Source organism: Carya illinoinensis, chromosome 4 (genome assembly GCF_018687715.1).
Source record: "Carya illinoinensis cultivar Pawnee chromosome 4, C.illinoinensisPawnee_v1, whole genome shotgun sequence".
In the NCBI taxonomy this organism is placed as follows: domain Eukaryota; kingdom Viridiplantae; phylum Streptophyta; class Magnoliopsida; order Fagales; family Juglandaceae; genus Carya; species Carya illinoinensis.
The window spans coordinates 29,153,371-29,225,459 of record NC_056755.1 but is presented as its reverse complement, the minus strand read 5'-3'; the positions used below and the strand labels follow the sequence as shown (position 1 = coordinate 29,225,459).

The 72,089-nt window shown below is 35.5% G+C and overlaps 4 protein-coding genes across 6 annotated transcripts in view; 1 reads left to right on the top strand and 3 right to left on the bottom strand.

Moving 5' to 3' along the window:
- Positions 1 to 4,466, bottom strand: part of LOC122307744 (dnaJ protein ERDJ2A-like) — a 9,245-nt gene extending 4,779 nt beyond the window's left edge. Inside the window, exons 1-9 of one of the 3 annotated variants that reach the window (XM_043120816.1) lie at positions 4,238 to 4,466; positions 3,271 to 3,653; positions 3,081 to 3,176; positions 2,759 to 2,891; positions 2,527 to 2,633; positions 2,194 to 2,411; positions 578 to 755; positions 354 to 473; positions 26 to 112 (exon numbers count right to left, since the gene is read on the bottom strand). In XM_043120816.1, the coding sequence (XP_042976750.1) occupies positions 26 to 112; positions 354 to 473; positions 578 to 755; positions 2,194 to 2,411; positions 2,527 to 2,633; positions 2,759 to 2,891; positions 3,081 to 3,176; positions 3,271 to 3,456 (1,125 nt within the window). In that variant the 5' untranslated portion in view covers positions 3,457 to 3,653; positions 4,238 to 4,466. The other 2 variants (XM_043120818.1, XM_043120817.1) reach the window with 2 other exon arrangements.
- LOC122307745 lies at positions 762 to 1,894 on the bottom strand. Its single transcript, XM_043120820.1, has one exon. The coding sequence runs from the start codon at positions 1,733 to 1,735 to the stop codon at positions 1,226 to 1,228; it is 510 nt and encodes a 169-aa protein (XP_042976754.1). The 5' UTR covers positions 1,736 to 1,894; the 3' UTR covers positions 762 to 1,225.
- A 12,997-nt stretch (positions 4,467 to 17,463) lies between the features above and the next one.
- Positions 17,464 to 30,688, top strand: LOC122307741 (phosphoinositide phosphatase SAC3-like). The gene is made up of 16 exons (XM_043120814.1): positions 17,464 to 18,247; positions 18,860 to 19,064; positions 19,150 to 19,315; positions 19,918 to 20,140; positions 20,721 to 20,797; positions 21,079 to 21,266; positions 21,341 to 21,438; positions 21,958 to 22,091; positions 22,230 to 22,358; positions 22,613 to 22,988; positions 26,050 to 26,171; positions 26,663 to 26,776; positions 27,512 to 27,697; positions 28,521 to 28,691; positions 29,610 to 29,721; positions 30,190 to 30,688. The coding sequence occupies exons 1-16, from the start codon at positions 18,122 to 18,124 to the stop codon at positions 30,307 to 30,309; spliced, it is 2,547 nt and encodes an 848-aa protein (XP_042976748.1). The 5' UTR covers positions 17,464 to 18,121; the 3' UTR covers positions 30,310 to 30,688.
- Positions 30,689 to 31,137: 449 nt separating this feature from the next.
- LOC122307742 (eukaryotic translation initiation factor 3 subunit K-like) lies at positions 31,138 to 42,941 on the bottom strand. The gene is made up of 7 exons (XM_043120815.1): positions 42,637 to 42,941; positions 42,403 to 42,459; positions 42,159 to 42,272; positions 41,791 to 41,841; positions 41,642 to 41,708; positions 40,915 to 40,997; positions 31,138 to 31,709 (listed from the first exon to the last, which is right to left on the bottom strand). The coding sequence occupies exons 1-7, from the start codon at positions 42,748 to 42,750 to the stop codon at positions 31,506 to 31,508; spliced, it is 690 nt and encodes a 229-aa protein (XP_042976749.1). The 5' UTR covers positions 42,751 to 42,941; the 3' UTR covers positions 31,138 to 31,505.
- Positions 42,942 to 72,089: the final 29,148 nt, after the last annotated feature.

The window sequence follows — 72,089 nt, the reverse complement described above, 5'->3', positions numbered from 1 at the left end:
AGAGGGATGGAGTGTTACATCTCACCTGAATGATACATTGAGAAAGCTCCACTACACCAATTGCAGGCCTCAGCCATCCATGCCCCTGTGCTGTGCGCGGTATAAGTGCCATCTGCACAGATAATAAGGAATTGATAATGGTGGAGAAATACCCCCCCCCCCCCCCCCCCCCCCCCCCCCCAAACAACAAAAAAAAAAGTGGAAGGAAAAAAACACAGAGCAAAGATGGAGGCAAGGTTGCTGATTCACAAGTTAATTGAGCCACAGGCTTACAGGGGATACCAGCGTTAAGTGCAATCAGAAGTTATCCTAGAAGTCTGCTTCAGGAATGTAACAGAGAGCATAGAAATCACCTTCATTAATTCTTCAAGAAGGCGAGGCGAAAGTTCTAGTACCCGTCTAAAATCACCTTGCAAAGATGGAGGCAAGGCTGCTGACTCACGAGTTAATTGAGCCTGAATTAACAATTCAGTCTGAACAGAAAAGAAAAGGGAAAAAAACATATAAGAAATACCCAAAAGAACCACAAAAACAAACATTAATTGGCTAGTATAGTGAAATCGAGCACACAAAGTACCTTAACTAGCGATGGATGCTGCTTCCAAAACTTAGCTTGCTCTTGCTTAATGTTTTTAAGGTCCAGATTCAATTCACTCCTGACCAACATGAATAACTTCTGGAGGGGCTCATTATCGGTCCTACGAACTGGAATTTCCATATATTCAGCCGCCTTTATAAAGACATCCATAACCTTGCTGTGTAATCAAGAGTCGCAATTAGAATGACAAAAAATTAATGCAACAATTACAGGGCAACAGATTAAGTTATGCGTAGGGATAAGTCTTGGTGATGCCTCTATTTTTCTTTCCTTCTTTTGACTCATTAAAAGGGGGGAAAAGAAAAATACAGGCAGCATCACCCAGGGTTCCAATCAACCAGTTCAGTGTCATATATCGGTTTGCCTAACATCAACGGTCTTGCTAAATACAAAGCATTATAGAAATATGTACAGGAGATACAATCAAATTATTATTTTGATTAAGTTGGAGGAGAGGTATTATCAAAATATTTAAAACATACATTGTACGTGTGTGTGTGTGAGAAAGTTTACATATGGTATATATACAATTCACCCAGTAGGGCAGTTCACCGGCCCAACCCTGCCCGAAAACACCAATTTCCAACCCGACTTGATTCTGTTCCATACCGATGACCCGTTAAGCGATTACCTAATTACTTTTTTTGGGTTGGGGCGGGGGAGATTTCTCTCAATATCCCAATTCCAGATCAAATTCAAACCCACGATAATCATCTTAAAATCGAAATCGGATATCTTAAAATCGAATCGGATGGAACCCGGATACCAAATATGATGATAGCAGAGAAAAACAAAGAGATTGACTAGACCCAGAAGAAAAACCCAGAAAGATTTGACAAGATTCTGCACCAAAGCCTCCACAATAATTCTGGACAAGGAGAATGAAGCATCCATACATTCAGTACCAGCCTCTGAACCCACAAATCGCTCACAAAACCTGAGATTACCCAACGACCTCCTAAGCAGTGAGAACCACAGCCCCACCGGCCTCCTTGATCTTCTTCTCGGCAACCAGAGCTTGTCGACGTTGACGATTGGGCAGTAGAACTTGTTGCGCAGCTTGTGGAAATACCTCATGCCGACCTTGCCAAAGTACCCCGGATGGTACTTGTCGAAGAGGATGTGGTGGTGGTGCATCCCTCTGGCATTTCCCCTACATCCCAGGTGCTTCTTGTGCTTACTGATACGGCCATGCCCATCACTAACGTGCCCATGTTTCTTCCGGTTCTTCTTGAAACGGGTCGTCAAGTTCTCACTTCTCTCCCTCTCATAGCCTCGCTCAATTGGGTTAGGGTTTCAAGGGAGACGGCCAGGAAATCGAAATCTATATAGATTAAAATCGGGTAACGGGTAATACCCGTTTCTGATTTTAACCGTAAACGGATCAGTTTAAATCAGAAAACGGGTCGGACGGGTTTTTACCCAGTTCTCACATACTATTGCAATTAAGCATAAATGTTTTACCTAATAATGTACAGGAAAATCATATACAAATGCCAACAGCATGCATTCTGGTAATGGATGTACCCTAATTGGACGGAAATGGTAATTGAGCTTGTAAACATATCAAGTCAACTAAATATTAACATATGTACCTTGGGGCCAAAGAAGGTTTCATCAAGTAATAATATGCTGTCAGCGTTTGGTGCATCACATAATTTCCTGTATATTTGGAAGACCTCGAGAGATAGACAACAGCTATCACTAAAGGCAACAGAATACACACACCAACTATCCAAAGGAGAAGTATTCCACCAGACGCCCCATCAATATCTAGCAAGAACTTAGGGAGAGCTATGCCCATTTGAAAACCCTGCTTCAACAAAGAATCAAATTTAGTTTTGTAACTTCACCGCTTATAGTTTAGTACTATATACAAACAGTATAGGGAAACTTCTATTCATTTCACAAAACATAAAGTTATATACCTGCCTGCCATCTGGATGGCCATATTTCTCAAAATTCTCACGTGATATTGGATCTGTCAGGGCCTGGTAAGCCTTTGATATAAAATCCACAAAATACTTGTGTGCCTCTAAAGAAACAAAGACAAAAAAGAACTATCACCATGCATGGGATTTGTACTAATCCACATCTTTCTCAACAAAACAAAGGTCTGAAAATGAAACAAATAAACAGATGAACTAAAAAGCTTTCAACCTGGATCAGGGTTTTTATCAGGATGGTATTGAATAGATATTCTTCTATATGCTTTCTTTATTTCTGATTCGGAAGCCCCAGGTTCCAATCCAAGAATGCTGAAAGGCTCAAAAACTTGAATCTGAGCACAAATCCCCAAACCCCCCCACCCCGCGAAAAAAAAAATCAATCATTTAAGCATCAAGGCATATATGGTCACAAGATCCTGTACAAAATCCTTAATCATAAGATGTAGCATGAAAATGAACAAAGTATAACAGGAGGCACTACTCAAATGGCAACGTATTTAAACTAATTCTGAAATCTTGATTAAAATATTTACCTCGCGACTCATATTTTTAATGTAATAAACCAGGACAATCATTATGACCCAAAGCAATATCAGGGTGAGGTTACTACAAGTTGAGAAGTTTGAAATCTGCAAGATATCCAGTATAGACACCACAGTTAGATCAAATAAAGGAATTAGGCATATATTGAGGATACATCTAAGGGAGAATGAAGGAACTCACCCGCTTAAATATTGATTTGCGGTACTTCCCTGAACGAGAACATTCAGAGCAATGGCAGTGTATACTCTTTGTTTTCTTTGAGGCAGCTCGGCATAACTTCAGAATTGTATAGGGCACCAATGGCAAGGCCATTATTGTCAGAATGAAAATCGGAAACAATGCACTATTCTCCTCTGAAGCAGCCATTGAGACCTTCTATTGACAAGAACTTGTATATAGTTGACTCCGGTTATAAAAAAGACAGTAATTGGCAGTCAACTCTACTTTCAATAAATGAATCTCTTCTACTGCTCTTTCTTTGGCGAATCTCAACTGCAGAACTTGTTGACCCAGATGAAATTCAAAAATTTGAATTTGTTTCCCACGAAATCAGACCCTCAAACCTGGAATTCATTTTCGTTGCAAAACTCCATGTCCTCAGTATTCACACAGACCAAACAGCATGCAAAATGCGGCATCATAAAAGATTAATTTAGAGTACGTTTGATCCCGCCCCACCTCAGCCCCAATGCGAGCATAAAAAATAAAAAAATAAAAATAAAACAATATAAAGCAAGAAATTCCGGACTTCAATTGATTTTCAACTCAGTTTAAGCAACCATAATAGATACCATTAACTAAGCAATATATTCATGAGACCTCAATATAACAAACCTTCTAAATAATTCCCAAATGATGCATAGGATTTGAATCCTATGCACGAAAAAAACAAGTATTAGAAGGGAAAAAAAAAAAGAAGGATCCAAGTAATAACCAAACTTACAACTCGGAAGAGAGAGAGAGAGAGAGAGAGAGAGAGAGAGAGAGAGCCTAATCCCATAAATTCGTGCATGGCATAGCAAAGGGATATAGAAGCAGTAAAACTATGAGAAATGGGGTTAGATTGGGATTAGGTTTTTGAGGTTTGAGAGATTTCAAATTAGCATGGAGAGAGAGAGAGAGAGAGAGAGAGAGAGAGAGAGAGAACCTGTGTGAGACAGTGAGAGTATCAAAGGAGGACCGCGAAGTGTGCCCAGAGAGAATTGTAGCTATGGTGTCCAAAATTGTTCGTTGAAAACCTCTGGATTTGGGACTTCTAAATTAGGGCTGAATTAGCTCCAAATCCACATTTGTATCCTTAATCCTGGGTCCAGGAAAGTGATTAGAGATATTATATTAAGGATTTGAAAGGGAGTGCATTTAAAATTCATATAATTTAGAGTTTCAAGTTGGGATTTTATTGAAATCCAAGCAGGATTTCAAACAAATTCCTGAGTTGAAAATCCTCTGTGTCTCTGTAAAACGATTTTTGAAAATAATTTTTACGAATTTTTCATGTTTAAAAGTGTTAGGAAAAATTCTATAAGCAACAAATAATTTCAGTGAATGAGTGGCAATGAATTTCAAAATCCATATAAAATCCATCCAAATTCCAAAAAAAGAATTTTGAAATTAATAAATTTGAAATCAAGATATTTCAAGTTAAGAAATTTAAAATCTAAATCTAAATATAAATTTTTTTAACCAAATGCAGCCATAGTGAATTTTACCAAGAACAACGACAACAATAACAATAATAATAATAATGCAACATAGTTATTCTTATTCTTTGAAAATAATAGTTATAATTTTAGTTACTTCAATTTAATTATCAACATAGTTATTCTTTGAAAACTTGTAAATCAGATTATGAAGTTAAAAAACATCTTGTTTGGTTTGGTAGAATCATCTTATTTTATCTCATATAATTATTATAAATTTTTTTAAATTTCTACCTAAAATATAATAAACAACTCAATTTTTTTAAATTTTAAAACAAAAATATTATTAAAAAATTATATTTTAATAATATTTTATTTAACTTTCAACTTTTATCTCATATTATCTATATAACCAAACGAGACTAAAATCTATAAAAATCTTTAATGTGGTTTACTACTCTACAAAGCTCTTATAAATTTTGTGTGGATGATGACATGTCATGAATTTAACAAATATTAATTTGACCTACTTTTTTATCTTAAGTTTTAAATGGTGGTACGTGAATTTGTAAAATTATACGTGGCATTAATAAAACTTATACACAATTTGTAATTACTCTATAAAATTAAAAGAAAGAGTTCTGCTACGTATAAACAAAGTCATGCACTAATTTGCGTACTAATATTGATTTCTTCATATTTAAAATTTAAATTAATATTGTTTTCAATAAAATTTATTTTTTGACCAATCACATTAGATTAGTGCATATATTAGTGCGCAGTTGTGCTTGCAACTAGATTTCTCCTAAAAGAAAAGTATGAATGAAGGAAAGTTGGGGATGGATTGCACACCAATCCCACCTATACCGTTTAATGAAACGGTACATTTTCATCTATGGGTTTTGTTGGAATATAGAAAATCATATAGAGAAATTAGAGTTAAAATCTCTAGAAGCCAAATAGAGAGCTCTATCTGTAAATAAACAGTTAAGTTAAGTCAATTAGTGATATACTAGGGCAAATGCCATGTATAAATAGACCTTTTGTATAGGCTTTTATCTTCATGAAAGTAATGAGAATTTTATCCTTTGTTTTCGAGTTGTATATGTTATAGAATTTTACATGGTATCAAAAGAGTAAAGAGAAGTCTTTTGCTAAATTCTTTCCTTCTTGATTCCATTCTTGATTTTATTTTCTTTTCTTGCTTCTATGGCATCCTCTGAAACACCTTTTGAAAACTCTTCTATGGTGAATCCTTGTGATAATTCCTCAAGCCAGTACTATCTTCATCCTTCTGACAATCTAGGAGCACTTCTTATGTTTGAAATCTTCATAAGTGAGAATTTTATTACATGGAATCAATCGATTTCAATTGTACTCACTGTCAAGAATAAAATCTCCTTCGTTGATGGAACTCTGCTTCAACCTAGAATTAATGCTGATCCTAGGCTTCGAATTGTTTGGCTAAGAGCCAACAATTTGGTGCTAACATTATTAATGAACTCCATTTCCAAAGAAATTCGTAGCAGCCTTCTTTATTTTACAACTGCTTTGGATATTTGGGAGGAACTTAAGACAAGATATCTTAAAATTGATGGTTCGGGAGTTTTTTCTAAGGAAAAACCCCTCAGTTCTATTTCTCAAAGTTCTAAAACTATTTCTAAGTATTTCAGTGAGTTTAAAGCCTTATGGGATGAATATATCAACTATAGACCTATTCCAAGTTGTAAATGTGGAAATCTTGGTAGGTGTACATGCAATATTCTCAAGAATCTTACCGATCGACAACCGTTTGATTATGTAATCAAATTTTTGGTTAGACTGCATGATTCATACTCGACTATCAGGAGTCAATTACTCCTTCAACCCCCTCTACCATCAATGAGCAAAGTATTTTCTTTGCTACTACAAGAAAAAAGTCAAAGATCTCTATCTAACAGTGTTGGAATTTCCCTAGATTCTCATGCCATGGTTGCTGCTCACCCACAAAGACAATCATTTACTGGTGTTAGATACACGAAGCAAAAAGGAAAAAACAGATTTGGTGTGTTCTTGTTGTGGCTATTCAGACCATCTTGTAAACAAATGTTTTCAACTCATTAGATATCCTCCTGGATGGAAAGGTCCTAAAGGGAAAAGATCTCTCAATGTGCAATCGGGAAATCTATCATATGCACAATCATTGCAAATAATGCATCCTCATTGGAACAAAATTCTAGTATTCCCAATATGGTATTTTCTCAAGAGCAAGTAAAAAATTTGCTTACCTTAGCAAATAGCCTATCCCACTCAAATCTTGATACTAATTCAACAGTTAATGTTGACTCCACTTCAGGTATATCTTCTTCTTGTCATACTATTTCTTCTTCAAAGAACTCATACACTTGGATTCTTGACACAACAACAAATCGTATGATTTGTTCTCCGCATCTTTTTTATTCCATAAGCGTACTTAGCAACCCATCTAAAGTCCATCTACCAAATGGACAATATGTTCCTATCGTTTTCTCTGGAAATGTCATACTCTCTGCTGACATAATCCTACAAAATGCACTGTTTGTTCCTTCTTTCAATATCAATCTGATTTCTGCTTTAAGATTGACTAAAGATAATCCTATTGTATTGTTTTTTATTCAATCCAAATGAATTTTGCAGGACTTGAGCAAATGGAGGATGATTGGGCTTGCTGAAGTCAAATCTGGTTTATACCACTTATCTTTTTCTGCTTCAAATAAGAATGCAATGTCTAATATCATTGGTTCTTCTTCTACTACCTTAGTTCAATCAAGTAATAGCAATCCTCACATATGGCATCTTAGATTAGGACATGTTCCATCTACAAGATTACAGATAATTAGTAATGTTGATTCTTTTGTAAAAACTTCTCAAAATCATGTATGTGAAATATGCCCACTAGTTAGACAAAAGAAGCTTCCTTATCCTGTATCAAACAGTCAATCCAATAAAATTTTTCAATTAGTTCATATTGACATTTGGGGTCCCTTCTCTACAGTTTCTTATTATGGATATAGCTATTTTCTTACAATCATAGATGATCATACTCGCTTTACTTGGCTATATCTCATGAAAACAAAATCTGGTACAAGATCTATATTCACCAGTTTTATTAAATATGTTCAAACTCAATTCAACACAAATATTCAAACTTTTTGAATAGATAATGGTCAGGAGTTCAACATGCCTCTTTTCTATCAAGAGCATGGAATAATACATCAATTATCATGTGTTGAACCTCCACAACAGAATGGTAGGTTGAAAGAAAGTATCAAAATCTACTAAATGTTGCTAGATCTCTTTTATTTCAAAGCAATTTACCTTTATCCTACTGGACATATTGTGTTCTAACAGCTACTCATCTTATTAATCGTACTCCTTCTCCAATCTTAAATAATCAATCACCATACTATCTTTTATTCCACAAACAACCAAGTTATAAATACCTTAAAGTATTTGGATGTTTGGGTTTGCAAGCACACTTAAAAATAATCGAGGGAAGTTTTCACCTAAAGCTTCCAAATGCAATGTTTCTTGGTTATCCACCAAATGTCAAAGGATACAAAGTACTTGATATACTTACTTTCAAAACGTTCATATCTAGAAATGTCATATTTCATGAATCCATTTTTCCATCTATCCCTAACTCTCTTTATATACCATTTGTCTTTCCTAATTTTCCTCAAACATATGACTACCCTACTACAGAAAATTCTACTTCAACTTCTACAGAAAATTCTACTTCATTACCATCTTCAAATGGTACAAATCCATTACCTACAAATCTTAGAAGATCTGAAAGAATTAGGCATTCTCCTCAACATTTGCAGAACTATTATTGTGGTACTTTGACTAAAAGAATTTCAGCAGCTCATGAACCTCTTGGTTATCCTTCTTCAGGTAAACCTTACTCAATTCTATCTTTCATTTATGATTCTAAACTTTCCCATAATTACAAAGCCTTTGTTCCTACTGTCTCCTCTATATTTGAACCTAGAACTTTTAAACAAGACATCTCACAACCTCAATGGCAACAGGCTATGGAAAATGAGATTAAAGCCCTTGAAACTAATAAAACTTGGAAACTTGCAATTTTGCCTCCTAACAAAACAGCACTAGGTTGCAAATGGGTCTATCGCATAAAATTTAAAGCTGATGGCACATTGGATAGATATAAAAGCAAGATTGGTAGCAAATGGCTACACTCAACAAGAGGGACTTGATTTTTTTGACACCTTTTCACCTGTTGCTAAAATGACAACAGTGATAACTTTACTAATTGTAGCCGCATCAAATAATTGGTATTTACAACAACTTGATGTAAATAATGCTTTTTTGCATGGAGACTTAAATGAAAAAGTATATATATGCAGTTACCACTTGGTTTCTCTACACCTAATGACCCTTGAGTATGCAAACTCAAAAAGAGTTTATATGGCCTCAAAAAGGCCTCAAGACAGTGGTTTTCTAAACTGTCCACTTCATTACTTTAGTTTGGTTTCACTCAAGGAAAATCATATTCATCTCTTTTTATCAAGAAAATTGAAAATAACTTCATTGCTCTATTGATATTTATTGATGATGTTATTGTTGCTTTCAACAACTTATAGCTTATATCTGTTGTGAAGGATTTTCTGCATAAATCTTTTACAATAAAAGACTTGGGTGAATTGAAGTAGCTAGGTCAACTAAAGGCATTAATTTATGTCAAAGAAAGTATGCCCTTGATATTCTACAAGATACTGGTTTTTCTGGATGTAAACCAGCTGCTTTCCCTATAGAATCGACCTTAAAGCTGACTGCAAATGACTCATCAGACCCTTTACCTGATCCAGCATCTTATAGAAGACTAGTGGATTGATTGTTGTATCTAACAATTATTAAGTCGGACCTTGCTTATTAAGTACAGACATTGAGTCAATTTATGCCTAATCCTAGCATCTTACATTTCAAGGCAACCGAGAGAGTCTTCAGATACATCAAGGCAACACCAAGTCAAGGAATTTTCTTATTTGCTAAATCCCCATTAAATCTAAAGGCTTACTCAAATAGTGTCATTGGCTTTGCAATATTTTTAGGAGATTCTTTCATCTCTTGGAAATCAAAGAAGCAACCCACAATCAGTAGGTCCTCTACAGAGTCAGAGTATCGAGCATTGGCATCAACTACTTGTGGACTTCAATGGTTAAAATACCTACAATTTGATTTAAACGTGAGCATACTTAAGCTGCACTGCTATATACAGATAGCAAACCTGCTTCTGAGCTTGCATCAAACCCAATACACCACAAGAGGACAAAGCATATTCAATTGAACTGTCATTTAGTTTGAGAAAAGCTACAAGAAGGTCTTATAAAGATTATTCATATTCCTTCCAGATTCCAAATAACAAATATATTAACTAAGCCTCTTGGTTCTCTCAATTTTCATCACCTTATTTGCAAAATGGGAATGATTAATATACATTCTCATCTTGAGGGGGAGTGTTGGAATATAGAAAATCATACAGAGAAATAGAGTTAAAATCTCTAGAAGCCAAACAGAGAGCTTCATCTATAAATAAGCAGTTAAGTTAGTTAAGTCAGTTAGTGATATAATAGGATAAATGTTGTGTATAAATAGACCTTTTGTATATTCTTTTATCTTCATGAAAGTAATGAGAATTTTATCCTCTATTTTCAAGTTGTACATGTTATAGAATTTTACAGGTTTTGTGACTTCAAGTTGCAAAAATGATGGATTGCGCATCAATTAAAAGATAAGGCCTTCAAGTTGCAGATTCATCAAACAACATCTTCTTCCTCATCTTTCTTCTCAAATCTTTGCAACCTAGGAACTTCGGTGAGAGAAGCTTTGGTACTGATTTCTTCCCAAATCTCACAGTGTGTATTGTGTTTCTATGCAATTTTTGCCATGTGATTCTGAGTTTAATACTTAGATCAATCTTAGGACTTGAATATGAAGCATATGATGTTGTTTTCTTGATGGTTTGCTTCATGAAAAAGTCAGATCTAGTGGTTTAATCAAAGACCAAAACATATGGTACTCGATTGTGGAAAAAATGTGCAAGCCAATAGTGTTGGTTGACATTTTTGGATTTTTGGGATTTTTTACTTGTTTTTTCAAACATTATGTGTCTTAGGATTGATTTATAGTTATGTTAAGAATATGTTTCTGAACCTTTGGAGTTTTTGGAGTTGATTTGAAGAATGATAAACCAAGAACATCAAGCGTTGTTCCTTATGGTCCAATAGACTTGATATCTTGGCATGAAGGAATTATGGTTTTTATGATTTGTGTTTTGTAAATGTCCTAGCATGGTATTAAAGTATAGGATATGGTTTTCTATGTTGCATGATTCAGTTTTAGCATGAAAGTTTGAGTTTGAAAGAATTGTAACTAAAATCAAGTATTTTAGATTTAGTATGTTTCGGCCCATGCTTGGTTCTTGTAGTTATATTTTGGTTTAAACTTTTATGATTAGATATTGGATTTAGGACATGAGATATGTAAATTTTGGCGAGTTTTGGAGTTAGGATATGAAATCCTTAAGTTAGGAGTAAAATGGTAATTTTCTCACAAGTAGGGATAAAATGGTAATTTTACTCTAAATTAGTAAGTTTATTTTTTTAGCTTCACTAGTAGGGAGTTTCTAACCTTAGAAATTTCTGCTTATAGTTATTTTTATTCACGCTTAATTTTGTCACGTTTCAATCGTTATAAGTTAGCCTTTTAACTTACTTTCAAGGTATTTATATGTGTATAAGAAACTATCATTTATGTTATTTATGCCTATGTACATGTTACGCTATGACATGCCATGGTTTTCCAGTTCACATATATTTGTTGCACATTATGCCACGTTACACCATGCTTAAGTGTCACATATCACGAATATATCATGTTTATCTGTTACGCATTATTATTATTTTATATCACTAGTTTCATTTACACGTCACATCATGTCAAGTTAGGTCATTTGTCATTTCATTTCAAGCCACATCATGTCACGAGTTTGGAGTTCGTCACGAAAAATAGTATTTTCATGTCAGTTGAGTCTTTTATATTTATCATGACCTCAAGTGTTAAGATGGGGTAATATCCTAATAGAACTCTATTATTTACTCTGGAGTGTTAAACTGGTGTGAAATTATCTAGATTGAAAAAGTATCGTCAACAGGTTTCGAAAGTACTGTTAACTATGATGTGCCTTGAGTTACATGTCCTGATACTTCAGTCACCGTCCAATCCCAAATGGGGGTTGGGGACGTCACAGTAGGGTAGAATATTCTTCTATTCCATCATCAAAAGTGAAATCTCTTTTAAATAGTATGAGAAAACTGCTGATCAAAGACCGTAATCAGAAAACCATTTTGGCTGCAACCCAGGAGCTTGTTCTATTGGATTAGAAAGAATTAAAGAGTCATCAAAGAAAAGACACTAAACTTATAGAGGTCATCAGAAAGGTCGAGAAGTTTGAAGGGCCAAAAGACCTCAGTATCAAAGATGATGGAACTTTGTACTACAAGGAACAGAGAGTTATTTCAGTTAATCAGGGGTTGAGAGATAGGGTGTTGAGAAGCTCACAATACTCCCTCCCTATACAACCCATCCTAGTAGTATGAACATATATAAGGATCTAAAGCATCATCTCTGGTAGGAAGGAATGAAAAAGGATGTGGCAGAATTCGTAAATAAGTATTCTGTCTTTAGACTTGTTAAAGCATAACATCAGTAACCGGAAGGTGAGTTACAGTCATTGCCAATTTCATAATAGAAGTGGAAGATATCTCGATGGATTTTGTAGTGGGTTTTCCAAGAATTATAGTTGGGAATAACACTATTTGGGTGATAGTTGATTGTATGAGGAAAAGTGCCCTCTTCATACCCATCAAGAGTAATGATACTTTAGAGAGATTAACAAGGATTTACATGTCAAAAATCATTAGATTGCATGAAATATTGAGGACTATTGTATCAGATAGAGACCCTCATTTCACGTCTCAGCTTTGGTAGAGTTTACAAAGCTTGATGGGCACCTGTTTGAAATTCAGTAGTGCCTACCATCCTCAAACAGATGGACAAACAAAAAGGATGATTCAAACTTTGGAAGACATGTTTAGAGCCTATGTGCTAGAACTCGAAGGGAGCTAGGAGAAGCAGTTACCTTTGGTAGAGTTCGCATACAACAACAACTTCCAAACCATCATTCAGATGGTATCCTATGAAGTTTTGTATGGTAGGAAGCGCAGATCCTCGTTATATTAGAACGAAGTTGGGGAGAATAAGGTGATTGGATTGGAAGTCTTACAAAATATAAAAGTCCAAGTCCTTACCTTTAGAGAGAGGATGAAAGCAGCACAAAATGGTAGAAGAGCTATATCGACAACAGAAGAGCTATGTCAACAATAGAATGGTAGAAGAGTTACGCCGACAACAAAAGGAATATAGAGTTTGAAGTCGGAGATTGGATTTATGTAAAAGTATCTTCTATGAGAAGAGTAAGCCAATTCGGTGTTAAGGGCAAGCTAAGCTCTAGATACGTAAGACCCTATGAGATACTGGAAAAAGTGGAAGCAGTTGCGTACTGTCTAAAGTTGCCAACAATTTTTCACGGCATTCATAATGTATTCCACGTGTCTTCACTAAAAAATATTTTTGGAGATTAGACACCAGTAGGATTGTAGATCGTGATAGTATACCTTTGCAATCCAACCTAACTTATGAGGAAAGACCAGTACAAATCATTGATTGAGAAGAGAAGGAATTGCGTAACTGCAAAATTCCATTGGCCAAAGTACTTTTGCAGAATCATAATATTCAAAACACTACATGGAAAAAGAAGTTGATATGAAAGCCAAGTAGCCTCATCTGTTTGGATCTTAGTCGGTCTATCTTTGGTCTATAGTCTTGGCTCAGTCGATTTTTGTATTAACTTATGTGCAGGGTTGCATTGCATCAATTTGTCCTTATACTTCATTTGGTTGGATATCAAATAAAGTATATGTTTTTTCATCTCAAACCTAGTGTGGACTCATTTATAGTTGTGCTGTGAGTTATCTTCCATTTGTTTTAACAATATCTTTTTGTAGTTTTTATTACATGCGAATAGAAGACTGCTAGAAAATCAACTCTTTTCATATAGCAAGTGCGTGAGATGAGAGAGGAATGTCGTAGGAGGCAACTTATCATATTAGATAGGTAGACTACTGCCTATTGGTAGGAGATGGAGCATCTAGAGCACCATCACACCCATGTGATGGACATCGATAAAAATGGAATAGGCTATGAGAGGAAAGCCTTACCTCATGAGGAACGCTACCCACATGGATAACATTTAGCACAATTGGTTTGTACCTATATTCCAAAACCAAGTACTATAATAGTAGGTGGAATCATTTAGCTTGTTTACTATTCTTGACGAAATATCTGGCGAAATCATTATGATTGTCAGAGTTCATGTTTAGTTTCATGTTCAGTACATGTTAATTTTATTCGCTGTAAATGTTGCATATTTTTAGATGTATGCTAGGTGTATCGCATCTTTCTTTGTCATGAATGAGGGCAGATAACCTTGTGTTGCATGTGAAGCATATGATGTTGTTTCTTGAATGATTAACTTCATGGAAAATTGGATCAAGTGGTTTGATAAAAAACCAAAACATATAGTACTTGGTTATGGAATATAGGAACAAATTGATTGTGTTGAATGTTCTTTTGTGACTTATGTGGTTTTGGTTTAATTTTGTAAAGCATGATAGTCCTTAGGATTATTTTATGAACATATTTAGAGTGTGTTTATGAATTCTTGGAGTTCTCGGAGTTATTTTGAAAATGGATCAACCAAGAACATCAATGGTTGTTCTTTGTGGTAAAAAACCTAAAGTTTTGACATGAAAGAAGCTGTGGCTTTTATGATATAAGCTTTTGATGTTTGTCCTAGCATTGTATTAAAGCATAGGATATGATTTTGTATATTGCACGTTTCAATTTTACAATGAAAGTTGGAGTTTGAAAGAATTGCAATAAAAATTAAGGATTTTAGTCTTAGCATGTTTTGGCCCATGCTTGATACTTGTAGTTATGTTTTGATTTGGATTTTTCTAATTAGATATTTGGATTAATTTATATGACGAATGTAAATTTTAATGAATTTTGAAGTTAGGATGTGAAATCCTTAAGTTATGGATAAACTGATCATTTTTCTTACAAATGGGTAAAATAGCAATTCTACTCTATGTCAATAATTTTATTGTTCTAAGTTCACTAGTAAAGAGTTTTTAACATTTAGAAACATCTTCTTATAGTTCCTGTTATTCATGCCTAATTTCATCACGCTTCAATCACTGCAAGGATATTGTATACATGCGTTGGTAAGAGAATAGTTATTCATGTTCTTATGCTCTTATACATGTCACATTATACTATGTCACGAAATGTTTATTTATTACACATTAATTAGTTAATTAATTAGTTAGTTATGAACAAGATCCCAAGTTTGTGTTAAGTTCACATCCAGGTTTAGTTTCAAGTTTCATTTTCATGTCATGTTATTTTACATAGAGTCCAAGTTCATGTCATATTAGTTCAGTTCATGTCAGTTCCAGATTATGTCAATCCATGTCATGTATTAGCCAAGTCATGCCACGTTATTCATGTTCATGTCAGCATTCGCCTTTTTTTTATTTACTGTCATTCATGCATCTGTATACTGCTAATTAAAGTTATTTGTTAATTTCTTAAGATTTGTAATCAAATCTCATTTAATATTCCCAACTACCATTCTCTCGAAATGGTAGATCATGTGCTAGGATCGGGAGACGTGACCAACAGTCGACTAGAGGAGGTCGATTAGGCGTCAAAGCCGTGACATAGAGCTTAAAGCCTTGATGCTCTGATTCATCGATACTATGTTGGCTTCTTTGGCCAAGTTGTGCAAGCTACTTGAACGATTAGCCTAATATATTTTAGTAGTATTTACATGTACTTAAGGAGCGTTGTCTTCAATACTCTCTTTGTTATAGATCTTTGTACATATACTATAACTTTGAAACATCTGTTATATGGATTTTATGAAATATGTTTATATTTTTGAGATATGTTACTTTTAGTACATAATATTGTTCAAAAAAATTTTATCCGCTGTGAATATTGTTTATTGTTATATATATGCTAGGTGCATTGCATGTTTATTTGTCATAAACAGGAGCATGTGACCTTATGTTACATGTCCCGATGCTTTAGAGTCCACCAAATCCCAAGTAGAATATGAGGGTATCACATCTAAGACTCAGGTGATGATTAGTACTCGGCTAACACAGCAAGAGACATGCCTAGCTAGAGTCAAGGATGTGGTTAAAGTGTTGGGTAGTAGTATATATCTTTTATTTGCATTTTTTTTGTTTGTATGGACAATATTTTGTGTTTTGTAAAATTAATTTAATTATGAATCGTCCTTTTTTTTTTCTAAATTAATTATTGATTTCCATTATATATATTATTTAATTACAAAATTTTTATATAAATTAAATATTTTTCTATAATTAAGTATGGTATTGTTTTTCTATTAAAATTTGTAAAAATTCTAGCACTGTTTGAATATATGTATAAGCCTTTAAATGTATTTCCATTCCTGCCAAAGATTTTCCGTTTGAACCCTTTGTTTTGCATTCGAACAACTATTAATACTAATCAAATGATCAATACCCATGTTCAAACTATAAATCCTTGGCGTTCGATAGTTTAAGTCAATTTCTTGCTAAATTTAGTAACTTAACCAGTCAATTTCTTGTTCGATTGTATCTAATATTCGTTCGAAAGTTTATTTCATTTATGGTCCAATGATTTAGTAAATGTTCGAACGGATATTTTATTAGAAATGTGATTTCTTATCCCTACATATACCGTTTGAACTAAAAATTGATTATTCCTATGGTTAACAACTTTCGTTGATTTTTAGAGACAAAATTTAAATTGTCCCTAAAATTCAATTTTAGGACGATTTTTATTTAGACTAAAAATAAAAATTTTGTTGTAGTAGAAATATAATATATAAATTATAATTTTATAACATAGAACAAGGACATAAGTGAATCATTTGTTAAAATTTTGTTGAAATAAAATTTTGTTTATTTGTAAAATTAAAAAATTGAAAAAATTGGACCGAACCAAACAAAAACCAAAATAATCAAAAGTTTTAATTTTGATAATCAATCGATTAGATATCAATTCCTAAAAGTTTTCAAAATTGATATAACGCCAATTTGATTATAAAAATTATTCAAAATTGGAGCGAATATGATCGATTACATCCCAAACGGAAAGAAGAGGAGAGGGTGAGATGAAATGAGCTCGGGCCGAGGAAATGATTTTAAATTTGGGCCGGAATCTTGTGCGGTTTCATCACTTGTTGGGACTTTAATGAATTGCTGACATGTGATTACGGCATTGGTGAGTGTAAAATGTAGAAGATATCCGGTCTAAAGTAGTTCTCTTTGAAAAATTCAGAAGTTGTGTGACGGAGATTGTGGCTTATTACTTTATTTTTGGAGAGGAGAAGGAGATATTTGTTTAGACTAGATTACATTTTACTATACATCTTTTCGGATGTGAACTTTTCCTTTTTCTCTGACTTTCTACTTTCTGTATATTTGAAAAACAACAAAGATCATTATTAACAAAAAAAAAAACAGTTTTGCTCTCTCTCTCTCTCTCTCTCAATATATATAAATATGTACGCACACAACACCAATTATTAGCACCTCTCTGCCCCTCCCCGTCTCTACCTCTGGTTTCGGCCGTGTCTGTCTTCTCGAACATCCCAATCTCTTTCTTTCCTTCACGATCTTCTTTGTGCGCGCAGCTTTTCAATTCAGATTCTTTACTCTGTCTTCTGTTTCTATTCATATGTATACGATATGTATATATTCGTTAAATATATGTGTTTCTTGTGGTGAATATTCGATCTCTCCCTCTCTCAATTGTCCTCCCTTTTTCTTTATTTGATTCCGTTCCCTTTGATTTAAGAGATCAGAAGCTCTCTCTCTCTCTCTCTCTCTCTCTCTCTCTCGCGTTGGCTGTGAATGGAAGAAAAGGAGCCGGTGTTGGAATTATAAATAGTAGTAATTGTTTGGAGTGATAGTTGTAGGAAGAGGTCATAGAGAAAGATCATGTTGTATTTGAAGCAGCCAAAGTCAATTGTATGCTGTAGGGATCGTTGTTTCCTGGAGACTATTTCGATGACATAATTCACATCTTATATGCACAAATATTATATATATTTGCATGCTATTCTGATGATGAAAGGTCCCTTACCCAGAGCCTGAGAGCCCTCAGAGGCTCGGCTGGGGAAGGGGTTTGATCTGTAATATTTATCGATGGCGTCGCCAGAGAAGGAGTTCGCACCCTCCTCTTTCTACTCCTCCGTCGTTGATGAGCCCCTTAGTCCTCCTCCTCCTATCCATGCTTCTATGCACAAATTCAGGCTCTACGAGACTCGATCGGTAATCTTTCTCTGATCCCATTTGTACATTATTTTTTAGCGTCTGTCCTTTTTTTTTTTGGTTTTTTCCCCCCTTTTCTTCTTTCATATGCAATGTGCAATAGACTTGTACATTCGTTTTCTTTTAGCATTTGTATTTGTTTTGGTATTTCTCAAATTCCTTGTTCAAATGCCATAGTATAAAGGAAGTGTAACCTACGGACTTGTTTTCTCACTCCTTTTTACAAATTACTTTACATGAGATGTAAATTTGCCATTATTTTGGAACAACTTGTTTCATCTTCTGGCAACTTTCAATCACTAGGCGTTTTTAATTTATTTATTTTTGCTTATGATAGAAGAGTCGTAACCTCTCAGCTACCTTATAGTGATTGAGGACCGCCCCAACTGGCTGGACTCATTAAATTCGACTATCTATTGAAATTGTCATATCATTTAATATATTCTTTCTCACCCATTTTACTATTAATAGATTTTGTGTTATTACTTTCTTTCTTTCATAAACATATATTTATCAGCAGCGTTATCATGTTATCCTATTAGAAGCATGTGAAATATTTTGTTCGTGTCCCTGTTATATTTAAAACAACCAAGACAACGTTTTATGCTGCAGAACTTTTACATGATAGGAAGGGACAAGAGCAGAACTTATTGGAGAGTGCTAAAGATTGATCGGCTGGACCCTTCAGAGCTAAACATCCAGGAAGATTCTACCACGTATACGGAATGGGAGTGTTCTGACTTGCTAAGTCGGATAAATGAAGGAAATAAGTCCACCGGTGGGCTAAAGTTTGTCACTTCTTGTTATGGAATTGTTGGTATGTAGATCCTAGTTTGTTTTATTTATATCATAATAATTTAACAATATTATGATGGCACTAAATGGTGGCTTGCTGTTTTCAGGGTTTATCAAATTTTTGGAACCTTATTACATGTTGCTTATCACAAAAAGAAGACAGATTGGTGTAATCTGTGGCCACACTATATATGCTGTCTCCAAGAGTGAGATGATTCCGCTTTCAAATTCTACTGTTCAGTCCAGTATCACTAATTCCAAGAATGAGAACAGGTCTTTACTCGCTTCTGCATATAAATGCCTTTTGTCCATGGTACTTGTGGAGGGAACCGTGAATGTGACTTGGCTTTGTCTCTATTGTGTGAAAACTAGTTTTTCTGATATAGTTCATCCTTTTTTGATTTCCCTTTAACCTTTTGGGAACAACCTATCTGACTTTGGACCACATTCTCATATTTCAGCACTTTTTTAATGCACTTTAAGGTATACAAGAATATAGTAAAACCTTGTTTTTTGAATATCTTTTAGTCGGCATCCTTGGAATTATTTTCATATCTCCCAGGTTTTAATCTTTCTCAGTGATGGCATGAACTGAATTGGTAAAGTATTACACAGTAGATTACTTCTTTGATTGGTTGCTTGTAGAGGCCATGTGTTGATGAAAACCTTCAAATTGCAAGCAGAGCTTGATTCCTTTATGAGTTTCTGTATACCCATCTGCATACAAAATCAAATTTTATAGGGCAGAATAATGCTTTATTCTACTGAAAGTTCCTTATTAAAATTTGCATCTTTCTTTTTCTCTTTTCTAAACAATTGCTTTATCCCTAATTCTCTGTAATGTTTTTTCTTCTTATGTTGGATTGATGGCTTAGGTACAAGAAGCTCCTATGCATGGTGGATCTCACAAAAGATTTCTTTTTTAGCTACTCATACCATGTTATGCGTAGTCTTCAAAAGAACTTGTGTAATAGTGAGACTGGCCAGGTTATTGATGAAACCATGTTTGTCTGGAATGAGTTCTTGACTCAGGGAATCCGGAATCACCTCCAGAATACTCTTTGGACAGTTGCTTTGGTTTATGGCTTTTTTAAGCAAGTAAGGAATTCTAATGTTTTTGATGATCTATCATAAATAATTAAATAAGGTAGGTTGGATGGGAAAAGTCAGCACAATTTCACATGACACTGTTGTGGCCTTTGATAGATTTCTTTTTCTGTTTGGAAGTTTCTTGGAACTTATAGACTCTCTTTATGCGTACTAGAAATTGAATATATTAAAATTATTTTTCAAAAAAAAGAATCCCAATTTTTACAAACCTCTGATGCTGTTCATGTGAAATCTCATTCATTAATTGAAGCCCTTATCTTTGAAAGTGGTATCATTTAATAATTTGCTCTCTATTGGCGATGTCGTGATATTCCTCTCATAAATGTGCTTTTGGTTTTAGGAAGTGAATATTATGCAGACAGATAATATTTCTTTTTGGGATGCATCAGTGCTTCTGATTATTGCTATTTTGCTGTTTTAGTAATTGCTGAAAGTTGTGAACTTGCTCACTTTTGAATATTGTCTATCTGAGATGCAGATAATAATTTGGCCTTTCTTGAGCTACTTGATTATTGCTATTTTGCTGTTTTATTGAATATCTGATGGATTCTTGCTATTTGATACCTAGGCAACACTTCCTATATATGGACGAGAGATCAAACTGACCCTCATTGCAAGACGGTCCCGTCACTATGCAGGCACCAGGTAGGAATGTATACATACTTTTCAGATACACCTTGTGCATGTATAAGAATCACTCTTTCTTTACATGCTTTGTCAATGGTTTTAAAATTATTACTAGAAAGTTGTGACTGTCACATAGTTGTGCAGTCTAACTTGGTTAATGTGTTTGTGCGTCATGACTTGTATAATGTGTTATCTGTTTACCACTGTTATCAATAAAGATTATGTAATATGGTCATAATCCTCGTTAAATATTGACCTGACATGGAATAGAAATCCTCACTTGTTTACTTCTTATTTAGGTATCTGAAACGAGGTGTAAACGAGAAGGGCAGAGTTGCTAATGATGTTGAGACAGAACAGATAGTGTTTGAGGATGTTCCAAAAGGGTTTCCCATGCAAATAAGCTCTATTGTCCAAAACCGAGGATCAATCCCTCTTTTTTGGTCACAGGAAACGTCACGCTTGAATCTTAAACCAGACATTTTATGTAGGTTTTTGCATGAGTAGCAGCAGCTAATGTTATGCCACATATTTCTCCAACTGACTTTTGCTCTTTTCCAGTGTCAAGGAAGGACCAAAATTATGAAGCCACCAGGCTTCATTTTGAAAATCTCGTCAATAGATATGGAAACCCCATTATTATTTTGAATTTGATTAAGGTGGGTTTCCTTGATTGATTGATGATTTTGTTGTTTGTCGACATTGTTATTTATTATCTTCATGGCAGCATCATCACCATAATCATCACCATCATTTTTACTTTGTTTTTATTTTTTTCTTCTTCTGTATTTAGTGCTGGACATTTTCTTAAGGAGAAGACATTTACATTTAATGAAAGAAACATAAAATCCAGATATTAATACATTTGCTCATTTGTATTTGATGTATTTTTTGTTCTAGGAGAAATTACGTTTTCCGCCCCTGGAGTATCATCATTTTCAGTTTCTACTGTAAAGTACCAAGTTTAGCAATATGTACTCTAAATACCAAATTGTCTGCAATTTCACCCCCAGTCAATATTTGACTAGTATGCAAATTACCAAAATTTCGTAGTTCAAGGGTGCAATTTTTTTTTTCTTTTAAAAATAAAAAGATGGTAATTTTGGGATGCAAAATTTAATTTTCCCTTAAATGTTAATGTCCCTTACAATTTCTTTTTGAATTTTGGCAACTAATAGACGCATGAGAAGAAGCCTCGAGAATCCATTCTTCGTACAGAGTTTGCTAATGCCATTGATTTCATCAACAAAAATTTGTCAGAGGAGAACCGTCTTAGGTTTCTTCACTGGGATCTACAGAAACATTCTCGGAGGTACAGGTCTAACTAGCTCAGTTCTGGCTCTTTCTTCTTTCAATAATGCTATTTCTTTGTGATTATGGAAAAATGCTTTTCTTTCATTGAAAGTTTGAGTTTTACTGCAAATGTGTATTTTATCCCCTTCAATTCCAGAAAAGCTACAAATGCATTGATACTTCTGGGCAAAGTGGCTGCATATGCATTGACGCTAACGGGATTCTTTTATTGCCAAGTAACACCAACCTTTGGGTGTGATGAGCGTCTAAGATGGCTTTCCTCTGAGTAAGTTTTCTGCTATCTCATCCCAATAGCTTCCAGAATCACTTGTGTGAGTTTGATCATCATGAATCTTCATGCATACTTAAACTTGCATCAAGGAAATCAATGAAGTTACATTTGGAAAGTGAATCCTCAGAGGTTTTGTTCCAATGGTTATCTGATCATGTCATGAAGTTATCATATTTTTAGACTGACTCTAATGTTTTTACTAATACTGTTGGTATCTGATGGTGGTTGGCATTTGAGAATTGATTCAGGAATGTGGATAATGATAGCTTTTATCCCCAGACACACTGCAGCTATGATAATGAGGATAATGATTACTTAGAGAGGAAACTCAGTGGTGCTGATAATGGTCCTTGTAACGTTTCTAATGGGAAACACTCTGTCAAGCCACCAATGTTACAAAAAGGGGTGCTCAGGACCAATTGTATTGATTGCCTGGATCGCACGAATGTTGCACAATATGCTTATGGATTAGCAGCTCTTGCACACCAGCTTCATGCTCTGGGAGTGACAGACAACCCAAAGATAGATCTTGATGATCCTTTAGCAGATGATTTGATGGGGTTCTATGAAAGAATGGGTGACACACTTGCTCACCAATATGGTGGCTCAGCTGCTCATAACAAGGTAATTCTCACTTTTTATGTTCCTTCTAAGTTCATATTGCTTAGAAATTTCAATATTTTATGTGTGATGTGATGAAATTATTACGTCACTGTAACTGCCACTGCCACTGCCACTGAGTCACTTGGAGGTGCTCAGTGTGTGTGTCGGTGATTGCACTTCTATGATTATACCTATCCAATTCTTGGTTTTCTTTGATAAGTAATCTCTTTCCAAAAAAATATACACGTCACTGTCACTGCCACCAAGTCACTTGGAGGTGCTCAGTGTGTGTATCTGTGTATGTGTTTGCATTTCTATGATTATACCTATCCAATTCTTGGTTTTCTTTGATAAGTAAATGGCCTTCAATTAAAAGGTGCAAAGGAGGCACAAACCTGGTATGCAGGAAGCACAGAAAAGATTTGATACAACACAATAGGAAGAAGAAAGCTAACTCCTAAAATCCAGAAAATCCAAAAAACTAGGCAGAGAAGAGAAAGCAAAGCAATGAGAAGATTCCATCCAAGCATAAAATGTTTGTAGGACCAACAATTTCAATTCCAAGACTGATGACCCTCACATATCCTTTACTCCTCTCCCTTGGGGACACCAGACTAGAAATTAAGGAGTAATACTCCACAATCTCACTAGTAATGCCCACTAAATTGCTCTGTCCAACTAACCAACATGTCAGCCACCAACTCAGGCATGCTCTAGTCATCCCAAACAAACTAAATACAGGCATCAGCATTCTCCACTCAATGAAATGGACTAAAAGATGGCCCCACAAGCAAAATTTTCCCGATCTTTCTTTGCATTTTTTATTACTTCTTAAACACATTTCATCTCTGAGGTCCTTGATATATCTTTGGTGGAGTCGAATTTTTGGATGACACCAATTGATATTCTCATTTGTTGGTGATCATAAGTGGAATTTTTTTCTTTTTTTATTGTTTGAAACATCTGCAATGTTAGGGCCAAATGCAATTTCCAGTGTGACCACTGAAGAATCAATTTTGTAAAAGAGTTCCGCTTTGGAGCTGTCATGACTGTTTTAGGCCTTAGAGCAGCAGCCAATAACACACTAACATCTCTGCAGTGTACAAAATAAAACCATGAGGATCATTACATCAGATTATTACCTAAAATATTTCCCTTCTCTTTGTTGCTACCTGCTGTCTCACAAATCAAAACTCATCCAGTCGCGGCCCAGCCATTTTGATGCCAGGCAGCTTGCGGCCACCATAAAAACTGATTTATGGGGCTTTCATTTTAAAAGAAAACCTGTAGTGGATGAATCTTTTCTCCATTGTGGGCTTTTTTTCTCACTTTTTTTCTATTTTTTTCTTTCTTTACCTGATCTATCTCTTTCTCTCTCTCTCTCTGTGTGGTCAAAAGAGTCACATTCTTCTTCACTACCATCATCATCCTCATCAACAAGGAAATGATGGAGTTGTAATCTTCTTCCCAATACCAAAGCTGACTTCCTCTTCAAGATCAAAGGAAAGTGTGAAATCATCAGCACCAGATCAGTGAAAAAGACCATCAAAAGTGAAAAATTAAGTCTACAATACATGAACAGTATCCATGCATCAGATTCACAATTAGTACAAAACAAAATAAAACTGAGATTGGCAAAAAGATTTGGAACAGTATGGACACCATAGGGTGGGAAAATTGATGAACCATACCAAGTCACCACGAGCCACACAGAGAGAGAGAGAGAGAGAGAGAGAGAGAGAGAGAGAGAGAGAGAGAGAGAGAGAGAGAGAGGAAAGTAGAAGAAAAGGCTTGATCTTCTGCACAATCTTCTCCACTACAGGTTTCTTTTGAAGCAGGTAATGAGAGCAGAAAAGATGTGCCCGTTGACAGGCATTGTTGCTTGTCAATTGCCGATGAGAGAGATAGCGAAAGAGAGAAGTGTTTTCGATAGAATGCCGATGTCCCGTCTTCTCTTTCCCCAATTTCTTGGAGCATCTTGCGAAGAGGGTTTTCGATAGACTGCCAATGTACCAGCCCCCAATCAGAAGAGAGATTGGGGGGGGGGGGGGGGATGGGAAGCTTGATGTCGGTGGTGATGGGCAAGTGTTGGATCTGGAGACTGCTGGTTTTCAAAGGGGTGACGATCTGGGTTCGGTGTGAGAGAGACGAGGTGAGGGGAGGGATCTGATCTGGTTTTCGAGGGGGTGTGGATCTGGGTTCAGTCAGAGAGAGACGAGGGTAGGAGAGAGATCTGGCTTCGGTGCGGTGCAGACCCATTCTGGGTTTAATGGGTGGGCTACATGGCAGAAGCACATTGGAGGCTGATTTCAGCCATTTAATGGACGCACCGGTTAGAAGTTATTCTCTTTGTAAAATCAGATCAAGATAATATGGGATGTACACTGATTTAATTTGGATCTGAATCTTTCACAGGCCCTATTAGTAGAAATCCCATCATAATGAGTCCCTTGTGAGAATCAAATCCAGAACTATATTGGTGGCAAAACTGTATTATGGACTAAAATAGTTTGCTTTGGATATCTGTTCTGTTTATTTTTTGGAAAGAGGGGTCTCTATTTTCAGAACTTTATAACTTTGAGATTATAAACTACTCTTGACTTCAATGGGGGAGTTGTTGCCCTAGTTGATGAGACCATCTCTGTGTAATGATGAACACTTGCATTTAGCATCCACATGTAATCCTAAAACATAATGCATGCCTGCCTGTCAAAACTTAAACTAGATGTGATTCTGCATGTGTAAAACAGAATAAGTTACCTGGAAGGAAAGATTCAAGTCTTTAACCAAAAAACAAGACTAGGAGACTAAGCTCCTCATAATTTGATATTTGAACTGAAACAACAATAATTTTTGGGGTTTTGATGGTGGACTATGCAGTCTAGTTTGACATGGTTACTACTTAGGGACCTGGTTGTGGATCAGCCATTGACACTCTTATGGGTATTAGGCATTGTAGATGACTTTGCCTGCTGAATAGAAGAAGAAACTTCTGCTTCTCTCCTACTATGTTGACTAAGTAATCATCTAAATCTTTACTAACCTGCTTCATTTGCTAACTTTTGAACTACTGGTGCAATAGATATTCTCTGCAAGAAGGGGTCAGTGGAAAGCAGCAATGCAGTCTCAAGAATTCTTCAGAACTCTTCAAAGATATTACAGCAATGCCTATATGGACGCAGAGAAGCAAGATGCAATTAATGTGTAAGTCTTGATTTTGCAATCTCATCTTACTTTATAGCAACGTTTCTGCTAACATAATCTCATGTCTGCCAATTGTACTATGTTCTACACGTTGGAAATGTATGTCAGTGTGATTCTCTAGTTGGGGCATCTGTTTTCAGTGCTCCGGCACCATCTTGGCTCAAATAATTTATCCGGTAGCCTGTTCTATGTAAAGATTTGGTGGTGGTGAGATGATTTTTAACGAGTGGAATTTATGCAATTTTATTATGTGTGAGCCTTTGTAGCCCACTGGTATATGTCCTACTTAGTTAGCGTGGTCCACTGTTTGACCACATTATGGGTATCAGTTCAGGGAAGAGCTGGGGGTGGGTTTGGCATCTGGTTTGGCTTTAGTCCTTGTTTTGATTCCACTGCCACCACTTGTTGATATGAGGAAAACATTAATGCAGGGTATTCCTTTCACTTTAGATTTTTCTGTATTAAATTTCTTTTCCAAATAACTTGTGCAGATTCTTGGGTCACTTCCAACCACAACAGGGAAAACCTGCTATTTGGGAGCTGGATTCGGACCAGCACTGTGATGCTGCGAGGAATGGGCATACAAATGTAGGTGAAGATGGAAGGTAAGTATTGTTGATTAAAGTTGGCTTGCTACTGCATGACTACTAGTATATGTGCTTGTGAGAGTTGATGTCAAAAGTTTGATTTGATGCCAAAGATGTTTTGTATCATCTAAATAACATGCAAAAATATGATTATCATTAATGGCATGTAAAATATACTTCTCAGTGATGGCTTATTGTTTTGATAGTATGGGGTAGATGCTGATAAATTTTTGGACTAGGGCTTTAATTAGCTCATTTGTGAGTTTTGAGGTACCTTTTGGGGGGAGACATTTTGTTACTACCTTAGTACTTCAGCTGTCTGAATGTTCTTCTTTCCTTGCAAATAATTTCAATCGTAAAAATGATTTAATTTTTGGGATTTGTATACCGCAGAAGATGGTAAATGTCATACAAAACTGCAAATAATCGTCGACAGCATGATTTAACAGTTCATATCCCACATACTAAGTGAAGTCAATAGATCAGAAGTTTGGGATTAAAGTTCATATCCCAACTTTAATCAAGATGTGTTTTACAGAAGTTTGTTGCTGCGGTGTAGTTGATGCTTGTTGAGTACATATTTTCTAGGTCAACTTTTAAATGATTGGATTTTATAGATTGCTTGTAATTCTAGAATGTGTGCTGCATGTATTGCTGAATTGCGAATGGTTACACTGACTTTAATCAATATACATTTTACAGAAGTTTGTTGCTGCTGTGTAGTTGATGCTTGTTGAGTTATGTATTGTCTAGGTCAATTTTCAAACGATCTTTATCAGATGGGAACATTGTTTGCGAAAGCAGTTCACCCATGTCAGCCACAAATCCTTCACATGTTTCTAAATCAGTTCTGCCTGCGCGATCACAAGGTGCAAGCAACTTTCTATCTGAGTCATCACCAGAAATTTCAGCTTGTGAGAGTGATATAGCTCTTTCGAGGTTTGGTTACATCACTTTGTCTTTGTTGGACTCTCTAAAGTCCTTTCTCACTTAGTTTACCTGAATTTTCTTTTTTGATATTCCTTCAGCGTGTACATTTTTTTTTTTTTTTCCGATTTTTCAAAAGATAAAGTATGGAAACTACGCTTCTCATTTGTATATTTCTTAGACTTCAAGAGTATCGTTAGAGAGCTGACAATAAATTTTCCCACTTATTTACCGATAAAAAAAAAAAAAATATCCCCAGTTACAGACAGAATGGTTGGAAGCTGCTAACTGGAGTAGGTTCAGGGTAAATGATAAAAGGATTCAATCCTCAAAGGTGTTTTCCAAAAATTACATTGCAGAAAAAAAATGTGAATATATTTATTAAGTTTGTACTTGATTTTCTGGATTGTCGGCCATCAAATAATTTTCTGAGCTGGTCGAAAGACAGGCCAATGCCAGGTTAAGCGGGCCACCGGTCTATGATTAGGTCCATGTGCTTCTGATTGGTTAGGGAGCTTTGGTTGCACTTTAAAACATGTTTGAGAGTTACGAAATATCTATTTTGGTTCATGCCTATAACCTTGTCTTGTGTGTCGGCCTGATTGACACTTACACTGTGTATGTTTGAACAAATATGTAATAAGTTAGTTTATGCCATCTTATTATTTTATGTAGCAATTAATTGAATGATATTACCATTTGTTTTGTTCATATTTGTGGAAAATCATAGTGAACAAATTATGGGTAACATGGTTTTCTTTTGGGATACATAAGCTGATGTTACGTAATGATTCCATACCTGATTTGATTCGTCTTTTGTTCCCTCTTTTTGCAGGTATACCCCATCAATGCCTCAGCTTTTTGAGGATATTCAAAGAGATCGATGCCTTGAAACCAATCATATTTACTTCTCAGAACATGGAGATATGTCCAACTGCTCAAATTTTGTTGACCTTGACTGGTTATCTTCCTCTGGGAATTCGTGTGAGGAAGAGCAATTTGAGAGGTAATTTTTTTATTTAGTTCTATGAAAGTAAGCCGTGTTATTAAAATTTTTGCAAAGTCAACGACAATAAAATCATGTAGATCTAGGCCATTGCTGATAAAGAAAGCTTTTAGTTCCGCCATCGATCTCTGTCTTCGAACATCTGTTCATTGCGCTGCTGCCACATTCCACTACAGAATCATTCTTAGCTCTTGCAATGTTGTACACATCCGAGAGCACTTAAGATCCCTGTCTCTATACCATTAATCATGCCAGAATCTAATCTTAGCTCTGTTTCCCACCTCTAATTTAGTATAGTTACAAAATATTCTCCAATTTTTACATATGTTCTTCCTTAATTCCACCCCATGAGAGGTCCTTGGACCTCATTATAACACCATTGACCCTACAAACATCCGTATTTAGAATCTACTATATTGCTCTCTACAGAAAATTATTCAGTACTATTGGAGTATGAATGACGTGAATATCACAAAATGGGATGCCATTATTTGCTTCTATAAGCACTAATTTTTAATGGCATGTTATCCTATGAGAGGAAGAAGAGACCACGTTAAAGTATCTTGGGATTACGTGATAATTAGTTACCCTCTGCAAGGCCTCTCTATCATTCTGATAACGCCGATGTCACTTCCCCCAGAATGCATGATTAAACAAGAGCAGGTTCCGAAATCTCAACCCGCCCTTAAAGATAGGAGAATATACCTCGGTCCAAATTTCCATATGAAATTTGACATCTTCACTTAAAACCACCCTATAGGAAGTCCCTTTGTAGTTTCTCTAGGCAATCAACTGCACTAGAAGGAAGCAGAAAAAGATGCATGAAATATCTAGGCAAATTAAAATGTGTTCCTGACTAAAAGACTCTAATATTGGAATTATATCTGAAGAAGTTAACTTCATCATAAGTGTCCACAGGTCATTGATGCTCACAAACTATCCAGTTGCCGGGCTATCAGCAGAAAATGTTGTCGATGGAGTGATAGGAGAGGCTACCTCCTCCACCAGTGAATATGGATCCAGCATGAAAGTAAGAACACCTCCCCCTCCACCAACCCCCCCACCCCCCCCCCCCCCCCCCCCCCAAAAAAAAAAAAAAAAACTTTTTAATATTCGTAGCCTTGGTGTAGAAGTGTTATTCGTTTCTGTATGTTGACAGATCTAGGTAAAAGTTGCAACTCTTATGGGATTTATATATGTACTGATTTATTGTAGATCAAACACTGGTAAAAGCTCCCTCCACCAGTGAATATCTAGTAGATACAAGATATCAGTCATCTCTTTTATTGTCATCTTTCTTTTAATCAAATACACACTGGTTGAGGACCGATAGCTGATTTTTGGCCATAACGGTTTCCAGAGTGGACTGTGCTTATAGTTCTATTGATTTGAGCTTGAATTCTTGGTTCGTCCAATTGAGTACATTGTTCGCTAGGGAGGTTGGAGAACGCATTCTGAAGTCTAATGTTGCTTCTTTCCGTGTTATGTTATTATGTAGGGGAGGGAGCAGACTGAAACAGAGCTGTCCTATGGTACTGGACAGAATTCCGATGTTCTCGAGGAATTTCCAGATATCTTTGTGAACTGGGTGAACTATGGGGAGACACTCTGTAGCTGAAATTAGGGGTTAACTTTTTCCTCCTAATTCGATATATTTTCGCCCTCGTTTCTCAGGCTGCTGTCAAGTTGCTGATCCACGGAGAAGAGACTGTAGCTCTAGAGAGAGAGAGAGCGAGGGTAGCGGGAACAAGAGAGAGAGAGATCAGATGCAGTAAAACCGGCATATTTTTTTGTAAGATATTTTTCGCACGAAGCATTGTGTTCCGTCGGAGACTCGATCAAAAACCCGATACCAAAGTACAAGAGTAAAATAGGCAATAACTTAAAATCATTTTTAGGAGCTCCTTGTAATATTTTTCTTGTTTCTTGTAAATATTGAATCATTGGGCTCGCCATAGCTCCACTTTTAACTAAGAATTGCAGGTCATTGATTCTTTTGTATTGGCTTCACGTTTATTTTGTGGTCAACCTCAATTTCAAGCATCCCGCGATCCAGGTATTCATATCACTCCACGTCTTTCTGAGTGTCTGACATGCCTAGTCGTAGGCCTGAAGACATAGCCGAGGACTTCTGTTCATTTAAGTGGACATTTCTATAATTCCCACGAGCCAGCCTTTTTGTAAGTTTCTTCACAATCCCATGTATTTCGCAAAACCCCAAGAAATTTGAGAATACATTATGCGCTTTAGCATAAGAGGAGCTGTGCTTAGATAAAGATCTATCATTAAACCTTTTTTGTTTTTTTTTTTCCGCCTTTGGTCCAAGATTAATTTAGAAAGAGTAATCAAATCAACGTTAATCCTCCTGGGATTATGATTCCACCATTGACCCTTAAAACTAAAACACTTCAGGTCTCGTGCGAAGAATCAGCTGATTTCAGGAGAATAGAGGCAAGCAATTACCCAGCGCCATACAGATGGGTGAGCAATTATGCATGTACACGTATCAATACTGGATGTACACAGCAATGCTGGAGTCAGGACCCTTATCCCAAATATTCTACACAACTCTGATGAGAAAGCTCTTGGAAAGAATAGAAAATTAGTCCAAGGAGTCCGACAAAAAGTACCTTCACTGGGATTCATAAATTTAACCTTACAATATAAGCCGAAAACAATATAACAAGAGAGACGCAAGTTCTCCAAAGACTATCATCTCATACTCATGAAGAAGAATGTGACGATGATGTCAGGACTACCTTCGAATGCCAAAGCTGCTTGAGAACCTAAGATTCCTAGTCTGCACCGGAAAGGTCAACCCATAATGGGAAAGATACGGGTTATGTGCTCAAATGGGACGGTATCTGCTGTGTTTTTCTTAAGTTCAGGATGGTTGAATTCATTGGGAGGTAGAACAATGAGTTGGCCCCTGCCATTACCTTTATCAAGAACCCAACCAGAATTCACTACCTGGTGCTCAAGGAATTTGTCCAGGGATAGCCCTTCAATGTTGATAGCCTGTTAAGATTCGACCAGGAATAAGAAGTTTTACATAGAAAGATAAATGTAAAAAGCGGCAACAGGCTGGAAATTCCATAATCTCCAGGAAAGGCTTCATGATTAAATCAAATATAGGGCAATTATTAGAATCAAGACTAGACCAGGTTATTGGACTGCAGAACAACAAAAGTAAAATGCAATAAAATCACGACAACCTCTCCCTGAAAATCATCAGCGATGATCAGTATGCGTTGCTGTAATAAGCAAAACGGGCATTATCCATGTACACAAGGAGTATAAATACCCAAACAGAAAAGGTAAAAGGTCCAGACAACTCTTGAAACCGGAAAGCAAAAAAGTCAAGATGACCATCCAAGGACCATTGGTAAAGAGAGCATTCACCCCCACCACCATCTTCCTTCAGGCGATCATAATAGATTTTAATGGACTAGAGTCCCCCATGACTTCCTTGGATTGATTTATCATTCAAAGTAGGTGTTTTTTCTTGTATGCAACCCATATGCTTGGCCTATACCTATTGTTCTTATCAATAAAATTACATTTACCTTCACAAAAAATCTCCCAAACCATGATTGGTCATTTCTCTCCATATACACAACAAAAAAGAAAATCATATTCCGCAAAAAAATTGTTCTACTAGCTACCCGTAACGACCCAGTTCAACATTTCTAAGCCTAGAATGTGGGTAATTTTTTTTTTTTGGCCTAAATTATGCATTAATGGGCCAATATTTTTGGGAAGCTCAATTAATATTTATTGGATAATTTTGAATAGACCACAGGCCTAAGATTTGGTATGGTGAATTGAGGATTTTTAAAATGGGTTAAAGCCCAATGGGCCTATATTTAATTTGGTACTAGGCCCAAAAATTTATTTAAAGCCCAAAAGTATTTATTGGACAAGTCAGGCTCATGTTGGAATTTATGATCGACTGATTAGAGTTGTCAATGATTAAGCCCATGGAATAAGCCCAACCCGAGACTCATGGAAAAGGACAGTTACAAAGAAAACCCTACATATATATATATATACCCATGAGTCCAGCATGTATAAAAACCCATGCTATGCATGTATGTCTTCACCTTCAACCTAGACACTAGGGTTGCCGCACTGCACACACACCCCTCCCCACAAAAGATTTCCTCAAGCCGCTAGCTTCTTATCACACAGAACAACAGCCTGAAGGAAACACCATGCCGAGCAAGCCTCCCACAGTCAAGTTCCACCACCATGAAACTATAAGCCCTTGCCAGTCCAATAGCAAATCAAGAACCATTGCCCAACACCTCCCACAGTCAAGTTACACCCCATGCCCAGCAGAGGACTACCAACGCAACCCCTATTTATATACAATGAAAACAGAGCACATCCCATCCTCTAAGCACGACAAACCAGAAAGCCCGCATCCCTCCTCATCCCATCCTCTTGTGTGAATTGCATTTATGTCCAGTGGATATTAATTTAGATAAGGTTTGGATAGTGAGGTGAGATGAGATGCTTTTAGATTAAAGTTAAAAGTTTAATAAAATATTATTAGAATATTATTTTTTAATATTATTATTGTTTTGGGATTTGAAAAAGTTGAATTATTTATTATATTGTGTGGGAATTTGGAAAATGTTGTAATGATGAGATGAGATGAGTTGAAACCATCTTTGTATCTAAGCCTAGCCGACTTGTATTTTTTTTTTTTTGATCGGTAATCAAGAAGTTTTATTCATCATAAAAGGCAAATCCCAAGTACACAGGGCATGTACTAGCCGACTTGTATTTTACATTGGGCTTAATTTTTATGTTTGGCTAGGTTTTGTTTATTTCAGAACACTATTATAATACTTTAAGGTGGGCTTAGTGCTACTTCATGTTAGCCTAGAAACTCTATTTTTTTGGGGGAGACATATCCTTGATTTGGTTCTCATTGCCAATGAGTGCTTGGATCATTGGCTGAAGGAGGGAGTTCCAGGTAGTCTATGCAAGCTTGACAAAAAAAAGGCATATGATCATTCATGTGAATTGAGAATTTCTTTTATACTTGCTCGGGAGGTGTGGCTTTGGTTATAGGTGGATTTCATGGATTCGACATTGTGTTTCTATCACTCGCTTCTCGGTGCTAGTTAATGGCACCCCTGCTGGATTTTTTAACAGTTCTTGTGGATTGCAGCAAGGTAATCCATTGTCTCCTTTCTTTTTGTTATTGTTATGGGGGCAATTGGCCGGATGGCAAAGGCTGCTGTTGAAGGAGGTTTTCTATCTGGATTTTCAGTGGGTAATGGTACTAATGGCTCTATCATAATCTCACATCTTTTATTGGCAAATGATGCTCTCCTTTTTTGTGAAGCGGATCTTGGCCAGATTCAAACTTTACGAACACCTCTGTTATACTTTGAAGCCATGTTGGGGCTTAAGGTGAACCTTAGTAAGTCTGAAATGGTTGCAGTGGGCGTGGTGCCCAGTATCAACAGCCTGGCAAGCCTTCTGGATTGTAAAGTGTCTTCTTTGCCCATGAAATATTTGGGCCTCCCATCAGGGGCAACTTTTAAGGCTAGAGACATTTGGGATGAGGTTGAGGAGAAAGTCAAGAAAATGTGGCTGGCTGGAAACAGTTGTATTTATCGAAAAAAGGGGGGGGGGGGGGGGGGGGGGGGGGGGGGGTCAGCACACATTAATTAAGAGCACTTTATCTAACCTCCCCACCTTTTTTTTTTAATCTCTATTTCTTTTGCCTGCAGGGGTGGTGAATATGATTGAGAAGTTATTTTGGGCTTTTTTGTGGGGTGAAGTGGGGGAGGAAATGAAATTCCATTCCATCTTGTTAATTGGAATAAAGTTTGCTCCCCAATCTTGAATGGTGGCTTGGGAGTGTGCAACTTGAGGACTTTCAATAAAGCTCTGTTGGGGAAATGGTTATGGAGACTTGGAGGGGGATTCACTATAGAAGGAAGTTATTCACTTTAGACATGAAGTGCTTGGGGTGCTGGTGCTCCAATGAAATGGGGTGGTATGGCGTGGGCTTATGAAAATTTATTAGGAGGGGATGACAGAGTTTCAAAAATTATATATGTTTAGTGGCTGGAGAGGGTACCAGAATTAGGTTTTGGCAAGATGTTTGGTGTGGAGATCGCGCTCTTGATAGGGCCTTTCCAGCTCTCTACCGTATTGCAGTTAACAGGGATGCTTCTGTGGCGGATCAGCATGTATTTTCTCATGGTTCTCACTAGTGGAATGTCCTATTTAATAGGGATATTCATGATTGGAAATTGCAGACTGTTTCAGAATTTTTCAGATTGATATACTCCACGGGAAATACCACAGCTCAAGGGGATAGGATGCAGTAGAGGTCCAGGGGCAGCAAGAAGTGTACAGTCAAGACGTATTACAAAATATTGGCATCAAAAGGTAATGTTCATTTCTCGTGGAAGAATATTTGGAGGCCTTTTGTGCCTTCCAAAATAGCTTTCCTCATATGGATTGCTGCTCTTGGAAAGATGTTTTTGATAGGTATCAAGAAATTATATTCATAGAAATAGGGAAAGCTCAGATACACAGGTAGTATACATGACAAAAGACCTAGCTAAAGGTTACAATAGAAAGCGGGATCTATAATAGACCTCCATAAGGCCTCAATTTCGTGTTGGCACCTCCACAACCATTTACCCAAGGCAGCTTGATTTAATTTTGTCAAGTTGCGAATCCCCAATTCTCCCCCAGAAATTGGAGTACAAACCGTTGACCAATTAACTAGATGAAATTTGAACTCTTCCCCCAATTCACTCCACAAGAAATCCATTTGTAACTTCTCAATGTGGTTAGCTACCTTTGTAGGAAGAAGGAACAAGGACAAAAAGTAGGTGAGTAAGTTTGAAAGAGTGCTTTTAATTAAAGTCAACCTACCACCTTTTGACAAATATAACCTCTTCCAAGAAGCCAATTTGCAAATCCTTCCAAATCCTTTCAGATTTAAAGGAGGCACCCAAGGGTAAGCCAAGATACTTTAGAGGTAGAGATGATATCTTGCAACTCAAGATGTAGCTAAATTCTCCGCTTCGTCGATAGCCCCCATTGGCACTAATCCAAACTTTGAAAGGTTGATACTCAAGCTTGATGCAGCTGCAAAACAAAGGAGTAGTGCTCTCAAGGCTTGAATGTGTCTCTAAGGCATGCACCACAAAAGATGAGTGTCAACGGCAAATAGCAATTGGGAAATGTTAAGATCACCATTCCCCACCGAAAAACCAACCCACCGTCCACCAGACCTTCAATCATCTTACTAAGAGTTTCCATGACAAATAAAAAAAAGTAAAGAGAAAGCGGATCTCCTTGTCTCAAGCCCACCGGTGAGCCATTCACCAAGATAGAGAAATGAACTGAAGGGATGCAAAATTCTACCCATTTTTGCCATTTCCCCCCAAAACCACTTCTTTCAAGTTAAGTAAGAACTACCAGTGGACATGGTCATATGCTTTCTCCATGTCTAGCTTGTAAAGTAACCCAAGTTCTCTAGACTTAAGTTGTCCGTCCAAAACTTCATTTGCAATAAGGACCGAATTGAGGATTTGTCTACCTTTGACAAACGCATTTTGCATCTTCGAAATTAGTTTTTCCACCATCGATCACAATCCATTCACTAGCACTTTGGACATAATCTTATACACCCCATTCACAAGACTAATGGGACAATAGTCTCTAACATCCACATACCCCACCTTTTTGGGAATGAGTGCTAAGAATGTAGCATTAAGACTCTTTTCAAATCTAGCATTAGTATCAAAATCATGAAAGACTTGCATAAGATCTTTCTTAATCACCTCCCAACAAGCTTGAAAAAAACCCAAAGTAAACCCATCCATACTGGGAGCCTTATCACTTGCCATACCTCTAATTACTCTACACACTACCTCTCTAGCCACTCTGCACAACGTTGGTCTAATGCTGAAAAAGTCAAACCATTCACTTTTGGTCGCCAATTGTGCTCTTCCGATAAGAATTGTTGATAATACTGCTCAATATGGCTGTTGATGACCATCTGATCCGAAGAAACTGCCCCATCTACCATCAGTGTATTAATAGTATTGTTCCTCCTGTGGGAATTAGCCACCCTGTGGAAGAATTTCGTGCACTTATCTCCCTCCTTAAGCCAGAGCGCCCTTGATTTATGTCTCTACGAAATCTCCCCATGAAAGTTACTCTTTCAAGTTCAGCTACTACCTGAGTCTTGCCAACGTTGGTCTAATGCTGAAAAAGTCAAACAATTCACTTTTGGTCACCAATTGTGCTCTTCCGATAAGAATTGTTGATAATACTGCTCAATATGGCTGTTGATTACCATCTGATCCGAAGAAACTGCCCCATCTACCATCAGTGTATTAATAGTATTGTTCCTCCTGTGGGAATTAGCCACCCTGTGGAAGAATTTCGTGCACTTATCTCCCTCCTTAAGCCAGAGCGCCCTTGATTTATGTCTCTACGAAATCTCCCCATGAAAGTTACTCTTTCAAGTTCAGCTACTACCTGACTCTTGCGAATTTTTTCAAGTTCAGAAAGTATTCTAGCCTCCTCTCCTTCCAAACCTTGTAGCTCCTCCACAAAAGAGCGCCTCTGCTGAAGCACATTGCCAAAACTTGTTCATCCCATTACTTCAAGTCTTGTTTCAGCACTTTCAACTTTTTTGCCATTATGAAACTTGTAGAGCCTTGGAAATTGTAAGAAGTTCACCATTATCTGACCCTATATACAAAATCGTCAGTTTTAAGCCACATATTCTCAAATTTAAAATACCTTCTACCCCCTTGGATGCCTTCACAGTCTAAAATGATGGGGAAGTAAGTGATCAGAGCATAACTGGGGTAATCTTCCTTGAGCTACATCCAGGAAGCGTGACAATTAGGAGTTAACAAAAATCTATCAATCCTCGACCAAGATGGAAATCCTTGGTTGTTGGACCAGGTAAACGTGCCTCCTGTTATTGGAATGTCCATAAGCTTTTGTTCTGAAATGAAATCAGAAAAATTCCTTGTGGTTGAAGTGATGTGAGATACACCCAATCTTTCACTTGGAAAGCGAGATATGTTCAAGTCCCCCCCAATGCAACTTGGTAGCTCCCACCAACTAAAAAGTCCTGCCAATTCTTCCCACAATAGCCTTCCCTCCGAATCAAAATTTGGGCCATAAACTCCAACAGATGCCCATTTGAAGCCATATTCTAGATTCACAAAAGAGCATGCGACAGTGAAGTCACACATTCCTCCACCCTTTCCACCACCCTTTTACCAAACTGCTTTGCAGCAGTGGAGCTCCCTGCAAGTCCTTCATTGTTCTTTCCACCCATCATTGCCTCCCTTTTCCAAGCGCCACCCATCATAGCCTCTGCAAAAGATTGAGCCTACTTCCCCTTATCTATCATGCTAACCAGTTTTGGAGCCAACACCGACGTCTTGTTCATAGGCATAGCCATGGATAGAATGTGCTTCATTTCCATAGAAAGACTCTTCCACCCATTTCCTTCCATGCCTACTGGAATTGCTAAGAGACCTCATTGCCCACTTCTACCATAATCTATAACTTCTAAGAGTCATCCAAAGTCGTTTGAATGCCGGTGAGCAAACAGTGCCTTGGCAGCATCACGATACATGTTGCAGCACTCTTTTTTTCCTTCAGAGAATGAACATTCTTTCCACTGTGTTCGCAAGCCATTGAGCGCTGGCAAGACTTAGTACCAACTCCTTAGTGAACCTCCTATTCTTCTTAGTGATACGAAGATAGTGTCCCCCCTCCAATGGAAAGACAAAAACCTTTTGTCTCTATTACTAGATGTTTAATCACACCCATTGACAAAACTGAATCACACAAAAACCAGCTCGCTGCAGAAAACTAAATCCAGCTCTTGGGAAGATTTTGACCACGAAAACTTGAGGAAGAGGGGGCTCATTGTGATGGATTGATGCTATTTGTGTAAAAAGCATGGAGAATCAGTGGATCACTTATTATTGCATTGTGAGGTGACAAGGGTGCTGTGGGATGAGATCTTTAGAAGAGTCAATGTCACTTGGGTAATGCAATTGAGGGTGGTTAATTTATTAGCTTGTTGAAAGGAGATTCAAGGCTGTCCACAAGTGGCGGCAGTGTGGAAGATAATTCCGTTGTGCATTATGTGGTGTACTTGGTTGGAAAGGAATGCGCGGTGCTTTGAAGATAGGGAGCGCACTTCAGGAATTTTTTGTGCACACATTATTGCTTTGGTTTTCAGCCATAGTGCTTAATGGATACAATGTTCATGATTTCCTGTCCTTAAATCTATCGATCCTAGAATGTATTTAGGTGTTCTTTTGTATACATCATGTATACACGGGCTATGCCTATTTCATTCATATCAATAAAATTTACTTCTTATTAAAAAAAAAAAAAAAAGTCTATTTTATGAACTGAATATTTCCATTGTTATTTTATAGCTTTAGGTAAAATATATTCCCTACTAAAGTATAATTTGAAAGTTAAGATATGATATTTAGTATTTAAATTAATTGTATGATATTAGCATTTGAAAGTAAAGTTATATTCCATAATACATATCTAACTAAGTAGGATATTATGACACTTCTTTCTATGAAAGTTAGTGATGTTTAGTGTTTTGTATAGGTGACAGGCTACAAAGTAAAATTCAGGATGCAATGCAACAAGGTAAGTAGCATGATCATAACCTGTATGTGTGCTGTAACTGTTCTATTTTGCAAGTGAAAGGAGTTGTTTACCTATGCTATGTACAACCAATTCAAGGTTAGCCCCTCTTTATGAACCATAGATGAATTTCAACAATATGCTTGTGAATGAAATTATGTAGGCTATGCTGAATTGTATGTCTGTTTCAAAATGTTATGTTATGTTATGCAATGCTTATGTCATGTTATGTTATGTAATACTTATATTAATATACCATGCATATAAGTATGACACACCATGAAAATTCATGATGTCAACATGTTCACATGCATTATGATATGTAAAAAGTCATGTGAACGATAAGTAAGCTTTAAAGATTGGCCTTATGTTATGAGTGGATGTGCAAACCATGGACCTAAGCATGGTCCACCACATGTTATGCTATGATGTATGCAGTGACATGAACTTAACTGTGCTTCAACATATGCTATGCTATGATGCATGTGGTGACACGAACCTAAGTGTCTTCCACCGTACGTTATGCCATGATTTATGTGGTGCCATAGACCTAAGTGTTGTTTAACATATGAATTATACAATGCCAATGATCTAAGCATGATTCACCATATGTATGCTATGATGTATGAGGTGCCATGGACCTAAGCGTGGTACACCATATGTTATGCTACGATTCATGCGGTCAATGACAGTTGGACTGATGCATATATGTTATGATGGCCACTAAGTGAAAGACAAGATAAATAAGTCATGCATGAATCATATGAAATTTATGGAGTCGATCACTCATTCATTCATGTTACATGTATTGCCATGATTATTTCTTGAATTCCACCTAGTTACTGATTAATGATCTATATGCTATGTGTAGTATGCATGACAATGCATAAAAGTTTTCAAAGTTAAGCCTAATGTCAAGTTAAGTTAAGTTTACATTATGATGTGCTATTACTGAGTTTTCAACTCATTTTAGTTTGTTTTTATGTTTTAACTACCCCAAGTAATGATCTTTATGAGGAGGGAACTGCGGAACGGGACTTGGGCCAGAGAGACGAGGCAAAGGCCTAGATAGTTTATGACATGCTAAGTTTCATGACTAAAGACTATCTTTGTTTATTTATGAAATTTTTTGTTCTAACACTTCGCTAAGAAGAAAAACTTTTAAGTCATGGTTAGTAGCACACCAGTTCCCCGAAATTTTTTAAATAACTACATTCATAAGCCTTAGGGAACGAGGTGTCACACTACCAAACTCCCTTCTCTAACACGAAACAAGATCCACTACACTATGAGGAATAACCCAACCCAAACCAAATATGCTCATGTTATAAATCCTGCAACCTTGAAATGTTTGTTTTCTATTCTTATGCTGAAATATATCCTTTTTTATCATCCAGACATAGATTCCTATTTTTTGATTGGTAATCTAGACATAGATTCCTAAACAACACTAGCACAACCATATCAGATAGAGGGAGCTAGCCTACAAATACAATCACATTGTGTGCTTTCAGACAACATCAAGGCATACCTCAGCAAGCACAGGTCTGGGAACCTTTTGATAAGTCAAGGACAGGACATGAATTGCATAGGCTTGGATTGCTTGCTCAAAACCTGCAATTTATTTTCTTATAAGCAATAGGCTCGTACATGAAGAAAAACAGCTGCAGAATCAGCAGGACAAGAATGATAGAAACAGTAAAAAATGAGTAGAAAGAATAATGTCATGGGCCAGAAGAGGTGAAGATACCAAACACAACATCAGTTTATATGCTTATGAATATTTCATACATGCACCTTTGATATTTCGGTAGGATCAATATAATCCACAAATACCCAACAAATATCTAGGATTTCATTGCATTAGCTACAGTGCATTTTAATTCAATGTTATAACGTGGATATTATCAGATTATGCAGGTCTAAAACGATGCGAAAAGTTTAATATCAGGAACATCTGGGACTTGTACAGAACTGCCTTTTCTTCCAATATGTCAAAGGCAATTTCTTATGAGTAAGCACAGCGCCCTATGTCCTCTTCATTATTCTGTAACATATCTTTTATAAGTAAATGTGAATTTTGTTGATAATAACAATAGGCATACCCCAAGTAAACAGGTAGGTAGAGAGTGATATTCTTCCTAAACATAATCCTCGATAAATGGAACAAGTATATTTATCCAACTGGATAATAGAAATATCCGATAGCATATACCATGGACATACACCAATAATTACTGCATCAAACCTTTTACTACCTGGCACAGCTTCAACAATATGACGACTCTTAGCTGCTTCATCCCAGAACTGATGGAATCTTCCTGTCTGCATACAAAGTCGGTAAGGATACATCCAGATTGGATGCATGGCATACACGAGTCAATAAACACAAAGCAAAAAAGCATACCTCCAAGTAGTGTGAGAGAACAATAAGGGTCTTGAACTGCTCCTCCATTTGCTGGCTCAATCATATGAAAGAAAAAAGGCAACATCTTACCATTGATTGCTATGAAGAAGCTTTTTGTTAAAAACCAGACCCTTGAGACCAGCCCAAAAGTTTAAGTAAACGAACATCAAAATCAAATAATAAAATTTATATGCATCCATTTAGAAGCTTATGAAGACAGAAGAATTAAAGAAATGCTCATCTGAAATATCAGAAAGCCCATTGAAACTTATTTATACATAATTTCTCTGCATCTGTTATACGTGTATATTTTTAAAATCTACAGCAGCCGATAAACCATGCCTAATGTAATGGTTCGAATGAGTTACCACGCGCTCTGGAATCAAAAAGAGACAAAGGCTGAAATCAGGAGCTGGCATTGCCATAAGTGCCTTCACCAAGATGCGAGAAACAATTTGGGAACTCATTCGCTCTGGCTCAAACTGCACACAACGCACAACATCAAAGTTTTTCACTTCTCTTTTTCTTTTAAGTATAATAAAACCAATCACATATATGTGTCTGAGTAACATATATTCTATATAGATACTACGTATATATATCACAGGTTACCTGATAAAGACGAAGAAGACAGAGATTGGCACTAAGGCTGTACGTTTGTGACGATACCTGAAAATTACACGCAACAAAAAGTAGTGTACATTCACGGAAAAGAACCATCTTTGTTCGATTCATTACGATGCGAGGAGATCTAAATGACTTACAAAGGAGTGATTAATTTTAAGTCAGAGAATTGAATCGGAACAAAAAAGAATGGAGGGAGTTGAAGGGGAGGGGAGGGGATACCTGGTCGTTAACGTAGTTCTCGAGATCGGGAAGGATGTCGGGATTGTAGGGATTCACCGCCACCAGTTGCTCTACCGTGTACTGCTGAACCTCTCTTTCCCTCTCCCTTCCCATTTCTCCCCGTTTCTTTTTATTCCGACTTCCTCACGAACCCTATATTAAGAAGCTCTCTGTAGCTTCAACACCCGCACAAAGAAAGAGAGAGGATTGGTGTAATTGGATTCCGAAACTACTCGTATACACGGAACCGATCTTAGGGTTTTAGGCGATACTTTCCCATAACCTCAACGGTCTAGATTGGGCCCCAAATTAGCGTTAGAAAGTCTAATGTCTATGCAATCATATGTAGGACTGTTGACCCGGCTCGAAACCCGGATAAATAGATTCTGATTAAGGTTTCGGCATAGGCCAAAAGTCGATTTTATAAAACTATATATACCTGATTCAAACCCTTGTATGAAATCCGAATTCCGAATTATAACTCGGTTAACTGAGTTTGTATATATGTTTAAAAAAAAAACCCTTATCTCTCTCTCTCTTCTTTACGCCGAAATCAATATGAGTCTCTCCGAAACCCTAGCCATCATCTTCATCCTCGTGCCGTCATCTTCCTCACGTCGCGACATCGTCTTCATCACTTTGCTGTGTGTTGTTTGGTCAGTTATTCTCCTCTTTCTAGGTCTTGCTTAAATGTTTTTTTACCATGTTATCTTTACTTTGTTCAAAATATCTGGTTTGTTTGGATTGTTTTTGCATTTGAAATGGATTAGATTGACAATTTTTTTTAATGTAAATTTTGTCTACTATATTTTGTAGAGAGTTGTCCTTTTTTTTTTTAGTGTAAATTTGATGCTTGACACTTTTGGGTATTTGTTTTGTGTCTATATGAGGGCATTTAGTTCTTGAATCTTCTTTGAATCCTCTCCGCATGAGTAAGCATCTCTCGACTCTGCTTTTTTTTTTTTTTTTTTGAATTTTTTGGGTCATTTGATTTTAACATTTGACACAAGTCTCACTCGAAAGTTCTAAACCTCTCTTGGCTTTGAAGTATCTAAAACTTACACTCCAAGTGTGTCTTTTATCCCTGTTTATTAAATTTGATAAATTTAGATCTGGGGCAGTTTCCAGAAGGAGCTGATTTTTATTTATTATGTATGAAATCTAATTGCTAGCTATTTTTTCTTTCTTCTATTCTAGATGTCAGCTGTTTAATGAACATGCACCCCATACATGTTTTGTCATTCGTTGTCAGAACACACACACACACACACTTATATAGTATTTATATATATATATATAATAACTGAAATGGAGGTGCAATAAGCTAGCTAGCTCATGGAACCAATCAAGAGCCAACATATATATATGCATTTCTAATGAAAAGTTGAAGTTGCAGTAATGAATTTAAAATTTTAAATACCTTTGAGGAGCTATCCAGTTTCAGCTTATTGACCAAATACTTTATTAACAATCGAATTGTCATCCTTTCATCCCTGAACCTGGATTTGAAAGCCAAAACTAGGACTATTCATTCGGGTTCCGACCCGGAAATTCTAGTAGACCCAAACCGAAACCCAGATTTTAAATCCGGGCTGGAATCCAGACCGGGTTATCCCGGATCAGAAACGGGCCAGAACCAGAATGAATCCAGGTTTTTCAAAACCCGGATTCCGGGTTTCGGATTAAACTCGTCTTTTTTTTTTTTTTTTTTTTAAATCTGATAAATGTATATGATATATCCAATATTTTATTTTTTTTATAAAAGACAACATTTCTTCTTTCTCTTTCTTCCATCGACGCCGCCTCTCTTTCACCATTTGTGCTTCTAGCCACCGGTACCGTGACACTGGGCAACAACATTTGTGCCCTTGATCAGATGCCGAGGGACAGATTGACCCCATGGCCATTCGCCCCACCCAGCCCGCCCACCCATATTGAAACACAACTAAAAAAGAACAACAAAATCCAAAACCCATCCCAGTTTTTCACCAAATCTACCGATCTCCAAAACCAAACCCAGTTTTTCACCAAATCCGCCGATCTCCAAAACTCATCCCAGTTTTTCACTAAATCTGCCGATCTCCAAAACCCATCCCAGTTTTTAACCAAATCCGCCGATCTCCGAAGCCCATCCCAGTTTGTCTTCTCATCGAGTTGTATGTTGATGTGAGATTCCTGTCCAGCTGGGCGTGCAGATGGAGTAAACCGAGTGCAAAGTGTAAGTGCGGCTAGGGTTTCGTATGTTGAGAGAGAGAGAGAGAGAGAGGGAGGAGACGGAGACGGGGTCACAGGAGATGAGAGTGAGGCGAGACAGATGAGAGATGAGAGCTAGGTTTTATTTTTCAATCCCTTATATACACAAATCCGGTTAACCGGATTTTGAATATGAAATTTGGATTTTTTACCTGAGTTCGGGCCGGATAAATCCGATTTTCATAATCCGGGTTTCGGCTCAAAATAAATCCGGGCCGGATTTTATCCGGCCCCTATAAACAGCCCTAGCCAAAACATAGAGATCGAAGTGAAATAAGTAACAAGCTGAGAGAGAGAGAGAGAGAGAGAGAGAGAGAGAGAGAGAGAGAGAGAGAGAGAGAGAGAGAGAGAGAGAGAGAGAGAGAGAGAGAGAGAGAGAGAGAGAGAGACTTCATGTCTTTTACTGTGACCTCAAAAGAAAGGCTTTAGATTTTTTTTAATTTAAAAAAAAAAACGTAGTGAAGTTAAATCAAAGAGGATATAATATATCCAGTAAATTCTCACAAAGTTCCAACTCTTTTCAATGATTGCCTTAATTGCCTTCAGGTTCATTCATTTTCAATGATTTAGAAGTTTTTGGAGTCTGTTTGAGAACTAGGGAGCAAAACCGAACCCTTTTCACATGCTTTATTGGCTATTCCAGCTCTTGATTTCAGAATTTGGGATTTTATCCTTTCATTTGTGCTATAAGCCTCAGGCTTAAATGTTATTATTCATTTACTCATTAAGGTGGCTTTGGTTCTGTCACCTGGCCTACTTGCCTCTTTTTGGCACTCTTCTATTTAGTAGATTGGTGGGTTTTACTTAGTTACTCAGTTTTTGGCACTTCTATTAAAAATTGCTCACATTTGTGGTTGATTTTGATTGGGGATTTCACATTTGTGGCCGAGTCATAAAGTATTACAACAAATTGTCAAATACTTTAGATGAATATGCAAAGGCATCTTTACAAATTTCTCCCTGATCCTTTTTTTTTTCCTCTCTATTCAAAAGGAAGGTACAATTTATTTAAAATGAAATTATTAATCCCACCATTTAGTTTCAGAATCTGGAAGCCTTGGTTCCAGTAATGATGTATTTGAATTTCCTCGTACCTTTCTTGGAAGCAATCGTTTCATTGGTTTTTTAGCAAGGTAGGTTTCGAAAACAATAATAATAAGTTAATAATGTTATGAAGCTTAACGGATTTTGTGTATTTTTTTAAAAATAATTTACAGTAGAACCTCGAACTGTTTCTCCCATTTATTTGTGAAGATGTTCTCATTTATGCATGCATTGAATTCTACAAATAAATGCTCTATAAGGTCCTTGATTGAATTTAGCTACAAGTTTGAGAAAATTGATGATGCTTGGGGCCTTTGATTTGGAGTATAGGTAATAAACTTGCACCCATATGTAGTAAACTGCATTATGCTTCAATGTAGATAGTCCCTATTTCATTTTCTTAGACTTCCGAAGTACAATGAAATTTCTAAGCCTTTTTTCACTTTGAAAGTTAGGAACTTCATTATTGAGGTATCTCCCATATAGAATATATCCATTAAAGGTCTAACATGGATGGAAAATGCATGCAATCAGCCAATGAGAGTGTAGAATACTGGAAAGAATCAAACAGGTGATGGGACAAGACTGGACAAGAAGCCATCTTGTGGCTATTATCTGCCTTTGCTTTAAAAGAAGCCATGCATCTTTTTACAAACTTCCAACATTAATGTAGTTGTCTAGAAGGATATTCTGATATATGTTTTCTTACATCTTCTATCTCTACCTTATTGTCTAGTACTTGGAATTCCAAAATTGAGAAGTGAAACGACGTCTGAAGGGATTATCTAGGAATGTTGTTTATTGATTCAACTCAAATAAGTTGATTGTTCCTTAACTTGACTAAAATTTATGCTACTTCTTATTAGTTACAGCGGTGCTAGGAGACTATTGGTGAGAAATACTCAACTCAAACCGCATATGAGCAATTGTTTCATGTATCATGTATGGATCCCAATCTTTTGTTTATAATGGAAAATGTTTTCTAAATGGTGAGAAATAACTAGTTTGAATCTCATACATATCTTTTTTCTGTTTCTTATGATTGCATGTTTTATAGGAAACTATGATATTATTCGGTAACCCAAGAACATTATTGAATACATCTTGTAGATAAGCTTGGACCAACAATGGCTATTGAGAAATGCATTGATTGCATGAAGTAGACATATTATGTAATATGTATTGGTAGCTCTATGTAATCCATTTTTTATATGTAATTTCATATTTTGTAATTATGTTTTGTAATGTAATGTATAAAATATCAAATAATATAATATGTAGTGATTGCATTTTTTTATTTTTATTTTTTATTTTTAGATGCATTTAGTTAAAAATAATAATTAGTTTTGTATATAACAGAATATGCTTTTCAACATTTTTCTTGAAAGATTTGTAATAGAATGAATATATGCTTTAAGATAAAAACAAAATCATTCTTAAAAGAAATTTAATAATATAGGCTTTTGTGTAAAAAATAAAAAATAAAATCCGGATACAAACCGAAACTCGGATTTTTGGGTTTCAAAAAATCCGGATCCACCCGAGTTCCAGACTGGGTCATAACCGGGTGTACCTGGGCCGGGTTTCGGCAAGAGTTTGAAATCCGGGTACCTGGTCCAAAACCCGGATGAATAGCTAATCATCTGCGAATTCACTTTGATTTGATTACAAATTAAGGTCATAAATGAAACAGAGCATTTGAATGGACAACTCAAATTTAATTAAGAATTAAGATGACAAGATTATGCAGTAGACAATCCAAACTCAAATGCTATAAACTTGTATAAAATTCACTTGACTCAATTATAATAATCTTATATATAAAATTGAGTTCAATTCATATGCTTGTTCTTGTGGTGCCCTTAATCTCCAGTTGTGATTTCTCGAGAAATCGCAACGTTCAAGATGCAGACCGGATGGCTGCATCCCTCACGATCATGGGAATCTAACGGTCATGGGAATCTAACGTGTTCGTAAACCAAGAATGTTTGTATATAAAAGTTGCAGTGGAATGAGTAAATGATATTAGTTGAAAACTAATACTAGTAGCACCAGAAAAATTGTAAACACTCCTTCATTAATAGAAATATCCATAAGTCATTCTTTCTTTATCTCAACTATAGTTACATACCAACATTAGGTCATCACTTGCATCAAAATATAAAACACCATAAATTTTTAGTTACCTAATTACAATAAACATCATAAAAGTTACAAAGATTTTAAAACTAAATAAGGATAGATGCAGGTTGGGCATGCCTCAGAATCTATGGTTCCGACGAGCAAAACTGTAATGGAACAACCACAGTGAGATTTCAATTAAACTTCAGTAAGTTAAAAATCATAACAATACTACTAATGAAAGTGGAGATTAATAAGCATGCACAAGTTTAATGTAAATAATTTCGAGAACGCATACATCTTAAGCATAACGAGGAATCACTCTAAGAGCAAGATACATACATTGATAAGCATAACAAGGAATCACCCTTCAAACAAAACACATATATTCATATGTATGATGAGCAATCAACCTCTGAAAATGACGAAGAGAAATGGGACAAAGGGATCCCTTGCCTCAAGCCATGAGAGCTATTGCAAAATCCAGTAGGGATGCCATTTTCCAACACCATTTACCACAAACATCACCTCTCCCCAAATCCACATCTATCAAGCATATAAAAGAGGTATTCCCAATTCACATGATTGTAGGCATTTTCCATATCAAGCTTACAAAGAAAGTCTAGAACTCCCTTCCTCATTTTACTATCCAAATATTCATTCGCAACGAGAACTGAGTCAAGAATTTGTCTCTCCTGAATAAAGGCATTTTGGGGCTTGGAAATAATTTGCTCTATAACCACACTCATACGGTTAGCAAGGATTTTCAAAATTATCTTTTAAACCCCACTCACAAGACTAATAGGATGAAAATCACGTACCTTTGAAGCCCTAAGTTTCTTCAAAATGAGAGCAAAAAGTCACATTGAGGCATTTTTTAAAATAAAAGATCAAATGAATTTTTATATTTATTTTTGAATAAAACCTTGAACACAAACTTAGTTCTTAACCATCAACAAATTCACAAAACTCCTAATTTACAAAGTTGAAACATGTGACTCTCCCAAACCTTTGCTTGGGATGGAAATGAAACTTAGAGTGCCAAGACATATAACACAAGGTTACATATCCCTGTTCATGATAATTAATATGCAATGCATCCTAGAATACAATTAGCAGTATGCAATAATCGTAGTAGAATAATGGTGACTAAACATAACTGATGCTAGAATGAACTGAAACATTCTAATAACATTAATAACCATCATAAGTTCAAACTTAAAGGTAGCATATCCTCAATATAGAATTCTTAAAGCCAAGTCTCAACAATTAAATCAACTCTCTTATGCAGAGTTAGTGCTATGAACATCAGAATTAGATCTAATCTCCTCTATTGGCCTAGCTCCTCTTCAACAAATCATATCCATTAGTCCATCCTGGTTGGTCTCCTCTGGTCCTAATACAACTTTTACCATTTTGGGGAGAATGGTAGTGAGACTATCACAATGAGATTCCTTGAAATCTCAATAAGTTAACAACCAACATGCACAAAGATCAATAATATATGATAAATGATAAATATGAAATGCATGCTATGTAGAAAATCAGTATTTGTTTCCCATTCAGATTTCTCAACATTTTCATAAAAGCTTTGATGCACATTTTTTTTTACAGAGAATGTTTTTCAATTTAACTTTAAAAAGCATAACACTTCATCATTATTAAGCCATTATTAACATCATAATGTATGGTATCATTACAGTTCCCCATATGTACTGTGAGTACCTGTTGGTGACTGTAGTACAACTCATGTTGAAATTATGTTGTCTGCAGACCCGGTTTCAATGCATTGGTAATATAACATTTCATCATAACATGATTACATTCATCATAACATATGCACCCACAAGCGTTAAGTGTCTTAAAATTTGACTTCGCTCTGCTATCCTTTAAAAAGAATCCATTCGAACCCTGTTAATTGTTCTTCGTCAATCCAGGGGTTAACACTCAGTTTTTACTTATTTTAGAGTAGACATATGAGTTTTACTAGAATACTTCCCCATCCTAATCTTTAGGGTCATGACAAAAAAGATTTTCATGCAATGTTAAAAAATATTTTATGCATGAAAATCCTTTTTTTTTTTTTTTTTTTATGACATGCATTTATAAGTATGCTTCATATGAAAATGACAATGTTGTATAACATGCTTAAATGATGAAAATTGCACATGTCATTTAGCAAGTAGTCATGTACTCAACATATAACATGATGTTTTAATGCTTAAAATGACATTTATAACATGAATGTGTCATTTATCAATAAATCATAAATAATTTATCAAAGTGTAAGTTAGAAACCAACTTACAAACTATCTCAAGTTAGAAAATAGATGCAGCTGTAATCAAAGTTATTCTAAGTTAAGATTTTGAACCATTAAGGAAGATGTTTATAATCAAAGGGTTCAAAATTTTAGTATTTACAAAACTAGCAAAATTTCCATTAAGATCCTAAATTTTCACTATTTGCATTTGGATAAGGGATAATATGTTAAGCATGAATTTATGATGCCATGAGAAGTTTTAGCTTAAGATTTGATATAAGGAAGTAAAAGGATGCATGCTCGGGTTAGATCATGATGCTAGCATGATAAGTTTGTAAAATGGATGATAAATGATCACGATATGCTATGATATGAAGTTATAAACAAGGGAAAGTCTTAAAAGATCAAGTAAAGATTGGTGATGATATGTCATACTACATATTTAATCAAATATCTTGGGTTGATCATCAAGTATGCTTTGGGTTACTAGTGATTTATCATGATGTTTTGGTTAAATTGCTTATGAATAAATTAAACATCACGTTAAGGTATACATGAAGGATTTGTTTAATAATTTAATGTTAGTTTGATGAAGAGAGATAGATGATGGCATTAGTGTTGATTTCTTTGATATTAACATGAGTATATGCCACGTGTGACGCCCCCAAATTCCGCTTGGGATCAGATAGAAATTTGAAGCACTAAGACATACAACACAAGGTTATCTGCACTTCATATATAAAGACATACTAAACAACTATGATCACAACATTAGTCCAAAATGGTTGTGATCAAAATAGTGCTGGAGATTGAACTCCATAAGTACAAGTATCTAAGGTAACTACTATACTATCATCAATGTTGCACCGTCGCCTAGTCGTCCATTTCTAGTTGGTCGATTCCTGGTCTTCCAGGTCTTGAGACAAAATCTACCATTCCAGAGAAATGGTAGTTCGGACTATCACAGTGAGATTTGATTACAGATTTCAGCAAGTTAACAAAAAACCTTCACATAGGTTAATGATGCATGGCATGACAGTAAAAATATGAATGCATAATCAAAGTTATAAGTAAGCATAACATAACTTGACATATAATATAGTAGAACCGACATAACTTAAATTAAAATGTGAACTGAACTTGACTTGACATGACATAAACTTAATCTGAGACTTGACTTGACTTGATATGACATGAACTTAATCTTAGACTTGACTTGACATGAACTTGAACTTAACATTATGATTATAGTATGATAGATTTTACTCTTTCACCATAGTACTTAGTAGCATATAACCTTGACAGCAGTAGCAGGCAGTGCATATCAACCTTGATCATTGTATAATTTAACTTATATATCGTTTTGTAGTACGACAGATTATACTCCTTCACCGTATTACTTAGCAATGCATAGCTTTAACCGCAATACCAGACAACACATATCATCTTTGACTGTAGTACAAATAAACTAATAACATGAACTAATGCATGAATGTGAAATACAAAAATTTGGAATCTTGTTCATTATCTGATTAAATATGATCCTATGGGTGCTAAGTCCCCTATAGCCATGTGTCCCTGCCAATTACCACATCACAACACAAGTATTTGCATTAGCTGTAAGTGCGTTAACACATGTCCCATACTTGTTGTGAACCCCACATGTTCTATGTATCACAATTGTTGTGTCTCACGTAAGGTATGTACCACACTTGCTGTGGACTCCATACTTCATGTGCCACATTGACTGTGAACCCCACGAGAAATGAACTGTGGCTCCATTAGCATTAGTGTCTGGTGTGCTTCGATGACCAGCTAGTTAAGCCCCATTCACAACCTGTTGATCATATTTCATCAATTCAGAAAATTTCACACCCATTTAGACACTCCAGCATGAACAAATGAGTTTTACTAAGATATTACCCCATCCTAACATTAGGGTCATGATTGACATGAATAACTTGACATGACTATTCTTGAAATATACAAACTGTATTCGAGACGAAATATGACTGGAATATAAAAGGACAAAAGGCCTTATGTAACATAATATGACTTGAATGTAACTCGATAGACATGACTTACTTAAGATAGAAATATTTTGTAACATGACATAACATATAACATACAATACTTTGTAATATGACATAACATGTAACAGATAATATTTCATAACATGACATACTTACAATAGTGAATATTACATGACATGAAAAAATATAATAGATGGTATATTTAACATTACATACTTGCAATGTTTAGCAATATGTGACAAAATATACTGCATAATAGATAAATAATTCATGACAGAATAAATTATGTGTAATAGATAAATATGTAATGACTTGGCATGGCATGACAAAGATGATAACATATATACATGAACTGTATTTTTTTACTTATCACATATATACAGTAAACTAATAGTAAGTTAAAAGCTAACTTATCTTGGTCTTCATTTTCTAAACCAAACTCAAGTGTGATCACGAGGAATTGAAAATAATGATTTTTAAAAATTAGAACTTAATTACTAATAATTAGAAATATGGAAAAATACTAACTTAGAGTCAAATTACTATTTTACCCTTTATATATGGAAAAATGATAATTTTATCCATAACTTAAGGATTTTGCATTCCAAGTTCAAAAATCACCAAATTTTACATACCTCATGTAAATTTTGTTTTAAGTTCAAATATCACAATTATGAAAACTCCATAGGGGCCGAAACTCACATAGGCTATATTCCCTTTGATTTTTGTTGCAATTCTTCCAAATTTCAAAACCCATAATTAAACCAAAAATTTTCTTCTGATATACTCTTAACATATTCCAAAGAATAATCATGTTTCAATCATGAAAAAAAGTTATCAAAATCACAAAAACAATATTTAAAATTTTTCAGTTTCTTTTCAAGTTTAGAAACAGATTTTTCTTTTTCAACTAGTTTTGATCAACCACTTGATCCATAACTTAAAAACAACTCTTGATCCATAACTTAAAAAGATGTTATCTTCAAACCAAAACATTACATGGTTTAAAGAGGTGTCCTAAAACAAATCTAAGCTTCAAACTCAAGATCACATAGTTAAAAATCAAATAAAACATGAATTTAGTCATGAAAATCAATACTTTGACTTAACTGAATATCCTTGTGCATAAAAATTCAAATATTTGAAACTAATATCAAATATTTTTAAACTAAAATCCTAACATGTATATAAGAGGCTTAGGATTCTCAAATAAAAATATCAAAGTCATTGAAATAAGTTTAAAGCATAAAAGATTCAAACTTTCTTAAAACAGAAACTATTTTTCCTCTTCCAGTTTTTAAGTTTCTAGAAATCCTTAATCATCAAATAAATCCTTAACAAATAATCATACACTCCATAAAAATTTCAGACTAAGATCTATCTATTAGCTTGGTCAAAAACTCTAAAATTTAACACACTCTCCAATTTATCATCCAGAATAACTTTTATGGGATTTAAACAATATTGGAATAATTAAACGATTAGAAAATGGAACAAATAAGGTATCCACATAAACTAAAAAAAATGAATAATTTTAATGAAGGAAACTTTGTGAGAAAACACTTACAAAAACTTCGAATTAGGCATGTAAAAGAACTCAAAAAAGCTGTCCGAGAGTGTCTTTTGCGTTCTCTCAAAGAAAAGTGGAAATGAGAGATTGTTTGCATGAAAAGTGGGCTGGAGGCTTCTTGCACAACTTATGGAAGATGATAAGGCTGAAATGAAGCTTGAGTGTTGGTCGTTCTTACCCAATTCAATAGACAAAATGAGCGCAAGACATTTCCTCTTAGGTGCCTTGTAGAAGTAGAAGAGTGAGGTGGCCTTGTAACCTTTCACTTCAAATACACTCTAGGCCCTCTTGAAAAAATTTGATCAGCCATGTTGAGGTGCAATTACTTAGCTAAGAAGTAATACTAAGGTGGCCAAATTCATGGGCCTTATCCGAATGGGCCTCAATTTAGGATTTTAAGAGGGTTTCGGTTGCTATCAAACCCAAATCCAATTTCTTTTAGTCCAATCAAATATCCAAGGTTAAAAAGGTTGGATAATGATATCCTAACATAAATTTGAAGGATTAATAGTATTTGAAGGATTAATAGTATGTAGAAGTGATTTAATCAAGTGATTAAATATAATGCTATAAACCGATTCAGTTAGGGTTTGGAGGTCAACTTATAGTTTGGATAAAACCATTTAGAATTTTGGTTTTAACCATGCTTTTGGATTTTCAATTGGATTCCAACCATCTAGGGTTTTACTAGGGTGAAAATTCTCTTTGTTTTGGCATAATTTGATTGGCCAAATGAAATAGAGTTTTGTTTAGATAGCATGATCTCACACATTGATTCCTTATAAATCCATCAAATGTTCCTCATGGTGCTAGGTGTCATACTATTCACTATGTGTGGTTAAGATCTTATTAAGTGTCTAAATAAAACTTTTCTAAACTAATTTAGGTATTTTACATTGTGATTTTGAAAACACTGTACTTGATACACTTATTGAGGTTATTATTCACTCCGAAAAAGTGAACAATAAACTTAGTATTGAAAAATCATAAATATTAATATAAATCTACAGTTAAATTCATTTATTGAAACTCAACCCCGAAGTGCCCCTAAGAATAAAAATGCAGTTTCAAACAAGCTTTTCGTCTGAAAAATAAAAATAGACTTATTGTGCCATAAAATCCTAATTAATCAACTGAGTCTAATGATACAGACCATAATACATTCAGACAGTTCTAACTACCTCAAATAATTAAAATTATACTTTTGGCACCATAGTAAGTGACAACACCAACTATGTTGATAGATTAAAACTTATACGATTGATTGATTTGTGAAAACTTATGAGGTTTTTCATAAGTTTTTATGAGATTCCAAAAGCCTATAGAAATTTGATTGAGCTGAAATATTGTATATTTTTATACATTTAGAACCAATATATTTTAATTCTTTCATTACATTATTATTGGTTTTAGATGGAAAAATGATTAAGATGCATAAATTCGAGTTGTGATTTAAATTGATTAATAGCACGCATTTATGCTTAATTTTATAATTTGTGATTTAAATTGGACAATGTTTATTTACATGTATAATATATTTTTAATATTCTATTCTTTATTTTTATTTTATTTTATATTATTTTATTTCTAATTTTTATGTTTTATTTTTTATAGGTTAATAATAATGAAAAGGGACTTAAAAAATATTCATGCTTTTCATTTGTTCAAGAGGTGTATGGCACATTAGTCTTTATGGGGGCTTTGACTGTTTGACAGAGGAAACATTAAGGGATTTTGGCATTTGACTCACGTACGCTATATTAAATGGAGAGAAAAAACTTGGACCAAGGGCACACGACTTGAATTGGGAAGAAGAAGTGCGTCGCGTACTGGGAGATATTAAAAAGCAAGCACGAAGCGCTGTTGACAATATTTTTTTTTTCTCTTCCATTCACTCAGCGCCGCATAGTGGGGGATGAATTTTCTCTCTTGCACATTAATTGATTCACGCGACATACATATTTCTTGGACAAAATTTTCATTTTCAAGCATACGAAAATAGAGGTGTTTGGATCTACACTGCAACATGTTGAAGAATTCTTTGAGGGGTCCAATTGCTATTACAGTCCAGCCTCCTCTACTACTTTCAATCTCCATCTTCGTTCAATTGGCTTGTTTTTTTCATTCCCTACTTTTTATTTAATTTCAGTTTAAAGTTTATGGAATATTTTTGAAATTTTTGGCTTACCTGGTAGGAATTAATCTTAGTTTGGGAAGAGGACTCTCGCGACACAAAACCTGGAAGTTTCAGCTGGGCATCTTCTTCCATGAGGATGGTTTTTCTTCTTCTTATTTTCACATCTAAAAATATGATGCAAAGCTAACTTTTGGTAGCTTGGGTTGTGGGATGAGACTTGATTTGTTTTGGGTTTTAGGTTAATGAACTGCTAATTGATTTAAACATTGTTTTTGCTCTGTCACTAGTCTTAAACTGATTTGAAACTAGATAGCAACTCTTTGTTCTTGCTTTGTTGTAGACATAAGGCACAACAAATTTTTGAAAATTTATCAAGGCTCCTTTCAGTTAGATGTTATTATGTGTTTGGCTGGTAATGTTGTGAATGTTTTAAAGAAATAGTGCAAATTTGAATGTTAACTCTCCATCTTCCAATTACCAAGTCCTTGAATAGATTGATTATTGAGAAAATCTGCTAGAAACCAAATCAAAGAGAGACCCATCCTAGCCCAAGTGTTTGAGAAATTGCTTCTTAGAACTCTGCTTTTGAAATCCCAAATATTTTCTGATTTGATTTTTGCTGCCTTCATTTTCATATTTTGTTTACCTTATTTTCAAAACTCTTTACATGTTAAGTGGTAGGAATGGACTTGATACTTCGTCATTTAGATTGTGACTCAAATGTAGATATGTTTATAGTTTGCTTTTATAATTAGATTACCAAAATCCTTAAATATACTCTATTTTTATACAACCATAAAAAGCCCAAAAAGAATTTACATGACGTTTTTTAAGGTTGCATTAACACTTTTTTTGTCCCTATGAGTACAATCATGAATTTATCCTTGATACAATTTGGCACTTATACACTTGGAAGAACACATTTGGAGCATCGTCAAGTTTTTGGCTTCATTATTGGAGACAATTGGTGCTAATTGAAGCATTTTTGTTTGAGGGAGTTGAAGTAACATAATGCTGTGAACCTTTCCTAGTTTTGGTGATAACTAAAATTTTTTCTTTTTATTTTCAATTGATTATTCTCTTTATTTTATAGAGTTGTTTTACTAGTATATATGTCTAGTTGGGCTCAAGACCATTATGATCGTCTTATTAGAAATTTTAACAACACACACTCTGATTCAACATCTTTTGATTCAGCATCTGTGATGACTTGCATAATTTCTTATATTTTATCACTTCTTAACTTTAAAATTTAACTTAATTTTATTTATTTTTGTTGATTTTAGTCTTTATTGTTATCATTTAAATTTATTTCAAATTTGAAAAAAATAAAGATCCAAATTTTACAAGCTTATCATCTAGAAACTCTCTCATTTAAATGAAGATGTTATTTGAATATAGGAGCTGCTGAATAAAGAGAAAAAATGCATGAAATATAGGCCTTTCGTTTGATTTGGAATGAAGATGCACGTATGGGGACCACAAAAAAAAGAGAAAAAGCTATAAATTCCTTTGGTTTCTTTTTGGGTTTGACTTGGTCTTCACAAGAGAGAAAAAAAAATATTTTTTCGTGTGAAAGTTGAGACACATGGATGGAAGGGAGATTTAGAAAATTAATTTCCTTTGGTTTGGAAGACAAGTTGTGACTACGAGGAGTATTTTTCAGTGTTCATTTTCTTCCATTTTTTTAAAAAATATGGTAAATTCGTTTATGTTGAATTTAATTTTTAGCATGAACTAAATTTTCTTTATTGTAGAAAAATGATGTAATCTAGTTCCAAACTATGCTTGATTTTCTATGCATATTGCTTCTAATTAACTTGGCCATTAATCAGATAATTTTAATCTTGTGATTTACTATCGAAAGAGGGAATTATATGATAGATGTTGAATATTTTGGCATACGTAAATATAGAGATTGAAAGACTTGTATAAACCTATATAGTATTAAAATCATTGGTCTTATTGCTTTCTTGCTTTATTAATTTGCATACTCTTGTATAAAATGATGAACAAGAATAATTTCTAATTGATTATCAAAAGAGGCTTTTGGATAAATTAGAGATTTGCTAACAAACAGAGAGAATTAAATTCAATTAGTTAGATGAGTAAAGCATAGTGAGGGATTATGCGACGCCCCCAAATCCCCACGCCCGAACACGGGGAAATCGAGACGTCCGGATGGTGACGACCCGAGTCACCATCCTATCGTCGGGTGCCAAGTGTGTGCAAGGCAACATAAGTGTACAAAGAAACACGCAGCGGATAACGAAAGTCATAACTAAGTACCAGAATTTTTCTTAACGTAGTACAAGCTGTTTAAAACTTACATAAATAAAATATTACAAAAACACAAATACAGTTATAGAACAAATATAAAACATAGCATCAGAAACCCGGCGGAGCCGCATCCTCGGGCTCAGCCTCCTCCTCTTCGACCTCCAACTCTGCACCAAAAGCTACGGAACCAAAAATGGTACCGCAGGTAAGTAAAACCCAAACACTACCAGATAAAAACACATAGAACTCAAACAATATGCATGAAACATGCCCAATGCACAAAGCCCATAAAACACGATTTTTCCACATACGCCAAAAATCCCATTTGGCCCAAAAACACATCCTTTCTGAAAAAAACATGCCAAAAGTCACATTTGGCCTTTATCCATCTCAAAACATTATCCATTTTATCCGTATGCACCATGACCTCCCCTAGAGGTCATCCGCACACCCTGGCTCTAGTGCCACACCGCAGAGTACCACCACGCATGTGACACCTAACGAGCGATGCCCAGTTCCGCGCCCCGCGCGTTCGTAGCCAAGCATCCTCTAGCCCTCACCAGCGAAGGGCCACGGAGTCGGTGCGTAGAGCGATACCCGGTTCATCGCCCGGCGCGTTCGTAGCCAAGCAACCCCTAGCCCCCGCTCCCGTCGTCTAGCGACGACCCAGGGGACATCACTCAGTTTATTCCACTCCCGAGTGATCAGAGGAGCTCCACCGGGATAATACCACATCCCGGCTTGGGGTCGTGATACACACGCACCCGTAAGATCACTTACGCCAATACACAGGCTTTTCACACTAAAACAAAAACACACGTGCATGAACCATGCAATGCCATAACAATGCATAATAAAATAATCCAACAACATAATTCAAGTAAACAGGCAACTTCGTCCTCCATCCATCCGACCCCCGAACTCCTCGGACTCAGTCCGGAATCAGCCAACCAACAGATAAAATTATTGAATGAGCAATATATATTTAAATCTGAAAATAGAGTTTGAAAAATACTTACAGCGCTATATGGCAATTTTAGAAAACACGCGGCGTTGCAAACGGCGGCGAAAAAGCAATGTCGTAGTGAAAATTCACTGTGGCCGTGGGTTGTGAAAAACCCACTTTTGAACGGGGACAAACTAGGGCTTGGGATTGATAGGGAATGGTCTAGGGATGGTTGTGAAGCTATTGGAAGTGGTGGTTGGCCGTGAAATCGCCGGAAAGAGATTGGATTTCCCAAAAAGGAAAGCTAGCTCGTGGGAGCTGTTCCGGTAGTCGTTGGAGGCCGGAAATAGGTGGGTTAGGATGGCAAGGGACCGGTGATGAAGTGGTGAAGAAATGGTGGCCGGAGGTGGAGCGACGACGGCGGATCGGAGCCAAACCAGTGCGGGCTTCAAAGGGCTTTTCCAGCCAAACGGCCGGCCGGTTGGGGGTGGAAATTGGTGGTAAGGTGCGCCGGAGGGAGGCGAAGCGAATGGGACCGGCGGTGAGCTGCACGGTGGCCGGACGGCGGTACACCGGGGAGTTGAAGCTTCCGGCGTGAGGGAGAGAGAAGAGAGAGAGAGGCCGGGGTGGCTCGAGCGGGAAAGAAGAGAGGAAAAAGAAAAGAAAGAAAAAAAAAGAAAAAGAAAGGAAAAAGAAAGAAGGGAAAAGAGAAAAAGGAAAAAGAAAAGGAAAAAGGGAAAGAGATGTAGGGAAAAGACGAGGTCTAATCCTCAGTCCGGGAAAAACAACACTAAATTGCCGCGAAGATATTAAAAACCACAAAACAACTAAAAGAAATAAAACACAACATCAATTAAATTAAAAAAAACAATTTTAAAACGTAAATAAATTAAAATAAATAACTAATATATTAATTGAAATAAAAACAACCATTTCAGCGAAAATACACTAAAAAACGGGTCATCACAGATTAGGTGAAATCGATTTCCTAGAAATTTTCTTTCTCATTAATTTGATCTTTGAACAACAGTTTTCTTGTCCTTGAAATATTTTCTTTGACTTGATTTTATTTTAAATTGTAATTACAAAAATCTTAATGACTTCTCTATATAAAATTGAGACTAGTATAATTTTGGTATTTGTCAAAAGTAAGTTACCAATCCATGAGGACGATATTCTTCTCATCACTTTACTATAAAACTACGATACTGTGCACTTGCAATTTTACACCGATCAATCTGATTTAGCATCTGTGTCTCTTGAGTTCACATTTGATACTAAAAGCAATATGGGTGATAATAAGCATGCCAAGTGGGAGATTATGAATCCTAATAGGACTCTTAGGGAATACTTGCTTTCTATTCGAACTAGAGCACCTTTATGCATCATCCAACCTCTATTTGCCAACAATTTCAATTTCAAACTTGGCATGATACCGCTATTTCCACATTTTTATGGTATGAAGTCTGAAAATCCTTACTTACATATCAAGGAATTTGAGGAAGTATGCTCTACATTTTTGGATCGTACATGCACGGAAGAAGTCATTACGCTTAAGTTGTTTCTCTTTTCCTTAAAAGATAAAGCTAAAACATGGTTGAACTCACTTAGATCTTGGTCCATAGGCACTTGGCAGGAGATGCAAACAAAACTTTTGAATTTTTTTTTTCCCAATACATAGGACAAATGCTTTGAAAAGATAGATCATAAATTTTTATCAAAAGGATTCTGAAACTTTCTATCAATGCTGGGAAAGGTTCAATGATCTATTAAAATCATGCTCACATCTTGGTTATGAACATTGGCATGTGATTAGTTTTTTTTTATGAGAGTTTGACACCCAAAATGTGCCAATTTGTTGAAACCATGTGTAATAGGGAATTTTTCAATAAACAAAATGAAGAAGCCTTTGAATATTTTGACTATTTGGTTGAGAATGCCCAATCTTGGGATACTGCTGATGCTTATGACAGATCTAAGGGTGTTGAGTCTAGTGGTGACAAGTTTAATTTGAAAAGGGATGATGATATGCGTGCCAGAAGAACCTTTCTATCCAGAAAAATTGAGGCCATTGAAATGAAAATGGTTAATGAGGTGCAAGTTATTCCTAGAGTGTCTAAAAAATGTGGAATTTGTGAAGAGATGATATTCTACTAATGAATGCCCTACTATCCCTGCTTTTAAAGAGGTGCTATTAGATCAAACAAGTGATGTAAATTTGATTTCTAAACCATATGCTGGACCTTATTCTAACACTTATAATCCAGGTTGGAGAAACCATCCAAACTTAAGTTGGAAGAGTGAACAAATGCTCCTCAAGGACCTACATTTCAAGGGGAATCTCAATACACAAGTCAACTTGTTTTAGCTCAAAAAAGAAGACTTGAAGAATATGTCCAGCAGCTGGCTAATATAGTGTAGTAGTTCATGCAAGGACAATCAACTATTTATAATCATAATTCTCAAGCTATAAATGACATGAGGAGCATATTCACAAGGCTGACTACCACATTAAGCATTCAAGAGAAAGGAAAATTTCTTGCACAACCACAACCTCAAGTTCAACCTCAACAAGTTCAAGAAGCATTTGAGTGTTCCAACATCAAACCAGTGAAGGCTATCACAACCTTAAGGAGTGGCCAAGTGGTAAACATTCCTGCTTAAGGGGCAGGCAAGATAGAAAAGGCTAATAAGGTTTCTAGCTCAACTCAAATTGCTAATGGAGAAAATGAGATTGATGTAGAGGTAAATCCCTACCCTGTTCCAGCCCTTTTCCCTCAAAGACTTGTTCTTTTGCATAAAGATAAAAATCATTTTGACATTTTGGAAATCTTTAAGTAAGTTAGGATCTACATTCCTTCGTTAAATGCCATCCAGCAAATTCTTGCATTTGCTAAGTTTTTAAAGGACTTGTGCACTGTTAAGAGGAAATTGTGTGGTTTGGATTTAGAGATGAGATGAGATGGTTTTAGATGAGTTGAATAAATTATTGTTATTATTGTTTTGAGATTTGAAAAAGTTGAATTGAAATTTGAAAATTTTGAATTATTTATTATATTTTGTATGAGAATTTGGAAAAGTTGTAATAATGAGATGAGATGAGTTGAAAAGGTTTCCAAATCCAAACAAGTACCAAAAAAAAGCTTTCTTAACTGAGTAGGTTAGCACCATTATACAGAACAATATCCACCAAAGTATAAACAACCGGGGTCTCCCACAATTGCTCGTGTAATAGGTAGCTCAAAAATTGATCAAGCCCTCTTAGACTTAGGTTCAAGTGTGAATTTGTTGCCTTATATCATATATGAACAGTTAGGATTGGGAGAATTAAAACCAAACTAAATTATTTTGCAATTGGTTGACTGTTCCATTAAGATGCCTAGAGGTATTATTGAGGATGTTTTAGTGCAAATTGATAAAAAATAAAAAAATAAAAAAATAAAATAAAAATTTTATCCAGTGGATTTTGTGGTACTTGATGTTCATTTGACAAGTCCTTCTTTTCAAGCACCAGTAATCCTTGGGAGACGTTTTCTTTCAACATCTAATGCATTGATTAATTGTATAAGTGGTGTCTTGAAGTTGAGTTTTGGAAACACGACATTGGAACTAAACATTTTTAACATTTGCAGCTAGCCACATGACTTGGAGGAGGTTCAAGAAGTAAATTTGTTGGTGGCAATTCTTGATGAAAAAACTTACTTAGAAAAATAGTGTGCTGATTTAGAAACTGATTTGGAGGTTGTTAATGAATTTTCTGGCAACAATTCTAATCAATTTAATGTTTCTTTCATAAGGAATCAAAAGGAGACATGCTGGAGGCAAAAATTCGAGCAACTTCCATCCCTAACAACATCATTGAGGCCCTCTTGGATGAGATCCCAAACTTGGATTTGAAACCACTGCCAATAGATCTGAAATATGTTTTTCTGGGCCCCAACAATACTTTCCAGTGGTGGTTTCTTCCATACTCACTAAAACATGAGATGAGAGGTTAGTTGAAGTGTTGAGGCAACATAAGGGAGCTGCTATTGGCTGAACTATAGAAGATATCAAAGGTATAAGCCCCCTTATTTGTACCTATAGAATTTATTTAGAAGAAAATGTAAAAATCTCTAGGGAAATGCAAGGTGATTGAACCCTACCATAAAAAAAGTTGTTAAAAATGAAGTTTTGAAATTACTTGATGTTAGTATCATTTATCCTATCTCAGATAGCAAGTGGATGAGTCCAACTTAAGTAGTTTCAAAAAAATCTGGTTTGACAGTTATGAAAAATGATCATGATGATTTGATTCCTATGAGAATGACCAGTGGTTGGTGTATGTTTATTGATTATAGGAAGTTAAAAGTAGCCACTAGGAAAGATCTTTTTCCCTTGCCTTTTCTTGATCAAATTTTGGAAATAGTGGCTGGTCATGGTTTCTACTGTTTTTTAGATAGTTTTTGGGTTATTACAAGATTGAAATAGCCTTAGAGGATGAGGAAAAGACCACTTTCACATGTCCTTTTGGCACTTTTGCATTTAAACGAATGTCCTTTGGATTATGTAATGCACCAACTACTTTCCAACAATGCATGTTAAGCATTTTCAGTGATATGGTTGAAAATATTTTGGAAGTGTTTATGGATGATTTTTATCTTTGGAAGCACCTTTAATGATTGTTTAACTAACTTGCAAGTTGTGTTGGCTAGGTGTGAAAGAAAAAAAAAATCTGCTCCTCAACTAGGAGAAATGTCACTTCATGGTTCAAAAAGGGATAGTCCTTAGGCATATCATTTCAGCTAGAAGAATTGAGGTTGATAGAGCCAAGATTGACCTAATTTCTAAGCTCCCTACACCTAAAACAGTAAAGAATGTTAGGTCATGTCAGTTTTTATAGGAGACTTATCAAATGCTTTAGCTCCATGTCTAAACCTTTTTCTCTTTTACTTATGCATGACACTATTTTTACTTGGATAATTGAACACCAAAATGCTTTTGACCAACTTAAAAATTTGCTCATCTTAGCCCCTATCATGCAACCCCCTGATTGGCACCTCCCCTTCAAAATTATGTGTGACGCCAATGATTTTGCCATAGGGGCTGTGCTTGGATAGTGGTGGGAGAGTCGTCTTTTTGTCATAGATTATGCAAGTAAAACTTTGAATAGAGTCCAAAAAAACTATCCCACAACTAAAAATGATTTACTTACTGTTGTTTTTACCTTGGAAAAATTTGAACTTACATACTTGGTTCTTCTATGGTGGTTTTCATTGACCATGCAGCTTTAAAATGTCTCTTGGCAAAGAAAGATGCTAAACCATACCTCATCTGATGGATCCTTCTTCTTCAAGAGTTTGACATTACCATCAAGGACAAAAAGGGTCTAGAGAATGTGGTTGCTGACCTTCTCTCCTAACTCCAGTTCACAGAAATGGAACTCTCTTCTTCTATATTTGACTCTTTTTCTAATAATCAGCTTTTGTCTATTAATGTTTTACCATGTTATGATGACATTGTGAACTTTTTGGTGACAGATCAAACTCCACCACATTGAACTGTTCAAGACTTAAAGCGATTCAAAACTGAGGTTAAATATTTCTTCTACGATGACCCTTGTTTGTTTAAGTATTGCTAGGATCAAATCATTCAAAAATGTGTCCTAAATGATGAAATAGCCGTTGTGTTAAGTTCTTGTCATACTGAGGCATGTGGAGGCCATTTTTCTACTCATAAGACAATAGCTAAAATTTAGCAATGTGGTTTGTATTGGCCTAGCATGTTTTATGATGCATTTAATTTTTGCAAATCTTGCAAACCATGTCAAAAATTGGGTGGAATAACTAAAAGAAACATGATGCATTTTCAACCCATTTTGGTGTTAGAAGTTTTTGATTGTTGGGGCATTGATTTTATGTGTTCGTTTCCTCCATCTTTTCGTCATCTATACATTTTAGTTGCTATCAACTACATGTCTAAATGGATTAAAGCTATTCCTTGCAAAACAAATAGCCATCAAATTGAGCTTAAGTTTTTAAAAGAAAACATTTTCTCTCGTTTTGGCATGCCTAAGGCTATCATAAGTGACAATGGCACCCATTTTTGTAACAAATCATTTGATGCCCTCTTACACAAGTATGGCATTTTTCATAAGGTTTCTACTCCATATTACTCTCAAACAAATGGTCAAGTTGAACTTGCTAATAGGAAAATTAAGACCATTTTGGAAAAAACTATGAATCCTAATCGTAAGGATTGGACTTTAAGGTTACCCAATGCATTGTGAGTATATAGGACTGCATATAAAACTATTCTTGGTATGTCCCTTTATTGGTTAGTCTATGGTAAGGCCTGTCACCTTCCTGTTGAGCTTGAACATCGTGCCTTTGGGCCACCAAGAAATTTAATTTTGATTTTGACTAGGTTGGATTTTTAAGGAAGTTACACCTTTCTGAATTAGAGAAACTTGGGAGGGATGCTTATGATTATTCTATGCTGTCCAAGGAATGCATGAAGTCTTTCCATGATAAGCATATTCAAAGAAAATCATTTGAACCTAATCAGCAAGTTTTACTCAACAACTCTCGACTTCATTTGTTCCTTAGCAAGTTAAGATTCTGATAGAGTGGTCCCTATTTGGTTAAAACTGTTTTTTCTCGTGGTGCTATTGAGGTTGTCAACCCTCAAAATAGGAATGCTTTCAAAGTAAATGGCCAAAGATTCAAACATTTTCTGAAAATTTTTTCACCTTAGGCCATCATCAGTTCTTTGCGAGATTCTACTTACCCTGTTGTTGCTTAGTACTTCTCTTTATTGTATTTTTGTTTTTCTTTTCTTTTTTTTTTTGCTTTGTTTTTTTTGCTGTGTAGATTTTTGTTTTATCTTTATTTTCCTTTTTACTGTCATGATCCTACAGCTCATTCAGGTAACCCTCTTACATTTTTGTTGCCTGATTATTTCAACTTTTACTCATTGAGGACAATGCTTATTTCAAGTTAGGAGTGTAGGAACATAAGTTTTTTTATGGTTTTTCTGGTATTAGCATGCTTGATGTGAAATACTTTTTATCGCACCTCCAAGAACATTTGAAAGGAACTAATTTTTATGATTCAATAGGTTTTAGAATTACTATTTTTCAAATTTGTATACCTATGAAAAGATCTATTGGGATTATGAGCTACTTTAGTACTTAAGGATCTAGATTTTAGCTAAAAATGGAAGTTTATCCAAGTTTCAATCAATTAAGCTAGGGGTGATTTACTAGAAACTGCTAACTTTTTATCTACATGTACACTTGGTATACCTTAGTTGACACTATTATACCATGATTGGGTGTTCATCATTGCAATTCTATAGAACTCTAATGAACCATATCCTGATGTTTTAGGAAAAAACTTTGTTATGGTAAAAAAAAAAAAAATGATGATGAAAGCATGAGAAATTAATGAGAAAATAGACAAGCCAAGGATCAAGAAAAGTTGTGTGTGATGGAAAAGACTGTCTATTACCAGGGTTCACATTGCAATGTAATAGCATGAAAGCCACAATAACTTGAAAGCCACAATTGCAATGGTTTTGAATTAGAGTAAGATAAGCTAATCCTTCTTGATTAGTTGCTATTGTTGGAACCTTTAAATGGATTTTGGTAGTCAACTTTAGAAATCATATCACACTTGTACACTCAGGCATTCTTTTGATAGTTTTCTCTCTTTGGATGATTGGTTGGATAATATATAAACATCGGTGGAGAATGAGTATCTGATTTCCATAAGCTCCAATGCTCTAAAACCAACAAATCTGATCTATGGCATATATTTTTGAATTGAGTGATTTTGAAGTAAAGTTGAATCTATTTGCTCCCATGATCACTTTATTTGCTAGAGACTAGAAAAATGCTACTTGGGGGTGTGATAAAGTGTTAGAATTGCATAAGTAAGTTGTTTAATGAGTGATTTATTTCATCAAAGAAGAGTTGAGCACTTAATTATGCATCAAATTCTAGTATTGCATGCCAAATTAATTGATGCCAATATTGTGCACACAAAAATTTCATATTTGCCCTTAAAATAATTAAACACTTGTATCATGCTTATATGTCACAAGGCATTTATGGAAAGAAAAGAGAGTCATGAGGCATGAGCTTCACTCTTGAGTTGACATTCCTTTGAGGAAGGAAAAAGAGGTTGTGGTCCCAAAATGTGAAGTGTACTTGGACGTGGGAGCAGATATAGCTCTTGGATGTGAAAGTGCATTGGAACATGTAGAAGAAATTCCAAGTCCTTGATTGGATTGATAGTTGAGAAAATCTAACAAAAATCAAATCAACGATAGACCCATCCATAGCCCAAGTGTTTGATAAATTGCTTCTTAGAACTCTCCTTTTGAAATCTCACATATTTTCCGACTTGAATTTTGCTGCCTTCATTTTCTTATTTTGTTTACCTTATTTTCAAGACTCTTTACTTGTTAAGTGGTAGGAATGTACTTGATACTTCGTCGTTTAGATTTGGACTTATATGTAGATATGTTTACTATTTGCTTTTGTAATTATATTCTCCTAATCCTTAAATATACTCTATTTTTATACAACCATAAAAAGCCTGAAAAGAATTTACATGGCATTTTTCAAGGTTGCATTAACACTTTTTGTCCCTGTGGAATACAATCTTGGATTTACCCTTGATACGACTTGGCACTTCTACACTTGGAAGGGCACATTTGGAGCAACATCACCTTGCAAGTTCCAAATAGGCCAATCACAAGGTCAATTGCTAAGAAGATCAATGAAACAATGTAAAGATTGGTGCAATTCACTTGGGCTAAGTTTGCAAATTTATTGAGCAAGGCCCCAACATTCAAGATGGGTTTGAAAGAAGAAGAACCAACTTTAATCCATGTAATACAAGCTACAGAGGGGGTGACATTACCTAGTGGTTTAGTGTAGACTCTTTATTTCATCAAGTATAGGCGTGTAGGCTTATTTTATGTTTCTATGGTTGTAGGCGTTTAGGCCTATTTAATTCATTAAGTAGACTTCTTTTAATTAGTTATAGGCGTGTAGTTTAGGATGTTTAGGACTTGAAGAAATTTAGCCTATGTCTTTTAATTGATGTAGACCTTCGTCGGCCGTAGGGTTTCATGGAGGGGTTTAAAAGAGACTTCTAGCCGCATTTTGGAGGAAGTTGAACACGAATGAAGTTTTATTCATAGAGAATTTTTAGTTTTCTTTAGTTGTTCTTGATTGAACTAAGAACTTATCAAAGGCAAACTCTTGGTAGTGTTCTCACCGAATCTAGGTTCTTGAAATAAGATTTCGACAAGTTTAGGCCATCTTGACTTGATTCTTGGCTTTCTCGAGTAAGTTTCAATTTGATGTGGGTTCAACGGATTTTGATTCCATGGGTTCACATCATGTTATATGTAGAGACACGCTTTATCTCATATGTATTTTGCATTGCTTTGACACAATCCAATAGAAATCTTATTTTAACATCTTGTTAGTCATTTTACATAAAATTGCAAAATAGATAAGTCATTAAGGTGCGTTTGGATGTTGAGCTGAACTGAGCTCTTTATGAATAGTAGTGAGTTGAGTTGGTGAAGTAAGTTATATGGGACTCATCTAAGATGAGTTTATATGTTTTGGATGTTGAAATGAATTTAGAAATATTTATAGGAAGTTGGAAAGGGTTGTGGGTCCCACGTGTAAAGAGGTTTTGAGTTTAGATGAGTTTAATAATTTGAGAGTTGGTTGTGCTAATATTAGACTCAGATTAAAATTAGACTGAATTGAATTGATCTCAGTTAAGTTTAATAATCAAATGAGGCTAGTAGAGTATTTTTAAGGTAGTAGGGGGAAGTGTTAAAGGTGTTAGGTGAGCCAAACAATTATCCGTTACAAAATGAAAATAGCATGTTGGAACTTGGAATCACAAATGGGCTGGGCTGATCAAGGTCTATCGATAGATTCAATACAAACCTACTCTCCTACCCATATTATAGTGACTCGTAATAAGTCAAGAATTCAAATATTTTTCATAATTTAAAGAAATATAGATATAAAAATGTAAACTACTAAAGTTCCTATGAGTTTTATATTTTTCCCATACAACTCTGCTACAGGTACCCGACGTTGGGTACCTTTTGGGGAGTCAGCTGATGTGGTCAGCCGATATTATTATTAAAAAAAGAAACCAAAATTGATTTGAGAAGCAAATGAAACCCATACTAGCCAGTGCCAAAATCGATTTTAAAAATCAAAATGGGCCTTGGGATGTTACACCCATTTGGCTGCCTTCTCCATTTCACATCTCCATTTTGTCCATGGGTCTCGTGGGGCCCCTTTCCTTCTTCACTCCATCGCATTAAGTCCACAAAGTTCTGCAACTCTAAAGTGGCATTAGTAGAAGAATTAGAAGGGCAAGAATAAGAAAAGTAAAAAATACTTGCCAACGAAGGGTTTTCTTGCAACAAAGGGTTTCCCTGTGGGAATCTTCAACGAATTGATCAAGAAAAGTGCAACAAGAACGATGAGAGAAATTCCAACTCCCAAACCAAACCTAGAAGCAATCTTTCTTCTTGGAAACTAAAATGGCTCTGAAAATGACAGTTTCTTCATAGCCATGTCCGAGAAAAATGCATGTCCTCTTTAGTGGCAACGCCACACGCTAAAGTATAGAGAGAGAGAGAGAGAGAGAGAGAGAGAGAGAGAGAGAGGTGTGAGGGAAAAGGAAGGAGAAGGAACCTATGTGGTGCAGAACAAGATTTGGGAGTTTGGCAAAGGAAACTTACTCCCGCGAATTTGTTCCATGGGTTTATAAAAGGGAGTGCTGCATTTCAGATGAGAAGAAGAAGATGAGAGGATGGAAGTGTACTGCATTTGAATGAAACGTCCCATTTTATTTTTACACATGTTTGGACGTGTACCCAAGGGTTCCCAAACCCGAGTGCGAGTAGAGTTTTTGTTTTCCCATATAATATTTATATCATAAATTTTACATGTCTCTCAAAATTATAACACTTTGAGATCAAATGTATTTTAATCACATCACACACCATGTTTGTAACTAGCCAAATTATATATAAAAATTTGGTGAGCATAGAGTAGTACTACTCTTTTATACCAAAAAATGCATAAAGAGAATCACTTTTTGATTGGTTTGCATATTTCATCTAAACAAAAATTTTATACCAAAAAGTTTATGAGTAATACTAGATATAGTCTTAGGGAAGGTTTGGATAGTGAATTGAGTTGAGATGAGAGTTTAAAGTTGAATAAAATATATAATATAATTTTTTAATTTTAATTTTATTTTAGAATTTGAGAAAGTTAAATTGTTTATTATATTTTATTTAAAATTTTATGGATGTTATAATGATTACATAAGATGAGTTGAGATTAACTCTTAATCCAAACCACCTCTTGGAGTGTGTAAGTTTCATGCACTCTTTTCAAGAAATTTTGAAGTCTATGATTAAAAAAAATTAATTTTTAATTATGGATCTTACCATTTTTCAAAGAAATTCGCAAGACTTACACAGATCTTACAATTTTTCAAAGAAATTCGCAAGACTTACACATTTCAATGTTGCAAATATCATTTTTTTAAACATTTCATATTAATATAATTTAACATAATATTTTTAGATTTTAAGTTTTTTTAATTATAAAATAAATTGAACATAATATGTTAAATCACGTAAATGTATATGGAGAATACATAATGTGGAGGCCCGAGTGGATCTGGGCCATTAGCTAGGTCCATAGCCCACCTTTGTACATGCTCTGATTGGTTTTGGGAGGCCCAACCAATTTCCAGTACCGACGAGATAACCATCTAGAAGTAATATTGGATATGAGCGTTTACCATTTGAATTAAGTATGAGATGAACCCATCATCTCTTGGTTTGAATTTCAAATAGAAGATGAGTTCATTATCACATAATAACATAACATTTTATGGACTTATGATAACTTGCATAATTTAGTATATTTTATTACTTCATAACTTTAAACTTTAATCTAATTTAATTTATTTTTTTTATTAATTTTAGGCTTCATTGTTGTCATTTAAATTTTATTTCAAATTTAAAGAAAATGAAGATCCAAATTTTAGAAACCTATCGTTTAATGACTCTCAGATTTAAATGAAGATTTATATGAATATAAGAGTTAATCATTAGTGCTATTTAGAAATAAAGATCAAGTTAAATTTTTAAAGATGTTAAAGATAGAAGAAGATTCTCAAATGTAAAAGGAAGAGACTTTGGAAAAGAGAATGATCATTTGAATCTACTCTATTGGCGACTACCATGAGTGAGAGAGAGAGAGAGAGAGAGAGAGAGAGAGAGAGAGAGAGAGAAGGTGCCTAAGAGAGTTTCACGCATGACGGGCTCATTTGGTTTTGACTTAGCTCAAAAATTCATGCAGTTTGGCTTTAACTTGGAATGAAGACCCATGATGCGGAACATATTTCATTTACGTTGGGGCCCTTGGACATGAGAATTGGATGCAAGCTGGCAGTTTGAATTTATAAGAGACGCAAGCACGCGACACGAAAGCTAGCAACATCATAAGGACGCAAGAGATGCGAGTGGAGTTATTATTATTATTATTATTTCGCTTTTTGGCTAGGTTCTTGGATGCACGTAAAGGGGACGACCCATTTGGATTTTTTGGGATGGTTTTGGAAGATAGACACTGCGACTTGAAGCACGAGACTCTGGATTGCAATGAGTATTTTTTTTTAGTGTCTATTTTATTCTATTCCTCTCAAAAAAATTATGGTAAATTTATTTATGTTGAAATTAATTTTTAGCATGAACT

What these genes read in the sequence shown, in the direction of transcription:
- LOC122307742 (XM_043120815.1), bottom strand. Translation starts at nt 42,750, where the DNA reads ATGGGAAGGGAGAGGGAAAGAGAGGTTCAGCAGTACACGGTAGAGCAA. An exon ending in AGAACTACGTTAACGACCAG is followed by an intron (nt 42,460 to 42,636) that starts GTATCCCCTCCC and finishes TGTAATTTTCAG; the next exon opens with GTATCGTCACAAACGTACAG. An exon ending in GTCTTCTTCGTCTTTATCAG is followed by an intron (nt 42,273 to 42,402) that starts GTAACCTGTGAT and finishes CGTTGTGTGCAG; the next exon opens with TTTGAGCCAGAGCGAATGAG.
- LOC122307745 (XM_043120820.1), bottom strand. Translation starts at nt 1,735, where the DNA reads ATGCACCACCACCACATCCTCTTCGACAAGTACCATCCGGGGTACTTT.
- LOC122307741 (XM_043120814.1), top strand. Translation starts at nt 18,122, where the DNA reads ATGGCGTCGCCAGAGAAGGAGTTCGCACCCTCCTCTTTCTACTCCTCC. An exon ending in AATTCCAAGAATGAGAACAG is followed by an intron (nt 19,316 to 19,917) that starts GTCTTTACTCGC and finishes TTGATGGCTTAG; the next exon opens with GTACAAGAAGCTCCTATGCA. An exon ending in AATATGGATCCAGCATGAAA is followed by an intron (nt 29,722 to 30,189) that starts GTAAGAACACCT and finishes GTTATTATGTAG; the next exon opens with GGGAGGGAGCAGACTGAAAC.